A 70,793-nucleotide genomic window follows, 5' to 3' on the forward strand; every position below is an offset into this window, starting at 1 on the left:
TTCCATTTCTTACTGAAATCTATGCTCAGTCTTACAGGCAGAGGATTCTGGATTGTGACCTCACATTCTTTTCTTCTTTTACATTTCTTCTGCCCCTGAAACCCTCTCACCTACCCACCCCCACCCCCACCCCCACCTCCTAGCACAAGGAGCAGCTCCTGTGCCTTAGGGAAGCAGAGTTCTCAGAAGTCAGCTTTTGGAGGAAACATCAACGCAGAGAAAAAAGGATCCTGACACTAGGTGGCAAGATTAAATTAGAATTTGAGCTGGCCCCTCCCTGTGGCGACACAGTGAGTCCCTATAGAGTCCGAAAAGGACAGCCACACTTTTGTGGCTTGCCACCATCATGGGGGTGGCAGCATCTTTTGAAGCCTCCGTTTGTTCTGAACCAAACAGTGGGGTGGGGGGGGGCGGGGAGGGTTCATGGTGAGGTCCCAGCCTGCCTTTCTCACCTGGCATTAAACAACATATGCTTGTTTTTTGTGGTTAACTTTTCGCTATTCCACGAGGCAACAGGGGAAAACCTAAAGTGGGCATCTCTGTTGATCCTAAAACTTTGCAGGTATTTGGGAAACAAGGTAGCAGGAGATAGGCTGGGTCACCTGAAGAAGAGCTGCAGAATAGCAGCTCCAGTTTTGTGAGGGCTGGAGGGCCTGTCATGGACAACTTCACCAAGTGACCTTCAGATTTTTGGCTCCAGTGGTTGTCCTTGCTGTTTGAAGATCTTCCCTCTGCTTAGACACTTTGTGATCAAGACATCTGCTGGGATGGAAGTCACGTTCTGCCTTGACAGTGCCCTGTTCTCACCAACAAGGCAGCTCTAACACACCTACAGTGAGGACACTGTGGCCAGGCTGCATCCTTGGGGCTCAGCTACAATCAAAGGGGGCACTTCGACTCCCACCTTGAACGCTAATGAAGCTGCGGAGGCGTTGGGGGTAGTCACGGAGCCACTGGCAGGGATGGTAGAGAGAGGGCAAAGTGCAACGCTAGATGCCAAAGTACGAGTCTGTGCCCCAACTTACTCTGCCCTATGAGGGCAATTCAGATAATTCACTGTGCGATACGTGTGTTCACGGCCCTCCCAATAAACTCGTTTCCCTTTAAAAAATGAAAACAAAAGTTCTAGTGCCTGATGGACCTGTAAAAACCTAATAAGGTGACGGTTGTGTAAAGGTTGTGGGTTGGGGACCGGGGCTGGAGGGGGCTTTAGAACATGTGCCGGACATTGTTGCAGAGGCCGCGGCGCGCGCGGAGGGGAGCTCTTTCTCTCCGCATTGTGCGGGGAGCAGGTGCTGTCTGCATTACCATACAGCTGAGCGCACAAAGAGCCACTGATTCAGCCTCGCACAATAACAGGCTGCCTTAATGACAGCCACGCGAACGACACACACCAAACTCACTTCTAACCAGGCGGAGGGAGGCCGAGGGGGATACCCAGGAGAGAGGGGCCGAGACCCAGGGAAGGTGGCGGTGGCCAGGAATCCTGCCGGGGAGGGCGTGTGTCTGTGGGGGGAGCTGAAGGCCAGGTTCTCCTGGCTCCGGGATATGCCGCCCAGCCCCCGGGCTCCATTCCCAGTGGCCACGGACCACAAGAGGACACCAAGGGCGCTAGGATGCCAGGGTCCCAGGGGGCGTCCTGGCCCCGCCCGCACGCCGGCTCTGCGCGCCGCGAGGCTCAGTGGCCGTCCTGGGTCAGGGGGTGTCCCCGGTCCGGACCTCCCCAAACTTCCCGAAACTGTCGCTTTGCTCTCGCCGCCCTCTGCCCACCGCTCCGCCCGCCCCTTTCCTGCGGTGCTCCCCGAATCGCCACCCCCGCCTCCGCCCCCGAGAGACTCCTCCTTAGGAAGCGCCTGCCCCGAAGAAGGGGCGGCCCACCGAGAGCTCGGGCCTCCAACTTCACGCTCCTCCCCGCAGCCACCCTGCCTAAGCCCCCGGGACGCTGCCGGCGAGAGGAGACCCCTCGGCGGGCGCCGCGGCCGGGAGTTTTGGAGGCCGGGTCTAGCCGCTCGAGTGGGGTGTTCGCGGCGCAGCTCGACCCTCAACGCCGCCCCCTGCGTGTGGCAGTGGGTCTCCGAGCGTCTGCGGCCCGGGAGGGCCTGAGGAGGGGGACCGGGCGGCGGCACCAGCTCGCAACGCAGGGGGATTCTTGCGGTGAACATTTTGCAGGAATGTAAATGAGTGCGTTTTGTGTCGCCAGGGAGGAAGGGGGGGTTGGGGGCGGGGGCAGGGGAGGACTACGGGGGCGGGGAAGGGTGGGGGCGGGGAGGAGGGTTGCACATTTTACAGCTCACTGACCATTTGGCGATCCATTGAGAGGAGGGTTTGGAAAAGTGGCTCCTTTGTGACAGCTCTCGCCAGATTGGGGGGCTGCTGATTTGCATCTCATTAGCCATGCGGGCGGCCGGCGGGATATAAGGGCGGCAGGCGCCGGCGAAGGCCAGATCCTCTGCGCGCACCCGCGGAGACCCGGCCCGGCCGAGGGCAGAACGCCGGGGAGCCCGGGCAGCCGCCGCGCAGAGCCTTCTCCCTCCCACGGCCCGGCCCCTCCGCTCCTGCGCGTGTGGACTGGATGGCATTGGTTGGATTCGTCGGAAAGACGCGGATCTTTGCCGCGACACAGGAGCTCAGAGCCCAGAGTGCTCCTGGAACGCCCGCCGCCGCCGAGTGACACCCGGCCACGACCCGCAGGGCGCCGTGCTCACCCGCCGCCGCCGACCGTCCCCTCCGCGCACGCCGGGGCCCGGATTATCGCCTGGCCCGTGGGATTTCCAGACCGCGGCTTTCTAATCGGCTTGGGAGGAAGCTCTCCAGCTCTCTTGGGAATTAAGCTCAATATCTGGACTCTCTCTCTTTCTCTCTCTCCCCCTCTCTCTCCTGCGAAGACCTTAAGACAAACCAGGGAGCCGGCGACCCTCACCTCCCCCGGGACTGGAGAAGGAGGGAAACCGAAAGTTGCCGCCGCGCCGCGCTCTCCCCGCGGGAGCCGCTTTTCCTCGGGCATCCCCGGAGCCGCCGTGGGACCTCGCAGGGCGGATATAAAGAACTGCGGCCTCTGGCAGAGGCGGAGACCGGCTTCGGAAGAAAGAAGTCCTGGGTACTCCGGCGCGGGGGGAGGCGAGGGCGCGTTTCTGCCCACGCTCCCCGGGGCCCGCTGACCCCCCGCGCGCCCGCCGCGGAGAGAAAAGGGGGCCCCGCAGGCTCGCGTCTGGACCCGGGCAGTATGGGCGGCCGGTGCGCGCTGGCTCTCGCGGTGTTCTCGGCCTTGCTGTGTCAGGTAGGCGGCAGCTGGGGGCGCCGGAGCCCCGCGGGGTCGCCCGGGGAGTCCGGGCGCGGGGCAGGAACGCGCGGGGAGGGGCGGACGGCCGCGCGAGCGGCGCCAACCGCTGCCCCGAAAGTGAACCCCGGGGGCGACGAGCCCAGCGCCGGCCCTGCCCGGCTCCGAGCGTCCCCGGCTCCCCAGGCGCCGGCTCCCCGGGGCCCCACGCCCCCTCGCCCCGCGTCCTCACGACCCCGCCCTCCCCGCGCAGGTCTGGAGCTCGGGGGTGTTCGAGCTGAAGCTGCAAGAGTTCGTCAACAAGAAGGGGCTGCTGGGGAACCGCAACTGCTGCCGCGGGGGCGCGGGGGCGCCGCCGTGCGCCTGCCGCACCTTCTTCCGCGTGTGCCTCAAGCACTACCAGGCCAGCGTGTCCCCGGAGCCGCCCTGCACCTACGGCAGCGCCGTCACGCCAGTGTTGGGCGTCGACTCCTTCAGCCTGCCCGACGGCGCGGGCGCGGACCCCGCGTTCAGCAACCCCATCCGCTTCCCCTTCGGCTTCACCTGGCCGGTGAGTGCCGGGAGCGCGGGGCGGTGTTCTGCGTCGGGCGCACCATGGCGGTGCGGGCCGGGGCCTCTTGGGCCCCGCGAGGTGGGGCGGGCGCGGCGATCTGCCCCACGGCTCCAGCACCGCAGACGGCAGGAGGGGACCGGCGCCGGGCGAGGAGGAGAGGCCGGGCGCGCCCGGCAGGTTTCCGCATCCGGCCTCCGCGGCGGGTCCCGAGTCAGATGTGCCCCTTCCGTGGGAAGGTTCTCGTTTCCCGGCTCCTAGACGCGGTGGTTGTGCAATTGGCCGCGCAACGCGACTGCTTCCACCCCGAGCTCTCCCATCCCCGCAAGAATAATGAGCATCGCGCTCGGGTCTCGTCTGCCCGGTCCCGCCTGCTTTCATGCACTCTCTCTCTCTCTCTCTCTCTCTCAAAAAAAAAAAAAAAAAAAAAAAAAAAAAAAAAAAAAAAGTAATATCCTGTACTACAGGCTGTAAAAAACACGTCAGGAAGCCACTCTTTAAAAAGTTCTTCCATTTTCTTAGAGAAGGTGGGAGCAAGCGGGAGGTGCGCAGAGACCAGCAGACGCGCGTGGCCTCAGGCCTGGGTTGCTGGCCTGCTTGTCCTGAATGACTTTGCTCCTTGCCTTCTTCTTTTCGTGACATTTCTGGGTTGTCATACGTCCTCTTCCCTCTGTCCCAGGGCACCTTCTCCCTGATTATTGAAGCTCTCCACACAGATTCTCCTGATGACCTTGCAACAGGTAAAAGCAAACTCAGACCCCAAAACGGCTTCCCCCAGTTAATAGCATTTAACTTCACTTACTCGTATCCCAACCAAACCCAAACACCTTTCATTCTGAACGTGCCCCAGAAAGTTCAGGGTGGAGGGCCTGGGCCTCCTTCTGGAGCTGAATGACTCCATCCACCTTTCGCTCTGTCCCGAGCCTCAAGGTTCTTGGTCAGAATCAATCAGGAGAATCTTCTCCCCATAGAAAATCCAGAAAGACTCATCAGCCGCCTGGCCACCCAAAGGCACCTGACGGTGGGTGAGGAGTGGTCCCAGGACCTGCACAGCAGTGGCCGCACGGACCTCAAGTACTCCTACCGCTTTGTGTGTGACGAGCACTACTACGGAGAGGGCTGCTCAGTTTTCTGCCGCCCCCGGGATGACGCCTTCGGCCACTTCACCTGCGGAGAGCGTGGGGAGAAAGTGTGCAACCCTGGCTGGAAAGGCCTCTACTGCACAGAGCGTGAGTCTCCGGAAGCGCTGCTCGCTCTCTGGTGCATGAACACTGACTGCGCACAGGGATGAGGCTTCCCGAGCCCCTGGGAGCTTGGGATTTGGAGATGTTCTGGCGGGGAAACTCAGGCCCAGAGGACAGAAGTGGATTGCTATGTCACAGCTCGCCAGTGGTGGGGTTGGGGTCAGCGCAGACATTTTAATGTCCAAGACTGTCTTTATGCAGTATCGGAAGCTGCCTTTCTTAATCAGGGAGGGTTTTCGAGACAAGGCCAGGGGTCAGGAAGTAAAGCCAGTGCTACCCCCAGGGTGTGTGTATTAGAGAGGGAGGGGAGGAAGGAAGGGAGGAACACAGAGCTTGTGTGTCGGGGGCACGCTTTCAACCAGAGGTCCCTGTGCTGTGACAGCATCACACTGGGAAACATTCCATTTTCTCTCTGGAACTGCTGTGCTTGACCTCTCTGGAGCAAACGCCTTTCCGGTGACGCGCAATGACCATGCTGTCCAGAGGGCAGGCGTTCACTCCTATGGGCTGTTGAGGCTGGGTCTCCAAGGCCAGCATGGGCGAAGGGTGCACAGCCCCATCTGGCCTGAATGCTCATGCAGCACCCTGTCTGGAAAAGAAATGTCTTCCTAGTAGTGACAGAGGCTTTGCCTGCCTGATTATTAGATATTGATATATCAATTTCATGGCAGGCAGGTGACTAGGGCTGGGGTGGGGGCCGTGCTGGCTCCTGGTTCTGGCTCATGGAGTCCTCAGGATCCCTCTCTCCAGCTTACTGAGGCCTCGCCTGCACGCCTGGCCGTCCCAGCCCATTGGTACAGGATTTCCCTACAGTCGGAGATTGAGTAGGTCCTAGACTGCCCAGAAACCCCAGGGAACTGTCATTCTCCTTCCTTGGAACAGGCCAACCTTGGAGAAGAGCTCAGTGAGGCCCAGAACCTCTGGCAGGAGCTGGGTGGTGTCGGGGGTTGAGGGTGGGTCATCCCGTTCACTGAGTGCCTTGATGTCCTTGTTCTTAGCTTCTCAAATTCCCTCCAGGACTTACTGAGCTCCTTTTAAGCTCTGCCTTGGCCTGAACTGGTTCTGTTTTAAAAGAAAAAACTTTCAGAGCTGTTCGTTAATGAGTTTTATAACCAGGCTGCGAGAGACAGCTCCAAGCCTCAAGCCCATTGCCTACCTACCACCCTTCGGGTGTCTTTGGCAGGTCTGCTGCCTCCCACCCTGCTTCCCTGCCTCTTCTTCACCACAGGGTAGCCAGAAACGTAAACTTTTTTCTTCATATTCAAACACTGAAGTCTCTCCCCACCCCCAGCTTATGCGTGCCATAGATTAGATCTCTCAGGGGATAGGCGCAGGGACACCCACAGGCTCCCATTGGTGGAAGGGGTGTGTGTGTGTGTGTGTGTGTGTGTGTGTCTGTGTGTGTGTGTGTGTGTGTGTACACGCGAGGGGTGTGTGTGAGGAGGTGGGGCTGGGGGCGAGGGGGAGGCCGGCATTGTTGCGCTGGGGCAGCTGCCGTAGAGAACAGACAATGGAGCAGCTGTCCTGCCCTGGCACCCTGCATACCAGCTGTCCACTCTTATCTGCACACACACTTTCTGGGATATTAAGAGGTGGAGCTTTGTGCATAGAATTGGGAAGTGGGGGAAAAGGAGGGGGAAGACTTCTGACCCTCTCTTAGAAGAAAAGGGGATAGGGTGGGGGTGGGGGCTTCCGAGAGCCCTTTTGTCCTTGAGCCACTGTGTTAAGAAGAATGCTCATCCCCAGGGCTGAGTCAAGTCCCAGGCTACTAGGCAGGGTGGGTCAGTCCTCCACAACCTGGGGAGATTAACTCAGCTGGGATTTGCTGACTGAAGCAGGCAAGTTGTGTCCGCGCCCCAAGGGCAGCAGCCCTGTTGGGAGATACTTGGCATGGGGCTTGACCCTGTTTTCCCTTTGCTTGTAGCTATCTGCCTGCCCGGATGTGATGAGCAGCATGGATTTTGTGACAGGCCAGGGGACTGCAAGTAAGTCTGCACAAGGTGGTGTTTTGTTTTGTTGCCTTTTCTAGTTATCCTTTCATACCTGGTTTATTTGTAAAATAGCCCCAGGTGATCATTTGAAAAACTCTGGTAAGATCGATTGGGCAGGGGGCTGTTTTCTTGTGTTTCTACTTAACAAATGTTTGGCAGCATATAAGGTTGTGGGCATGTCATTCATCTAAGGCCCTTAATGGCTATGAGAATTTATAGATGGTATTTAGAAAGAGTTGGTACAGGAAATGGTAGTTTAGTTTAATGGGTCTCAAATGTTGCCTCATCCTAGAATCACTCAGGGAGGCTTTTGAGATGCTGGCACTGGGGGTCCCCTAACACCCACGAAGCCAGAACCTCTGGTGGGGCCCAGGCCGCAGTGTGGTCGAAGCTCCCAAGGTGACCCAGTGTTCTGCTAATCTGGAGAACCAGAGGCTCACTGGTGCTGCAGGAAGATGGTTTCTAGGGTGAGAATGTCCACTGCAAAGCTAGCGACGGTCAGCGTACATCTGAGTCTTCTGATTTTCTCCAAGGTGCAGAGTGGGCTGGCAGGGCCGGTACTGTGACGAGTGCATCCGCTATCCGGGCTGTCTCCATGGCACCTGCCAGCAGCCCTGGCAGTGCAACTGCCAGGAAGGCTGGGGAGGCCTTTTCTGCAACCAGGGTAAGCATTCTCTCCCTGAGGTGGCCTGCTCCCTCCAGAGCAGCCCTGGACTTCCCTAGCTGTTTGGTCACTGGAAAAATAAAGTCTTCCTGCATTTGACGTCGAGCTTTCTATCTCCTGCTTTTCTTGTCCCCACCCCTCACAGACCTGAACTACTGCACACACCATAAACCCTGCAAGAATGGGGCCACCTGCACCAACACAGGCCAGGGGAGCTACACATGCTCCTGCCGGCCTGGCTACACAGGTGCCACCTGTGAGCTTGGGATTGACGAGTGTGACCCCAGCCCTTGCAAAAATGGAGGGAGCTGCACGGTGAGTTGGAGGCTCCTGAGCCAGAGGCTCTGTGGCATCTTACCCTGAAGCTGGGGTGCCCTGGTGTTGAAAGGAGTGTGCGGGCTCCCTGGAGCGACTCTGGAAAGCCTTTTCTGACCTCTCCATCATGTAGGATCTTGAGAACAGCTATTCCTGTACATGCCCACCTGGCTTCTACGGCAAAATCTGTGAATTGAGTGCCATGACCTGTGCAGACGGTCCTTGCTTCAATGGGGGCCGATGCTCAGACAGCCCTGATGGAGGGTACAGCTGTCGCTGCCCTGTGGGCTATTCCGGCTTCAACTGTGAGAAGAAAATTGACTACTGCAGTTCTTCACCCTGTTCTAATGGTAAGGTGGCAACTGGCGAGTGCTCAGAGACTCGGGCGAGTGGTCAATACTGAGATGGCATTAAAACCCAGCATTTGTGAGTGATCTCAAGTTTTTTGAAGCACCTTTATCCAGAGCACCAACAGTTCTCTATAGAAACTGTATCTTTTTGAGCCTGGAAATGCCCAGGGAGTGAGAGAGGCTGGGGCATTTGTTACTGAGTGCTCCGAGGAATCCTAGACCAAACAGTGAATGATTTGCTCAGGGCCTCGGGGCACGTGAGGCTGCCTGGTTTGTAAGTGATGCTCACAGGCCCCAGGCACTCTGATCTGGGAGGACGGCTTAGCTGTATGGTCACCCAGCACAGCAGTCAGGGGTGTCCCTGTGTGAGGAGGCCTGTGGGCAGCCACCTGTTAGCAGTGGGGGGTCAGCTGCCCAAAGCAAATACGCAGCAAGGAGAGCTGGGCCCCAGATGTGCCAGAGTATTCCAGAATGGTCATCCTTCCTCTCCCAAATCCCTCCCCTGTTGTCAGTGCCTGCTCCTCTCAACTAGCTGTGTAACCTGAGCAAGGGCACCCTCGTTAAGCCTCAGTTTTCCCATCTGAAACCTTGTTGGGTTGCTAGGATGACTAATGGAGTCACCGGTTGGAGCGTTCTGCACATGCCTGTCCAGATGTTAGCAGTGTGATTTCTAACTTGTAGAGCTAGACCTGGACACTTCTTGGCAGCCTTGTGTTTGAGGTCCTAGACTATGTCACCTTGCACTGTTGATTCTTTCGGGCCACAGGCTGTCTGGTTTGTCCTCGTGTCTCTGGTCTCCACAGTGACAGACACATAGATGCTTCAGAATGACTTAGTGGTGGACAAACCCACGAGGAGACGCGTGATGCTTGTGTCCCTGTGTTCCAGGCGCCAAGTGTGTGGACCTGGGTGATGCTTACCTGTGCCGCTGCCAGGTCGGCTTCTCCGGGAGGCACTGCGACGACAATGTGGACGACTGTGCTTCTTCCCCGTGCGCCAACGGGGGCACCTGCCGTGATGGCGTGAATGACTTCTCCTGCACCTGCCCACCCGGCTACACGGGCAGGAACTGCAGTGCCCCCGTCAGCAGGTGTGAGCACGCACCTTGCCACAATGGGGCCACCTGCCACGAGAGGGGCCACCGCTACGTGTGCGAGTGCGCCCGGGGCTACGGGGGCCCCAACTGCCAGTTCCTGCTCCCCGAGCTGCCCCCAGGCCCGGCGGTGGTGGACCTCACCGAGAAGCTAGAGGGTCAGGGCGGGCCGTTCCCCTGGGTGGCTGTGTGCGCCGGGGTCATCCTTGTCCTCATGCTGCTGCTGGGCTGTGCCGCCATGGTGGTCTGCATCCGGCTGAGGCTGCAGAAGCGCCGGCCCCCAGCTGAGCCCTGCCGGGGGGAGACAGAAACCATGAACAACCTGGCCAACTGCCAGCGTGAGAAGGACATCTCAGTCAGCGTCATTGGGGCAACGCAGATCAAGAACACCAACAAGAAGGCAGACCTCCATGGGGACCACGGCGCTGACAAGAATGGCTTCAAGGCCCGCTACCCCACCGTGGACTATAACCTGGTGCAGGACCTCAAGGGCGATGAAGCCGGCGTCAGGGACATGCACAGCAAGCGTGACACCAAGTGCCAGCCCCAGGGCTCCTCAGGGGAGGAGAAGGGGAATCCGACCACACTCAGGGGGTGCGTGCGGTGGGCTGGGCCTCAGGTGGGGGTGCCTGGGGGTGTCTTCCTGGAAGCACTGGCCCATTTCTATTCACAGATGTTCTCGTGCGTTCATTGTGGATCTTCTCTATTTTCCTTTTAGTGGAGAAGCATCTGAAAGAAAAAGGCCGGATTCAGCCTGTTCAACTTCGAAAGACACCAAGTACCAGTCAGTGTATGTCATATCCGAGGAGAAGGATGAGTGCGTCATAGCAACTGAGGTCAGTGCAGGAGCAGCCCCTGCTTCCTCCTAGGCATGGGCACACCTGGAGCCACAGAGCATGGGAATCTGTCTCAGGCTAACTCCCCATTTATCTTGTGGCCCCTCCAGGTGTAAAATGGAAGTGAGATGGCAAGATTCCTGTTTCTCTTAAAATAAGTAAAACTCCAAGGATATATGCCCCAACGAATGCTGCTGAAGAGGAGGGGAGGCCTCGTGGACTGCTGCTGAGAGACTGAGTTCAGACCGAGCAGGCTCTCCTCCTGAAGTCAGCGACGCCTGCCGACAGCCTGCCGCGGCCCGGCCGCCTGCGGCACTGCCTTCCGTGACGTCGCCGTTGCACTATGGACAGTTGCTCTTAAGAGAATATATATTTAAATGGGTGGACTGAATTACACATAAGAAGCATGCACTGCCTGAAGTGTATATTTTGGATTCTTATGAGCCAGTCTTTTCTTGAATTAGAAACACAAACACTGCCTTTATTGTCTTTTTTGATACTAAAATGTGCTTTTTCTAGAAGGAAAAGATGTGTGTTATTTTTTGGATTTGTAAAAATATTTTTCATGATATCTGTAAAGCTTGAGTATTTTGTGATGTTCATTTTTTATAATTTAAAATTTGGCAAATATGTACAAAGGCACTTCAGGTCTATGTGACTATATTTTTTTGTATATAAATGTATTTATGGAATATTGTGCAAATGTTATTTGAGTTTTTTACTGTTTTGTTAATGAAGAAATTCCTTTTTAAGATATTTTTCCAAAATAAATTTTATGAATGACAACCAGAAGGCATAGTTACTTTGCTTTGCCTTGGAGTGGACATTCGGTCACTTGCCTGTGGCCCAAGAGCCTGAGGACAGAGGTGGCCGTGGTGTTTCTCTTTTCAAGTCTTTGGTTTCCCTGGATCCACTGGAAGCAACCCGTTCCTCTGTGCCATCAGGAAGCTACCTGCTGACATCACGAGGTGACTTGGTAAGAGCAGGCATGCTCATAAACCAGCCACAATTGTCTAATTCCATTCCCCTGATGCATTTATTCTTTCCACAGAAAAGATAAACATTCCTCATTCATTCATTCATTCATTCACTCATTGTCAGTGTAGATCTGTGAGTTATCTTGTACCCAGTGGGTGACAGTTGTCATGATTTTGTCACCGTTTGAGGCTAACGTGGCCCTGGACTGGGCGTGGGAATCACGGAAACTGCTCCAGTGCTTACTGTTGGTAGGCAGCTCTGTCTCTGCGCATGTCCTGCCTTCGAGCTCAGCAGGACCCTGTGTGCTCCTTGTGGGCTGACCCTACTCCGGTCTTGGAATTTGTCCCCAGTAAGCTCCCGTTCCTTTTAGTGGAAAAGGTAGAGATAGCGTTTTTAACTTGTGCATACCTCAAAGCACTGAGTGGTTTCCAGGTGGAAGAGGGTGACCTACGTTGCAGGAGCTCCATGGAGGGACAGGTGTTCATTCCCTCAGACGGGACTCCGTGTGTGCCTTTCCTCCTTGCTTTAAGGGCACATTAAACACAGGCCAGCAACACCAGTGAAGAGAAGAAATGTTTTCTAAGAACACTGAGCTGGAATCCGATCACAGTTCTCAGTCTAGTTACCAGTTACAGAAGCACAGGGGACTGAAAACTCCTTCCTGGACACCCCATGGATCTGCACAGCCAAATCCAGGGAACTCTGTAGCCAAATGAATTGCAGGGAAAAAACAAGAAAATGTTGAAGGGGAACGTATAGATTCAAAGAGACACAGACCTATCAATCAATTGTAGCATCTGGATCTGGTTCCTGTTTCAAACAGTTTAAAAAATTTATGAACCAACTGGAGAAACGTAAGCACTGACTGGATATTTGGATGATTTTAAAGTATACTTGCTAACTATTTTAGATGTGATGTGTTATTACTGTTCAGTTTAAAAAGAGACTTATCTTTTAGAGAAAAATACTGAAATATTTATGGATGAAACAATATGAGGTCTGGTATGGATTCAGAGCACCCCCAAAATGGGCACAGTGGTAGGGGGAGCCACACGGGCACTGCTGGTGGTCGCTGCAGCTGGGAGTGGCACATGATGGGGTGGGGTGGGGGTTTATTTTACTTACTTTCCTCTTTCCTATATGTTTGAAACTTTGCATAAGCAAAAGCATTAAGATGGATTATACAGTGAATACATACACATACACACACGACAGTTTACTGGTGTGTATAGACCACCATGTCTATTACATGACCTACAGCAGAATGCATCTTAGGGAGGCTTGCTGTAGTTGCACATGCACATTGCAGATGAGGAATCTTATAAGACCAAAACTAAGCCAATTAAACTGGGTGGAGAATGGGTGTCTGGTCAAAGACCTCGGTACCAGAGTCTTGGGGGTTCTGATTCAGACCCCACCGCTTGCTGGTCCCATGTCTGGGTGATTGCCCACTCTGAAAGTCCTCGCAGGGGCAATAGCAGTGTCTGCAGCAGTGCTGGGAGCACCTCCTCCGTGTCTGTATGGGAGGGCACGTTTCAGAGCACAGTTCTGTGCATGTGCTCAGCTGGAGCCAGCTACCGGCTTCCGGCTGCTCTTAGCGTGGAGTTCAAAATCCTTGACTTGGCCTCTCAGGCCATGCATCTGGCTCCTGCCTATCTTGGAGCCTCATTTTGTTACTCCCCCATGGTCTGTGGCTGCTCGGCTCCACCCCTGGCCCTGACAGCCTGGTTCCCACCCGCCCCCACTTTGCGACTTTGAGTATGAACTTCCGTCTGCCTGAACCTCCAGTGTGACCTTCTTCCGCCGGGAAAACAAGCCGCCTGGGTTACCTGCTGCACATGATGGTGCTCTTGCAGCTTATGAATTTGTGTAGTTGTTTGTTTAGTGGATGTGCATCCCAGGAGACTGCAACCTCAAAGAGGGCGGGCAGTGCTGGCCTTTGTTCCCCACTGCAACCCAATCCCCACTGACGCTGGAGTGAGAAAACATTCTCTGTCCATGTGAGCTATAATTTGAGAACACACATATACACACTCAGGACATGTGATCATGAAATAAGCTTCATTCTGGTGTTCACTCTTATCACTGTTACTAGGAGTTTCAAACCATAACATGAAGCCAAACACAGGGATTATCTGAGTGGATGAACATAGAATTTTGTTTTTATTCTAATAACTGGCCACCTAGATATAGCCCTGTATATGGTAACAGTGCGTTTACTTGGTATCCAGCAAACAGAGTGCTATGCAGTTAGTAGTTCCTCTGTCTATGCATTTTATAGGAAAGGCAAATGGTTTCCTGAGGAGCAGTTGGATGTCTAAAACGTCAAGATGAAGAGTAGTATTTTGCAGGCAAAGAGCACCAGGCTTCACCCGCAGGAGGCACACAGTATGTCCGTGCTGAATGTAGTATCTTCCACTACAAACATAGGACAACAAAAAATATACACTTGTCATTTGGAAACAATTCAGAGATAAGTTTTTAAGGTTGTATGTATTAGTGTGGAGTATCAACATTTTTCTGGAACAACTTCAATTACATTTATTTGCTCAAATGAGTGAATATTTCCGTTTTAGAGAAGCCCATCAGACCTGAATCACTTTGCCACTGTGGAGGTGGGGGATGTGCCATCAGGGTGTATTCTTCCTAATGAGCTTTGAAAAGCAACATATTCTTTCTATTTTTTTCTGTTTCTTACTGAAACATTCACAACCTGAGGAAGCCAGAATGAAATAGCGTTTTAAAATGTATTGCAACACAAACATCAGATCCTCTTGGTTTTTTAAAGCATAGAAAAGAAAAATGACAAGACTCATGTCATTAATTACATTCTCAAAGAAAATAAGGTCAGTATAAGAAGAAAAAAATCTAAAATCGCAGGACGGGGGATTTTCTCTGGATCGAGGAATGAAGTTAACTGCAAGGCTGTCACTGGTTTATGGTGGAAGTGGTGGCAGAATCTTCCTCAGATGCGATTTTTAGAAGCCGAGCCAACCCTTCACGGTGAGAGGTGCCAGACATGCGCCTCAGCTCTAAACTCCTTCCAGGCTACGTTCTTGCACACCAACTTCCTCTATTTGTGTCTAAACTCATGGTCAAATCACCACTAACAAAAAGCGTATTCATGTTTTAAGTGAATTGGAACTTTAAAATTATTTGAACCATAAGGGAAAACATGAAATATGTCTGCTCTGTGACCCTAGGTATTTCTCAAGAAACTTGATTGCTTTAGTGAAACTTAATTTACAACTCAGTGCTGGGATATTTGACAAATAAAATTACTTTTCAGAGACAGGATGGGAATCTGCTACTTCTGCCCCTCAGCCTGCCTTTCCAAACTCCGAAATGGCAGCCTTGTGTAGACATCATGGTCTTCCACAGCAGTAATTTGGCCGGATGTCTAGACCCTCTTACACATTGGCAGACGTAGCTTGAGCCGTGTTTTTGATAGGATTAGTGATGCTTCCAAGTTTTTCTCTTGCACTGTCTCACCCTAACCTTTGGGGGTAGGGAGAAAGGAAGGAAGAAGGGAGGAAGGACGTCTGGTGTCAGGTGCTTACAACACTAACTGCTCAACCGTAGAAGGGCAAGTATTGTTTCTTTAAGAATTAGTATGAATTTGATTTTGTGAATGTCAGCCCTTTCTTAGAAGCTTAGAAAAAAAAATGATATAAAAATTTGAAATAAAAAAATGCAATAAGCAACAGAGATTTTGTACAAAAAAAAACGTAAAAAAATAGCTGAGTGTGGTTGTGGCACCTATGGTCCTAACTACTCAGGAGGCTGAGGCAGGAGGACAGCTTGAGCCCGGGAGGCTGAGGCTTCAGTGAGTTGCGACTCTGCCATTGCACTCCAGCCTGGGGGACAGAGCAAGACTTCACCTTATTATTATTATTTTTTTTTAAAAGCAGTATTAAGAAGGCATATTAATAAGGGAAAGACACTCTAAATTTGAGCGTTTCAGTTAAAATGAAAAAACAAAAGTTAGGACCTTTTCTGATCCTCAAAGTCAATACTTTTGAAACAGGAGAAGGAAGGGAGGTGGGTGATCCCTAGAGCTACTGCCAAGGCCTGGCGCGGGGTCCTCAGACGCATGCTCCAGCACTCAGGGCGGACCTGGCAGAGGACAGTCCAGTGTCTCTGTAGTCAAACAGGTGTCAGAAACATCAAGAAACTCACAGTTTATTCGTCACACTAGCCCTGACCTGGCAAGGTTACTTGGCAACGGCTGGTGTCAGGAAGGTGAAGAAGAGAAAGAAATAAAAAATATTTAAGATGAGGCCTGATCAGTGAAACGAAATGGAAATGGAATTAATCATCCAGTTGCTCTAAATGTAGGAACCATTTCTCAACGTCCTCTTTCAGTAGAATGAACGTATCCTGGTCCTAACTGTTCAGGTCACTGCAACTCTCCCTGGCTCCAACGGTACAAAGTCACCTCCTGTTTAAAGATGTTACGAAGGACCCTGCTCTCGCATGGTCTCCCTGGAGTGACGGAGGGGAGGAGAGGACGGCTTTCCCATTGCCCGCTTGTGGAGAGCGGTAGAGACTATGTTTGGATCCCTGCCACAGAAAAGGCTACCTTGGCCGTGTCTCCAGAGAGGACAAACTAATTTTAACAATCTGACCCAAACAGAGCTGGGAAGGTCAGTGTGTTGCAATATCCGGTCCTCCTGCCTGCTTCGTGGCTCGTTCCAAAAGTTGAATATGCTGTTTCAATTTGATCTGCTATTTCGGGTGATCTAGTCCTTGTTAGTTCTTGACAGCCCCGGAGGCGCCTGGTGGCTGGAGAATCTTCCCCTTTCTCCACAAACCTGACCCTTGTAAGTCAAAGGTCAAGATAAAAGTGGAGAAGGCAGCCTGGAATCTGCTGGGTTCTGAATGTCTCCGCCTTTTCTCCAGCATAAGTTTTGGACTTGAGCACACTGTTGGCACAGAGGCCTAGGGTGTCGCTGGGGTGGTGAGGCTATAGCGGGGCTGATTCTTTCCCAAGGCTGAAATTTGGCTTTTCAGCATCTGGCCTCTGCCTCTTACTGCCTTTGCTGACAGCTCTCCCCTCCATCCTGGAAGGCCCTCCAGTAGAATTATGAATACAGTGGAACAACATGGGCTCCAGGGAAAATGTGTTGGTGATGTGGCACCCAAGAGCTTGTTTTCCAGACTTGGCTCTATTGAGTAGCCCTGGAAGTTGAATCTTCACTTTGTCAAATGAGACATAGAGACGGGCAAGAGTCTTTCCATCTCTGACACATCAAGCACCAAGCTTCCCTCCTTTTTCTTTTCTTCTCTTTTTTTGAGACAGGGTCTTACTCCTTTTGCTAAGGCTGGAGTACAGTGACCGAATCTCAGCTCACTGCAGCCCCACCTCAACCTCCCCAGTAGCTGAAACCGCAGGCAGGTGTCACCACCACTCCCAGATAATTTTTGTATTTTCTGGAGAGATGGGGTTTTGCCATGTTGCCCAGGCTGCTCTCAAACTCCTGGGCTCCAGCGAGCCTCCCACCTTGACCATCCAAAGTGCTGAGACTACAGGTGTGAGCCACTGTGCTGGCTGAAGTTTCCCTCATTTTTAAGGTGGAACCAGATGTCTCATGGCAGGCTAGATAAATTAAATACCTGATATCATTTCCTGTGTTTGTGTGTGCAGATGGTGAGGGGTAATAAGTTTGAAGGAAGGGTCTGTACTATTTCTCCCTTTTCATATTTTTTCCTTTCTGCTCCCTCCTGAAGAGCATGAGAATTTGGGTAACAAAATCCCTCTTCATTACAGGGATAATTTGATGTTAAAACCCTAAGTGAAATGAAATGGACTTAACAAATGCCTGCTTGTCTATCTTTTTTTGTGGGGTCCAACTTCTGCCTGCTCATTCTCTGGAAAACTTCTCTTCTTTTAGGTGTATCTCACGGCCTCATTTAAGTGTTCACTGAGTGCTTCCTCTGTGCCGCTGGTTGCTCTGGGTGGTGGAGAGAAAGGCCTAGGAGATGCCACATCTGGCCTGATGGTGCCCTGGGTCACTCTTGGGGAAACACGGTGCCCACGGCTGATGCCCACCAAGGTTCCCATCCTCCAGGCCGGCCCCTCCACACATCTGATTGTGGATCTGGCCTCTGTGACTGGACCTAGAGGTTCACACAAATGGACTCTTCCTCGGCGTGCTTCTGAGTGGCACCGTGCTTTCCTGGTGCATTGCTTAGGGGTTCTGGAAGAATTTCTCCGAGGGAGCCCTGGGGTGGGGAGGACGTTGGGACCCAGCTTTCAAATGGCAAAGGCCAGTGGCTCGTCTGCACAACCTGTCCCTGTGTCGTCAGGCTGGGGCAGTTTCTGCAAAGAGTCACCCTGAGGGATGCTAACAGCTTTTTATTGGCTTCAGCTCTTCCTTGCCTCCCCTTCCTGTGCCCGTGTCTGTCTTTGGGGCTGGCAGGACATCAGGCTGCTGGGCCTGCTGCGCTTCCCCCAGGCTTTACCTGTCTGGTTAAAGCTGGTCCCAATTATTGAATGTGGGGCTCTGCTGGGAAGCTTGGAGACCAGGTGGGGACCTAGGGGGAGAAGCTCCCTTCTGGTTTGCCAGAGGGACCCAGAGGAAGCACCCCCAGCCCCTGCCTACCCACTGCCTATTTGTCTGATTAACTCACCATCATCTGTGGACACCTAGAACGGGGTCTTAGGGTGGTTGCTTGGGAACAGGTAGGGGAGGGACTCAGGATGCCAAGGGGCTGCAGGAGCTGAGCCTGAGTTGGGTTAAGGGCATGGGATGGGTACAGTAAATGGAATTGTACAATCCTGGACTGCTAGTAATTCCAAGGACCCATGTGTTCCTGTTACCCACCCCACACACCTTCCTTGGTGTTGTCATAGAAATATAAGGAAAAATAGGAAGTGTCTTCCTTCAGTGCAAGCCATAGTGATTCTGGATACAATTTCTAACATGCCTCTCCTTGCGCCACACACCTTTCACTCCTGCCTGATCCTGGACCCAAAACCCTCCTGACTTTTTAAAGCCATAAATACATCTGTTCAGAAAGACCATCTGGCTGAAAGAAGAGCATTATGCCCTGATTCACTTTCACCTTAATTCAATTTAAATCTAAGCAATTGTGCGCCACTACTCACCATGGTGACAGCTCATCACAGCTGTGGAACTCCAGGCACCTCACCTGGGGCAGGCTGTGCTTAGAAGGCAGATGGGAGGACAGAGCTGGTGGCTCCTCAGAATGCTTGCTCCTAATTCTCCATTCTCTGCGTATTCAAGAGAACATTACAGACCCATGCCGAGATATCTATCTTCCCCTGTGGATCTTAGCGTGTGGGGCCACTCAGGGCTTGCCACCGAGGAGTCAAACCCTGGAAGGCAGTGGGATCTGAGAGAGACACTCGTGTGGGCCTAGACCTGAGAAGGACCCTCCTGTGGCCCCAGATCTGAGAATCTGAGACAGACTCTTGCACAGCCTCGGACCTGAGATGGACCCTCATGAGCCTGCACCTGAGATGGACCTTCTCAAGGCTTGCCGTGGCTCCAGAAGATGTCTTCACACCTGTGCTCGCCTCCCACCCTCCCCACTGCATGAGGCACTGAGACGTTCTCTCCAACAGACCAAAGTTGTGGCGCACAGCTGGGGGGTTGCCAGCTGTGCTCCATGATGAGGGAGTTTAGGGAATATTCACTGAAAAAGGAGATGAATGAAGATTCCGGAACATTGTAGGCTGTGATTTTTGTCAGACAAGAACACTGTGTGGGAAATTAGGGGCCGGAAAACTTGTTCCCAGTGGGACCCAGCTTATTCGATGGTCACGTGGGACCTGGTCGCTTCTTCTTGTGGGTTGAGAAGTCTTTGTCTATCAGAGGGAGGTGAAACTGTGGCACCCTCCTCGATGAAATGCCAGGCGAGAAGGGCCAGCGAGATAGGTGCCAGGGCCCTGGCAAGGCTGATGTGAGGCCCCCACGGTTCAGGAGCCAAAGGAAGCACACTGGGCTGGAGCCTGGCATCCATGGCCCATCGAGGGCACTGCAGCTCGGCGACAGGAACCTCGGTGCTGCCCACTCCTTGAGGTAGGGACAGAGCCTCGTTCCACAGACCCTCAGTCTTCCCCATTGGGGAGCTTGAACTGAGCCGGGGGCACCTACAGCAAGGGAGGCAGAGCTGGGCAATATCCACGCAATGTAAAAATATTTAGCAATCAGTCAGAAACTAAACTCTATTCGATGGTTCAGATGATTCACGCTTAGTCCTTACAAATGGCCTTTTCATGTTGCGCTGTAAATAATCAACATAAGTAAAAACATTATTTTAGCCCAAATAGAAGATTCTGGAGGGAGAGGCTAAAAGCTGCAGGTTGACAGTTGCCCAGATCCAGAGCAGAAACAGGCAGCTTCACTCCCAACCGTTACTCGAGTGGTCCTTCCCTGCACATGGAGACCAGAGGCGGCACAGCTGCATAAGACCCTCCTGAGAAGGCCCCCACCTGGCTCCTGTGGCTTCTGCAGCCCCAGCTCATCTTAGCCCATCTTTCTATGGCCAAGGCAGGGGTGTCCTCTCCCCCGACATCCCCAAGGGTCCCCATCACTGACTGGGCATGAGAGGAGCTTTGTGATTGTTCCAAACCAGCATTCCCTCCCTGGCCATGAACTTTCTGAAGAGAAGAGTGGTTAACTTCCTTCTGTGCCTCTGGGCCATGTCCTGCGGTAGGTCCCAGTGATCATGGAAGGCGGAAGGAGAAGCGTGGGAATGAGGATGTGGGGTTGGCAGGAAGTGATGGCACTCACGCCGCTGCACACAGGCCTCAAAGCTGCTGGTCCTGTGTCCACCAGCAGCAAGGATGTGCTGAGCCCAATGCCACCAGCTCCAAACACTTGCAGGTACATCTCAGCCAGGTTCTTCCCTCCAGCATTAAAGCACCTCACGTCCTGGCTCCTAGGTCTTGTGGAATTTGCCTACAGCACAAACAGCCTTCTGGAGAGCTCCACACGAAGAACCCGACAGCCACCCTGTCCTCCAGCTGGCTACGTTCTATGCATGAGGAAATCAAGGTACACAGGCATCACCACACACCTTAAGCCACAATGGCTGGTGCTGGGTGAGGTGGCTGAGAGACCACGCTCTTCAGATTCCACATCCACTGCAGCCAGTGGAGCCTCTCCCAGAGGGCCGGTGCTTGCACAGCCATCTTCTCTCTATGCTACGTGGGCAAATCTGCCTTCTCCACAGGAAATCCAGCTGCCTCTAGAAATTAACCACATTCTAGGAAGCGAGTTTGACTCCTGCGTATACTTTTACTTTCTCATTTGGTCTCAGGAGGAAATGAAAATCCCAAATTAGCAAGGGAGATGCATGGGATCCGAGTGACTTGTGTCATTTGTTGTTTTCCCACACATCCGCGCCAACTGGGCACGTGTGGTCCTCCTCCACAGAGATGTCCTCGCCCGGGGTTACTTCTGGACAGAGAAGTCTCTGCAGCCACCCTTCAGTGTCTGCATGCCTCATTCTCCCTCCTCCCTAGCCCGCAGCCAGGGCCCAGGGACTGCAGCCTCCTCGTGCTCCAAGCCATGTCTCACAGCGGCGCCCACCCTACTGGGCCAAGCAACCTGCTGATGCGGAGAGGGAAGGAGCCCCTTCTTGGCCTCCAGAGCCCAACGAGAACCAGCTCCTGGTAACAGTGGGTGAAGCTGGTGACATGGGCTGACAGGAAGCCTTTCTACCTAGATCATTTGAAAATGATGTGGATCAATGGTGTGGAAGATAGAAGAAAGGCCCCTGGGCATGGCCTCCCAACCTCATAGCCAAAAGCACTTTGTGGATTAAGCCCCAAGCCCTGAGATGCGGATTAGAGTGGATTACCCAGGGGAGCCCAGTGTAAGAAGAGAGTCTGTACAGGGGACAGAGGGAGGCCGGAGGGCTGGATCAGAGAGGGAGGAGTTTGGCAGTGGCAGGAGCGGGTGTCAGCCAGGCTGGAGATGCAGTGTGGCTCAGAGACGGGGAAGGGGCCAGGAGCCCAGGGACATGGCAGCCTCTAGAAATAGGAAGAGGCAGGAAAAGTTTCTCCTGGAGTCTCCGGAAGCAGCCAGTCTGCCAACACCTTTGTTTTTACCCCAGTGAGATCCATGTCAGGCTTCTGACCTGTGGAACTGTGAGGGATGAATGTGTGTCATTGTAAGCCACTCAGTTTGTGACGGCAGTGAGAACTCTCCAGGAAGGCCTGTGAGCCGTCGCAGAGGGAGGGTGCCTGGTGGGCTCCACTTGCCCCCCTGGCAATCTGCAGCGATGCCTCATGTGCTCATTAGAGCATGATGCCCTTGTGCCTTGCAGACTTAGTCGAGACAGTCTATGAAACTGAAAATGGCAGCCAGGCACAGTGGCTCATGCCTGTAATCCCAGAATTTTGGGAGATAGAGGCAGGCAGATCACTTGAGGTCAGGAGTTCAGGACCAACCTGGCCAACATGGTGAAACTCCATCTCTGCTAAAAATACAAAAATTAGCCAGGTGTGGTGGTGGGTGCCTGTAATCCCAGCTTGGGAGGCTGAGGCAGGAGAACTGCTTGAACTCAGGAGGCAGAGGTTGCAGTGAGCCAAGATGGCACCACTGCACTCCAGCCTGGGTGACAGTGAGACTCCACCTAAAAAAAAAAAAAAAAAAAAAAAAAAATTAGCCAGGCGTGCTGTCATGCACCTGTAATCCCAGCTACTCAGGAGGTTGAGGCACAAGAAATCACTTGAACCCAGGGGGCGGAGGTTGCAGTGAGCTGAGATGGCAGCATTGCACTCCAGCCTGGGTGACAGCGAGACTCCGTCTCAAAGAAATAAAGAAAGAAAGAGAAAACGCCATGGGCAGATCACACCACGCATGCCCTGGTCCCACACTGCCATCTGTGCAGGGAAGTGAGCAGAATGTCTCTGTGGGCTCTGGCAGGGAGGCGATATGTCACTGTGGACCATGCCCAGAGCAGTTTCGGGGTGCAGGGCTCTGTGCTCGGATGCGCCTCTCAGGCCCCTGTCTCAGCCACAGTTGAGTGCAGTCCACTGTGTAATCCAGAACCCAGAACATTTCTCCAGGAAAACTGCTCAGTTCTTTCCAAAATGCCACAAGAACTTCAATGATGGGAAGAGAAAACAGGTGCTGGCAGCAGCTGCTGCCGATTCGCGGCTCTTCTTTAAATATGTTTTCTGTGGGGAAACCAAGGGCTTTCAGAAGCATTTTGCTCTGAAATATTCAAGGAATGTTTCTTGTTTTTTTTCTTATTACAGCAACAGCTTTAGTATTTATAAGCAGAATCAAGAGGCCTGCCGCAGAACTAGGGAAGAAGCAAGTTAGGGGGAAAAAATCTAAATTGCTAACCCCCTGCAGTTGCTTTGAAATAGCATTTGGTTCTCTGCTGGCATCTTTCTGAGATGAATTCTTGACTCCTTTACAAACCTAGGCTAAAATAGGCACTCAGAGGTGGTGTGTACATCTTGAATGTCACCCTCAGGCACTGAGGGTAGGCAGGCACCCACCGTGGTGATCCGACTCGGCCCGTTTCATCGGCTTCTGCCCATTTCCTCATCTGCTGTCACACAGCATTCCCAGCATCACTGGGGGAGGTCCCTTTCTTCTGAGGAGGCCCAGAGTTCGTGGCTGGGGCTGGCCTCACTCCCTCTACAGGTGTTCATGGCGTGTCTGTGTGCTGGGCCTGGGCTCCATGAGCAGAGTCAACATGATTCTTGGGACAGTGTTTATGGTCTGTAAGACAGATGTGAGATGTGTGCATTCCCCACACAGAGATAAAGGGAGGTCCCAGTGTTTGCCAAGCTGGAATCTCTAAGACCAGCAGGCTCTGCAGGCGCCCACGACTGCTCTTAGACTGAGTGACCAAAATACGTGATTCTCATTCATGTTTTGTATCCCCTGAAAAGCTGGATTCCAGTCAAGTCAGCTAGTTCTTGAGGTGGAGGATTACAAATATCCCACTTTCTCCACACAGCTACTGGGGTACAGGGTTCCCCACCTCGCATCAGGCATGCTCCTGTGGGGAAAGCTCTAGGCTTTTCTCCTGCCTTTGTAGTAGCAGGCGCTATTTGCTCACAATGTGTCGAACCTGTGGGAATGAAATCTGCTTAGGGCCATACAATTAAAAGGTGGCAACAGATTTTTTTTTTTTTTTGAGACCGAGTTTCGCTGTTACCCAGGCTGGAGTGCAATGGCGCGATCTCAGCTCACCGCAACCTCCGCCTCCTGGGTTCAGGCAATTCTCCTGCCTCAGCCTCCTGAGTAGCTGGGATTACAGGCACATGCCACCATGCCCAGCTAATTATTTTTGTATTTTTAGTAGAGACGGGGTTTCACCATGTTGACCAGGATGGTCTCGATCTCTTGACCTCGTGATCCACCTGCCTCGGCCTCCCAAAGTGCTGGGATTACAGGCTTGAGCCACCGCGCCCAGCCTGCAACAGATATTTTTAAGATGAAAAAAGAATTTCAGCTAAGAAAATAGCACACTTACCTCTGATGCCCCCAAGGCACTGGGTAGAATCCCACGGTCCACAATGAATGGGTTTTAGGGAGGGGTTTTGTGGCCTGCATTTTTCTTGGCAAGTGGCCCCAGCCAGAGTGACTTGGTCTCTGAGCCTTGTGGTCATAACCACCTGCCGAGATCCCGGGCTTCCCGGGGGCACCTTTCCTGCCGTTTATCAGCTAAAGTGAAGTGGGAAACTGCCAACTTCAGCAGCAAGTGCTCAGGCTGCTAGGAAAGACTCACACTCGGGGGCTGACTTCTCTGGACAGCTGCTCACCTCTCTTGCCTCAGGAAGCCCGCTCAGCCCAGTATTTGCCCCATAGGCTGAGGGCTCTGGCACCCTTCCTCTTGAGAGGGCTGCAGGCAGTAGGTGTGGCATGAGTTCACACCTAGGTTACAGTGACTCGTCCTTCTATAGGACTTCGTTAGTGGGTGGTGAGGTTGCTGAGTTCTGAATCCATTCAGTGACAAGGACAGATGGTCACCATGGGGCAAAAGGGCCTGTTCCAGGTACGGGGCTGCCCCTTTACCTCAGGTGTGGCTGCTCTGCCTCAGGAGTATCGGATCAGGCATTTTCCTCCTCCTTGCCACTGAGTCAGTCCCCCAGGGCTGCCCTGGCAAACTACCTCCTTTACACAATCGAAATTCATTTTCTCACAGTCCTGAAGACCAGAAGTCCGGGATGCAGGTGTAGGCAGGCCTGGCTCCTCTGTGGCTATCAGGGAGAGTCTGTTCTGGGCCTCTCCCAGCTTCGAGTGCTGTGACATCCTGGTACCCTTGGCTTGTGGGCACATCACCTTGAGCTCTGCCTCCTTCTTCCACAGCTTTCTTCCCCTGCCTCTGTCTTGTGTCCTTCTAAGAATACTAGTCACTGGATTCCAGGCTGACCCTTATCCATCACAACCTCATCTCCACTCTCAATTGTTGGCAGAGAACTGTTTCCACACAAGGTCACATCATGAGGTTCTGGAGGGACATGGATTTTGGAGGAACACCTCTAAGCCTACTATGAATCCTTTTATTACCATCAATCAAATGAATTTTTCAAAGGCACACCTGTTCTGCATTTTTCTTCAGTGAGTATTTTCTGAGAAACTTTTGGGTTCAAAGCACTCAGGGAATATAAGTGGCATGGGAAACTGCCCTCCCAAAAAGACATGTGGGAGCTGCCCATGGGGCTGGGCCAGCGTCCGAGATGGCACGAGTGAATGGATATGCAACTGCACCCAGACCAGACGCCCCACGATGACGGACCCTGCTGCTTTACCGGGGGAGGCCACTCAACAAGGGGAGTGGTGTCACACTCACAAAAAGCCAAGACTGAAGTGACAGGAATGACTGGGTTCCCAGACAGGTGAGCATACTGGGCCTGCTGAAAACTGGCCCGTGAGTGTGCTGGATGCAGGGAACCATTCCAGGAAGCAGACAGAACATGGGCCTATGTGTAGCCCTGGCACTGAGTCTTCCACCTTTCTTTCTTACTGGGCTGTGGTGGGGCAGCACGGAGAGGGGGAATTACCTGCCTCTTGGTCCAGAAAAAATCCATTCCACAGTTTCCACCTTCCCTCACTGACAAACGGGATTTTAAATCCCTTTATCTGGAGACAAACAGAAAGTGTGTGCTTGTGTCGAATAATTTGAGCTGATATTCTTACCAGCTGTTAAGAAACACATGCAAAAAAAAAAAAAAAAATTGCTGGTGACATCTGGCTGGCATTGATATTTTGTGACAGAAGTATCTTTTTTCTGGGGGTGTTTTTCAAAAAAACAGTCTCAGGGTCCCCAATCCCCTCACTGCCCGACTGCTTCAGCCTCCAGCCCCCAACCTTTGACCTCTTTGAAAAACAAAAAAGAAAATGATCATATTGACCAAAGCAACTGTAACCCAAATTGCAGCCGCATAATTGGGCGTGGTGACATTGCTTTCGCTCAGATTAAACAATGGCTGGGCAGCTGCTTCCACACGCCCGGCTTTCCACTTCAACTTCCCTTGAGCCACACAATGGAGTTCTTTTGCTGGGACGGGAAGGATCAGGAGAGGAGGCCCTGTTCCGTGCCACGGCCCGGCTGACCTCCGCCTCCTCTTCTAACTGCTTGTAACCTGAGGGATTTAGGCTTTAATTTTTTTTTTTTTAAAGTAAATGTCAAATAAACGTACTAACTAACACTGTGAATGTTTTCTCTGAAATGTCCATGTCTACGTTGCCTCATTTTCCCAAGAACACTGACGAAATGGGCCAGTTTCAGAAGGAAGTTTAGGCAACTGCATTTTCAGACTGGTTAGACCCCTTCTGGACCAGCCGAGGTGCTCAGATAAATTCCAGCACCAAATGAGGACGTGGCGGTCAGCAGTAGACCCCACAGGTGGCAGTAGCGTCGTAAAACTATGATGGAGCTGAAAGCGTCTGGTCCCTTGGTTGTCACCTGGCTGTCACATAGCAGCACAAGGCATCACCCTTGCACCTGTGGCGACGCCGGCATAAACAAACCCACTGTGCTGCTCGACGTGTAAAACTCTAGCACGTGCAATCGTGCACAGCACGTCATACCAGATAATGATAATCAACGATGTTCTTGACTGTGTATTTACTATACCAAACTTTTAGTCATTAGAGTGCATTCCTTTCACTTATTAAAAAAAAAGTTAACTGTAAAGCAGACTCAGGCAAGTCTTGTGGGAGGCATCCAGAAGACCACCTTGTATTCCAGGAGATGATGGCTGCGTGCTTCACTGCCCCCAAAGACCTTCCAGTGAGACCAGATGTGGACGGGAAGATGGTGATATTGATGATCCTGACTCCCTGCAGGCCTAGGAGAGTGTGTGTCTTCGTTTTTAACAAAAGAGTTTAAAAAGTTATTTTTTTAAAATAGAAAAAAGCTAATAGAATAAGGATAGAACCTATTTTTGTGCAGCTGTACTACATTTGTGTTTTAAGCTAAGTGTTATGAGTCAAAGAGTTAAAAAATTTAAGTTTGTAAAACAGAAAGGTAAGCTAAGGTTGATTTATTATTGGAAAAGGACATTTTCAACAATGGATTTAGGGCAGCATAAGTGCACGGTGTGTAAAGCCCACGTGTCTGGCTTCCCATTCATTCCCCATGTGCTCACTAACTCACTGGAGCAGCTTCCAGCCCAAGCTTCATTCATGGCGAGTGCCTTATTCGGCTGCACCATTTTTTATCGTTTATATCTGGTTTTCACCGTGCATCTTTTCTATTTTTATATATGTTCAGGTGCGCAAATACTTACCATCCTGTGATGGTTGCCTGCAGTATTCAACACGGAGCACGCTGTGCGGGTTTGTAGCCTGGGAGCAACGCCTCCACCACATGGCCTGGGTGTGCAGTGCGCTAGTGTGTACTCGGTGATGTTCACACAGTGAGTCACCTCACATGCATCTCTCAGAACACGTGGCTGTGTTCCTCCTCTTCCTCCTGCCTTGCGTGTGGAAGCTTCCCACGATGGCATCGGCTGCCCACGGCTCCCACCCAGACCCCTGGGCTCTCTTGCAGAAGGGTCGCGTTCTGTGTGGCGGGGACCGGTGTGTGCATGTTTACTCTGCTGTTCGAAGGGTCCCTGGGTGTTCTGGGAATGGCCCCAGTGCACCAGGACTGGAGGACCCCTAGGTGGGTAAAGCACCTCCCAGCCTTTCACTTTACAGATGGGGACACTGAGGCTACATCCATTTCATCAGATCCCCTGATCACAGGCGGCGCCCTGGCCATCGATGTGTAACAGCTTCGCACTCCCTGCACCTCCAGACTGCAGGGGCCACACTGCGGACGTGGGACCCTCGTGCCTTCTGGCCCCAGGGCCCCAGGGCGTTTGCTGAAGGAAACCCTCTGCCTCCGCCGGTTCAGGTCTTTCTAAGGAAGTGCAGGCATTCGATCCAGGAGATCACAGAAGTTCCAGAATGGAAACACGAAAAAAGCTCTTCCCTGGGGTCAAAGGACAGGAAAAGAACCGTCATGACTTCAGTAGAGCGCAAGGAAACACAATCTCTGCAACACTAGTTCCGAAGGCCCGACTTCAAGGGCGGAGGATACCGGAAAAATCAAACAGCCAACACCCAACAACACCCGACACCCAACCTGAGTTTCTGCCTGAGGAGCCCGGGACCCTGGGCCCCGCGCGGGCGCTGAGGTGGAACCCGGGACCCTGGGCCCCGCGCGGGCGCTGAGGTGGAACCCGGGACCCTGGGCCCCGCGCGGGCGCTGAGGTGGAACCCGGGACCCTGGGCCCCGCGCGGGCGCTGAGGTGGAACCCGGGACCCTGGGCCCCGCGCGGGCGCTGAGGTGGAACCCGGGACTGACCCGCCCCGCGCATGCGCTGAGGTGGAACCCGGGACTGTGAGCCCCGCGCATGCGCTGAGGTGGAACCCGGGACCGTGGGCCCCGCGCTGCCGCTGAGGTGGAACCCGGGACTGACCCGCCCCGCGCATGCGCTGAGGTGGAACGCGGGACCGTGGGCCCGGCGCGGGCGCTGAGGTGGAACCCGGGACCGTGGGCCCCGCGCATGCGCCGAGGTGGAACCCGGGACCGTGGGCCCCGCTCATGCGCTGAGGTGGAACCCGGGACTGACCCTCCCCGCGCGGGCGCTGAGGTGGAACCCGGGACTGTGGGCCCCGCCTAGCCTCGCAGGTGGAACCCGGGACCGCCAGGTGCCAAGTATTCGCTGAGGTGGAAGCCGGGCGTGCCTGGCGCCTGGTGACTGCTGAGGTGACGTCGCTCGGAACACACAGCTCCTGAGCCCGCGCTGTCCCGCCCTGTGGCCCTGACCACGGCACGGAGGCGATGAGCAGAGCGCAGCTGCCCTCCCTCTGCAAGCACTTCCTGCAGGCCTGTAGGTCAGGGACCCTTCCCTGTCCCTCCAAATGTCGCGCTGCCCCAAATCCCCGTGTCTGCTGTCTTTGCGGATGGATGTACCGTGTCCACTCCTTCAAAGTCACACGGAACACCTTAATAATAATGATGTCCAGATTATGCTCCGAGAGGTAAGAGCGGTTTCATAGGGTGCGTGTGTGCACACATGTGCGGACCGGTGTTGTACAATTTGGTCCCTGAAAAAAAATCTCAATTCTTTCTCATGATTTAGTAGAGAATGGAATAGAAGACAGTGTCAGGGTGGCAAGGACGCTTCAAGACGAGTGAGTAGGCTGGGTGCTGTGGCTCACGCCTGTAATCCCAACACTTTGGGACGAGGCGGGAGAATCGCTTGAGCTCAGGAGTTCAAACTCAGGCTGGGCAATGCTGCAAGACTCCATCTCTATTGTCTGCACAAATTAGCCAGGCATGGTGGCACACGCCTGTAGTCCTAGCTACTCGGGAAGCTGAGGTGGCAGGATGGCTTGAGCCCAGGAGTTCAAGGCTGCAGTGAGCTATGATTGTGCCACTGCACTTCCAGCAAGGCAACAGAGGAAGACCCTGTCCCTAAAGAAATAAAAAAGTGTACATCGCTGAGGCCCAGAGAGGCCAAGGGAGTGGCCTGGGCGCCCTCAGTCACACGGCAAGGGCGCCTTTCTTGTTATTAATTCACACGAGTGAATAGTTGCAAACGATACATCTGGATGAACACTGGACTTCTGTTTCCCACAGCTGCGGGAGAATCACAGTTTCAGTGGCTGCCGCTACTGACGGGCATACGTGCCGCCCAGGCTGGCGGGTTTGCTGCAGTCAGTGCTACAGCTTTAGAAACTGTGATTTACTGCTGATTTAAAACTCTTTAAAGAGCTGACTTCCTGCTGATGGGGCTGAGGGAAGAGCGGCAGGCGCAGTGCTCTCGGGGGCAACTGGGTCAGGGCCTCATTGAGGAGGCAGGGAGGAGCGCCTTCGTTTTAGGAAAGGACGCTTCTGGCTCGGACTCACGTCCAGGCCCCTCTCCTCTGTGGGTGCGGAGAAGGGCCTGTGTTCTGTCTGCTGCTTCAGTCTGGGAGCGAGTGTGCCTCTGAATCTCTGAGGAGACGCGGGAAGGACATTCAGTTTGGAGCTTTTAACCAAAACTTTCACAGCAGCCTGCGGGTCACGGGTCTCCCGCACACCCTGAGCTTGAGAGACAACACCTCGAACTTTCGAACCCTGGGCCTCGAGGAGCAATGTGGCACGGCTTGATGGGGAGATGGCAGCCCTGCTGCTCTGGGCACCCTGGAGAGGTGAGCCTCAGGTGGTCAGCACCACCCTTCCCTCCCCTGGTTCCCAAGAATCAGAGAAAGATTGAGGAATTGAGGCTGTGAACTTTTAGGCACCCCCCCCCCCCAGGATGAGTACGATGCGGGTTTAACACAAGGGATGCTGCCGCGCTCTTTTGGTTGATCACATTAACCACATTTTCCCAAAAAGCGAGGATGGACGCATTTCTTCAGGGTTTTTTGGTGGTTGTTTCAGTTCCTTGCTTCAGTCTCTGGCTGAGAGAACTGACTCTACAGGCTTAGCCCTCATTCGTCTAAGACCCAAAGCTTCCAAGATGCAGGTGGAGCTGTAGTGAGCACATGTGCACCTGCCGATTCTCCATGAGGCCTTGCCTGGCTTTGGTGGATTCTTCCTACAGAAGCTCAGGACTTGACTTGCCAACAACAGTGATAACGACTCGTGTTAGGATGGAGTCTCATAATTTTGTCTTGCTTTACCTTAAAAGAAAAAAAAAAAAAGATACAGGGTTTTGCTCCATTGCCCGGGCTGGAGTACAGGGGTGCAATCACAGCTTATCGTGGCTTCATCCTCCTGGGCTCAAGCAGTCCTCCTGCCTCAGCCTCTCAAGGAGCTAGGACCACAAGCGCCACCATACCCAGCTCATAAAAACAATTTTTTTTTTTTTTCGGTAGAGATGGGTTGCACTATGTTGCCCAGGCTGGTCTCAAACTTCTGGCCTCAAGTGATCATCTCGCCTTGGCCTCCCAGTGTCGGAATTATATGCATGAGCCACCATGCCCAGTGTTGTTTTACTTTTTATAAATCATATATATACATATTTTATTTCTTTAATCCCAATAAAACCAAGGCCTTCAAGTTCAAAAGAGCTGCCGCAGAGGAGGTGGAGGAGAGAGATCTAAGTATAAAAAACATATTCTCAAGGTCTGTTTTCAAGAAGATTTAGTTAAATTTTGGAAAAATATACAGAAAATATTTTCATATTTTGTATTTATAATTGTCACAGTGAAAAGAGTTGCTTTTTATGGAGTGACGAAATTTGAAAAAAGGGTTGTGTTTAAGAAATTAGATACAGCTCTGAATTATACATGGAATGTTATTCAACGAAGTAGAATGTGGTATGTGGGCAATTATCCAGCACAGTGTTTCCACATTACAAACAGTTAAATTTAAGACAGATTAAAATAAATCAGTTTTGTAAGTGGTTTTATCTAGGTGCAGTGTTTGCATTGTGCAACATTTATTTTATGTTGTCATGCTGTCCTTGAAGCGTCCATTTATTCATCTTTTGGTCCTCAACCAGGAGCCGTGTCTGGTATCTGCACAGCTGCCTCTGAGGCAGCTCACAGCACAGTGTCTGCAGGGGCACAGGTGGCAGGGGCAGCTCCCAGCACAGTGGCCACAGGGTCACAGGTGGCGGCTCCACCCAGAGTCTGGGCACGGTGTGGGCTGTCGTGGCCTCTGAACACCTCCGGGACTGAAAATCCAAACTGTTCTTTGCCATAAAGCATAATTTTGGTTTTAAATTCTAGATAGAAAAAAACCATGTCATAGAAAGTTTGAAAGCAAACTTCTCAATCCTAGCATTCTTTTTTTTTTTTTTTTTTTAATTGCATTTTATTTTATTTTATTGCATTTTAGGTTTCGGGGTACATGTGATGAACATGCAAGATTGTTGCATAGGTACACACATGGCAGTGTGCTTTGCTGCCTTCCGTCCCCTCACCTGTATCTGTCATTTCTCCCCATGCTATCTCTTCCCACTTCCCCACCCCCCGCCCCTCCCCCATTTCCCCCCAACGGACCCCAGTGTGTAGTGCTCCCCTCCCTGTGTCCTTGTGTTCTCATTGTTCAGCACCCGCCTATGAGTGAGAATATACGGTGTTTGATTTTCTGCTCTTGTGTCAGTTTGCTGAGAATGATGGTTTCCAGGTTCATCCATGTCCCTACAAAGGACGTGAACTCATCCTTTTTGATGGCCGCGTAATATTCCATGGTGTATATGTACCACATTTTCCCTATCCAGTCTATCATCGTTGGGCATTTGGGTTGGTTCCAGGTCTTTGCTATTGTAAACAGTGCTGCAATGAACATTCGTGTGCACGTGTCCTTGTAGTAGAATGATTTATAATCCTTTGGATATATACCCAGTAATGGGATTGCTGGGTCAAATGGGATTTCTATTTTTAGGTCCTTGAGGAATCGCCACACTGTCTTCCACAATGGTTGAACTAATTTACATTCCCACCAACAGTGTAGAAGTGTTCCTATTTCTCCACATCCTCTCCAGTATCTGTTGTTTCCCGATTTTTTAATGATCGCCATTCTAACTGGTGTGAGATGGTGGCCATACTGCCCAAAGTAATTTACAGATTCAACGCTATTCCCATCAAGCTACCAATGACCTTCTTCACAGAACTGGAAAAAAACACCTTAAACTTCATATGGAACCAAAAGAGAGCCCGCATAGCCAAGTCAACTCTAAGCAAAAAGAACAAAGCAGGAGGCATCACACTACCGGACTTCAAACTATACTACAAGGCTACAGTAATCAAAACAGCATGGTACTGGTACCGAAACAGAGATATAGACCAATGGAACAGAACAGAGGCCTCACAGGAAAAACAACATACCCACAACCATCTTATCTTCGACAAACCTGACAAAAACAAGCAATGGGGAAAGGACTCCCTGTTTAATAAATGGTGTTGGGAAAACTGGCTAGCCATGTGCAGAAAGCAGAAACAGGACCCCTTCCTGACACCTTACACCAAAATTAACTCCAGATGGATTAAAGACTTAAACATCAGACCTAACACCATAAAAACCTTAGAGGAAAATCTAGGCAAAACCATTCAGGACATAGGTGTAGGCAAGGACTTCATGACCAAAACGCCAAAAGCAATGGCAACAAAAGCCAAAATAGACAAATGGGACCTAATCAAACTCCACAGCTTCTGCCTAGCATTCTTAACTGTAGTCATTTGCCACTTTTCTTCCACTTGTTTTTCCTATGTGCACTTTTTGCAGTTACAATCATAGTCCATAATTTTTATATCCTGCTTTTCTTTTTACTCAACATTATGTTATCTGCAATTTCTAAGTTGCTACATAGTCTTCAAAACCATCATTGTAAAAGGCTGCTTAATACTTTGCTGGACATTTATTTTGAAAATTCTCTCTTCAGTAAATGACACTGGGACCAACAACTTTATATGCCCCTCCCTCATGCCATGTTAATTCCTGGGTCAAAGGACATAAACATAATTTTGTTTCTTGATACACATTGCCACATCTCTCCTTCCTCCCACTGAACCAACTTCAGTATCGCCAATATATAAGAATACATTTTAACCACAATTTATCATTACATTTTTGTAACATAATGATATAAAATTACTTAATTACATTATTTGACCATGAGCAAGTCTGGCTATTTTCTCATTGAGTTACAATTTTTCTTTCATGTTCATCTAAATAATATTAATGGATTTCTTATCAATAAATTTTCCTATCAATTTGTTTGATCTTTTTGTGTGATAAATAATCCCTTGTGCTACTTTGTAAATCTCCAGAATTGTCAGATGTATAGGGAACATCAAAGGCCATTTTAACTATTTTCCCCATAGGACCTGCATTTATTTTTACTTTAATGTTTTACCATTTGGCTGATGGAAGGCACACTTAACTGCCAAAGAGAGCGGTTGAGTTAGATGACCAGTGTGCGAATCTGATTTGATATAATTCCAGCCCAAAGTAAAGATCCTGGTTTCTGCTAATCTTCAGGGCATGGAATGCCCATGCCAATCTTCAGGGCATGAACTCTCACCCTTTCTGTAAGGAGGATAGATGACAGCATGGGGATTCCCATCAGGACCTCCCACTTCCAGGAAAGGTTGATGGGGTCCAGCCATCTGCAGGCTGCCCCACCCTCTGCCTGAACTCAATGGGGTGCAGTCAGAAGGTGCCCAGATGCCCCAAGGTTTCCTGGGGCAGCTGTGGGCTTTGAGAAGGAGGTTTCCTGGGCCCCAGGGCAGGGAGGAGGATAAGCCTCAGGTACCAGGAATTAATTTCATTTTTGCAAATTCACATTAAGACTCAGAACTTTGGAGGACTTGTGGAAATTCTCGAGAAATCATCCTGCCTCCAAAGCATTGTGAGAAAGCTGGATTGATGAACATCATTGCTGACTGTGTGCCAGGCACTGAGCTTGGTGCTTGGCGTAAATGGTCTACTCCTCACAGTGATTCTGAAAGGCTGGGAGGGTTTTTACTTCGGACTGGAGAAACTGGAAAGTCAGGGCAAAGTGTTCCTTGGTGGCGTGACAGGTGACTTGCTGTGCCTTGACCTGTCAGGCTTGAATCTTAGGCTCTTCTCACTGGCTCTGGGTCTTAACAGATGGCATTCTTGCCCAGTCATCCCTTCGGGATTTCATAATCTTTTACGTGAAGCTTCAAAGTTGTCAATTGGTCTAAGGCTGTGGGCCAAGTATGGACTTTGTATGATTCAGACAAGTTGCCTAGGGATTTGTTTTCTTCTTTGTGCTTTTTCTGTGATTAGCAGATTCTTTTAAAACAATAACTGCATATCAGAAAAATACAATAAAAACTTTAAACATTTTTATAAAGCAGACAATTTGCTTATAAAAGCAATCATGGCTGCAGGGCTTAGGGCAGAAGAAATGAATGTTTCCCTGAAATTTCCTCTTTTTGGCTGTGGCTAACCAAGCAGGCCACTAATGATGAGAGGGGAGGGAACTATGTGTCATTTTCCTTTGGGGGCAGCTAGTTTTCAGCAGCAGGGCCAGGTGCCAGGGGATGTGAAGGCTCTTTGGTTTTGTGATGCTTGTGTGGGGCCTGGCCCACATAATTTAGAGTGTTTTATTTCCCTTTAGGTCTTAGACCTGATCCTGAGAGAGTCCAGAAGGGCCCGAGTGCTGCCCAGCAACTGCCAGGTCTGGGTGGCTCTGGAGTGGTCAGCATGACCCTACTGTTAGCTCTGTCCCCTTGATTGGGTTATGCAAGTTCTCAAAACTGTTCCCCCTTGGAAACATGGGGCTGGTAGCTCCTACTGTGGAGTGCTGCTGTGAAGGTTAAATGAGGTACATATATGTAAAAGTGCTCAGTAGAGATACACTTCATATTCTAAGTCACTGCCTGTGTTCCACCCAGAAAAAGAGCTCTGTGAGTCAAATTTTATCTATTTTTCAAGACTCAGCCAGTCCCATCTGTGAATAAGTTTATAGAAAACTTACTGTTATCCCAGGCAGAAAGGCCTTCTACTCCAGCTGAGATTTTTCAGCAGTTAAGACCTGTTCAACAGAGTAAGTTGGCAATAGTTACATTTAGCATGATGTTGCTGTGTGCATTTTAATGTTTGTGCCTGAGTAGATTATAAGCTGTCTGAGGGCAGGAACCATGTGTTAGATGTCTTGGAATATCTCAGAATTTCTAATAGTGGCCATTCCTCCAGCAGAAGCTGTGAACTGACTCCTTGGTGTGAGCCGGTAACTGCAATGCTGTTTTCAAAGTGCTGCTCTTCAGGAGGCAGAGCAGCCACAATGGCCAACGCAATGAGGTCCATGCCAGATGGTAGGCTCTAGCCTACCTCTCTTCGCAGGGGCTGGACAGGGGCAGTCTGGAGGCTTGACTCAGCCAATTCTGAAAATGGGTCTTTGTGTGGCAGTGATCAACCAAAAAAAGAAATTCTATTTTGATTTGATCATTTATTGGCATGAAGTTTTATTTTTGCCCATTGTAGTCAACCAGATGTACTGGTTTGTGCTGGCTGCAACCCACGGAAGGCCCCACCTGTGCCATAGGCAGCAGACAGGTGGGAGCAGCTGGCTGCCTGGAGACGGACCTCGGTTTCCACTTGATGCAGTCACTCCAAATAATCACGCCGAAGTCTATTGCTTGTAGCTGGCATCATTGACGTTTGGGGTTGAGGGGGAGCTACACTTTGCACATGGTTTTACATGAAGAGAAACATGAGATGAAATAAAGGAACAGGAAAGAGAGATACAAAAACTAAGAATGAATAGTGTCTCATGTTTAATCTTTCTCTTCTCGTGTCTTTGGGGTGCCACAATTTTAGTGAATGGGACTATTGAGTCTAGAATATAATACATTTCATAATCACAACTTACATTTTGTCTTTTTTCCAACACATTTAAAGTATCTGAAAGATAATATCACATCAGTCTTCATAATAGTCAGGTAATATAGTTGGATATTAGGCATGATCATGCTACTAAGTTTATTTGAGGGGAATCAAACATTGAGAATTCAAGGGTGAGATTACAGCCTCTATTGGCCTCAGCGACATCTGGGTGCTAGTTTCTCCTGAATCCAAACCTGCATTTTAAGCAGACCCAGGTGGTTTCTTGCACATTCACCTTGGAGAAGCACTGCTTCGGGGTCAGCAAAGAAGTCCTCTCCCCTTTTCGCTGAGTTACAGCAGACCCCCAGGTTAACAATCCTTCCCCGACTTGCCAGAAATAATAGCCTTCCTTCTTTTAGAAGGCCCCGGGAAAACTGCTCAGGCCAGGACTTGCGGGTGGTTAGATTCCATGGCACAGAGGGCTTCCAGCTGAGATTCATGCCCTGGGTCCCAGCATCTCTCCTGAGGCTTTGCTCGTGAGAAACCATTCTGCTGTTTTAGGGGCAGAGGCAGCCGCTTCAGCACAAGCTGAGGGTCTTTTATCTGAAGTGCTTGGGAACGGAAATGCTTCGAATTTTGGACTTTTTGGGGGATTTTGGAATATTTGCTTATACATAATGAAATATCTTGAGATGGGACCCAAATCTAAACATGAAATTCATTTATATTTCATAGATACCTTATTATACATAACCTGAAGGTCATTTAATACAACATTTGAAATAATTTGTGCATGAAGCAAAGTGTTGACTGTGACCCATCATGTGAGGACTGGTGTAGAATTTTTCACTTGTGGTGTCACGTCAGGGCTCAAAACATTTCAGATTTTGGAGCATTATGGATTTCAGATTTTTGTATCAGGGCACTCACCTGTGTCACTGCCCCTGCCACCATCCACCACCAGGCCTGTGCCTCTCAGGTGAGACACGTAGTCCAGAGAGAGCTTGGGTCTCAGACAGACAAGACTGACAAGGATAAAATGCATCTTCAGCTGAGAAGAGGGCACCAGAAGTCACCCAGAAACAAAGTCTGGGTAAATAACATCATGGGGCAGTCAGGGCGTGTGACCTGTGTGGAAGCTGACAAGGGAGTGGGAATCAGGTTGGCTGGTGTGTGTGCAGGTGATGGGGGTGTGCTTCCACGGGCTTTCCCTGTGAACACTTTGCAGGAGACATGGGCTTGGTTCCACAATCTCTCTCTGTGAGCCCTGCAGAGAAGGCATCCCAGGGACCTTACTCACACAGGGATGGGTAGGGTAGATAGCACTCTGAGGGGCTTTCCGACATACTAAAATTGCCTAACACAGCAGTTCCTCGTGGATATTGGTAATGAAGGCAAGATCTGTTTTTGGTTTATTGTTACTTTTGGCAAGTCTTCAAAACTCATATAGCCCAGTTTTCTGATGGAAACAGAGAAACATTTATGAACTACAGTATCTACTCAATTGAATCTTACAAAGTTAAATGAGTAATGTGTTTGTAGAGCACTAGAGTTTTCTCAGAGGTATGTCATGTGTTCTAGATAGTTCTGTCTCCCATATGAAGTGCTTCCTACAGAAAGAACAAATGTAGAGCTCCAAAGCACCAAAATACACTAAACCCAGATTGGGACTGTGCTCGGCCACTCCTCAGATGACCTTAGAGGATCCTGCACACATCATCCCTGGGCTGGGCTGGAAGGACTTTGATGGACCTTGCACATAGCATCCTTGGGCTGGGCTGGAGGGACCTCCTGCCTGCTTGCACACACTCAAAGGGATACTGTCGTATGAATTGTTTTCTGAGCATGACATTTTCCTTACAGAAACTTCTATTCATCCTTCAATCCCAGGTCAAGTCACTTCCTCCGGGAAGCCTTCTGTTACTGGACATTGTTGGGTGGTGTGCCTACCTTCTCTTTGGACTTTGAGCTCCCTGGGGGTCCTCGTGATATCTTTTCATTCCTTTCCTCCACTTCCAACATGGTTCTTGGCACACACTGGGTGCTTATTGAATAAATCGTTAGTGAATTTAAAAGATGAGACATACCTACTTAGTATTTGTATCAGGTTTTTTTTTTTTCTGTATCAGATTTACAAGATCCATGACCTCTGCCATGTGCTAAGAGCAGTAATTACCTTGGACAGACGCATACCCCATTCTCTCTGCATGCTTTCCTGCTGCCACAGACTTAGGTTCTTATGCTATTATGAAGTTACACTTCTTGAATTCACTTATTGAAGTATTATCCTGGCTGCTCAACTAAGAGGTGGATCCCTGTGGCTCTCCCTGGTGTCCTCCTGCCACAGGCTGAGACCCTTGACTTCTTCAGGATAATTACAGTGCTGACATGTGCTGGTATGCTGGTGGCTGCAAACCCAGAGGGTCAGGAGGGGGATGAAACCCACAGCCGGCAGCACTGTGGTGCTGAGGTTTCCTGACGCAGACAGATAGGGGAGATGACACTCTGGTTCTCCTATAGTTTGGAAATTTCAACAAAGCTTCTGGAAGTGTTTTACAGGGACCACACTGGGTCTAAAATTGGAAGCCTTGGTTTGGGCAGCAGTTAGTGTCGTGGAGCAACACTGAGGACTGCAGAAGGGGCTCTCGTTTCTCACTTCGTTGTCAAGGTCTGGCACCCATGGAGACCTGGCTTTGTCAGCACTTCCCCAGCATGTCTGTGACCTTTAGGAGTTCAGGTGTTGGTGTGTCTTACCCCTGCTCTGTGGATTTCTCTGCCAACTTTGGGAAAACATGTTCACATCCTGGTGGGTTTTCATTTTAGACCCATTTGTTTTTGCCCCTATGTCTGGGCCCTGGGCTTCCGTGTGCTGGCTTTGATGCGGTGGCAATGTTTCCATGGTATTTCCTTGGTTAGAGTGACTTCTGGGGATGCTGATGTCAGAGGGAGGCAGTGTGGGGTTTCGGCCACCTGAGATGCATCTGTGTCTCCAGCCTGGCAAGAGGGCACTCAGCACTGCTTGGGGTGTTGAGTCCCAGTGAGAGCTCCTGGTGTCCAGGATGCCAAAGGCTGGATACAACTCTGCGCAGTGGAATCCGAAGGTGCGCCATGTTACAGCAGGGCCCATTTCCTCTAGCTTTGCAATAAGGCTTTAGCACTGACCTAAGACCTTCATACCAAGAATCCAGGCATTCACCCAACATTCCCGTTAATTACAGAATCTCAGGAAAATAAGCAGGGGGTGGATGCCTGGGATGGAGGCCTGGAGCTGTCCAGCTCTGCCCAAATGCACAGCTGCCCGGGAAGAGCTGGACTGACCTCGGACTCCTGCCCTGCAGTTGAGCAGCAGACTTTGAAGACAGCGTGAGGAAGGGATGTTCTGTGCTTCCCAAGGGACTGTTTCCCTGATGTAACTCCCAGTGAAACCACAACCTTCGCCTCTTCCTTCCGTTCATTGGAAACTTCTGTTGTGGTGCAGCTTGGACTTGTTGTTAGCCACGCAGGTGGAGGAGGGCTGCTAATCCAGGCTTCAGTGTAGGGTCATGTGGTTATTTAAATGAACCATTCTTGAATTCACTTCTTGAATATGCACATTCTGTGCCTGGTTAAGTGCAGCTGATTGACACTGATATTAGACGAAGATACCACATTGCAATGGATGGAGCAAAGGCTGGAGAAAGGCTGCCTTTAACATGTGTTTGTTGTTTAGTTCACTTAGGTGACCTGTGGGGCTGCAACAGAGCTGTGAAGAACAGCTCTGAGGAGATATCTGAGGCAGGGTAATAGCCGTGTGAACCTAGCCATACTTCCCATATCTATGACGTGGGATTAAAATGTCTCCCTAATAAGGTACTGGGAGGATTAAAGAAGATAATGGATGTGAGCACTCAGCTGGGTGCCCGGCACATGCTTGGCGAATGGGGGTGAGTGACGGGGCCACGGTGACCTGAGTGCCCACAGGTAAGGGGCTGCCCTGCCCCGACCACCCACAGTGAAGGAGCCCCTGTGCCCTGACTGCCCACAGAGAAGGGGCTGCCCTGCCCAAACTGCCAACAGTGACGGGGCCACCATGCCCAGACTGTGCACAGTGAAGGGCCACCCTGCCTGACCACTCACAGTGACAGGGCCACCTGACGGCCCATGATGAAGGGGCTGCAGCACCCTGACCACCCGTGGTAAAGGTTCTCCTGGGTTGGTGGAGCTCACCTCTGGCAAGATGGCCTTTGGTTTCCTAGAATCCTGGAGTCAGGTTGGTTGTATAACTTAGGCTTCCAAAGGCAAGGGTGCCTTACAGAACACCCTCCTGTTATGCTATTGATGGCATCAATGCTTGTGCAGGGGGAGCAGAACCCTGGGTCTGAGCTGTGCAACTCACCTCATGTGCCAGCAGTGGCCATGGCCCAGGTCTCCTGAGAGTGGCTCATCCATGCTGGAGCCTGGAGCCTTTCTCACATGGCGGACTCTGGCTGCCATTTCACATGGGTCCAGCCCCAGAGACACGCCCTGCAGTCCTCCAGAAAGGGTCTCACCAGCCAGCAAGGCAGCTAAGACCTGTCAAGGCCACTCAGCTTGTGGACAACACTTGCCAGCCATCAGGAGGAGTGAATGGTGGCTGGGATCCCATGTGCAGGTGGAGAGCTCTGCAGACGCTGACACACGTGACCTCATGGTGGGCCATGCACACAATCGATGGGCACTCACACAGTGCCACAGGAACACCTTGGTGCCTGCCTTGCATTTTGTGGGACTTCTCGGTTTGCAGCCTACCCTGGCTTCTGGAAGCTTCCCTCAGGAGAAGGCGGCCCAGTGGGGAGGATGACTGGGCGGAGTCTGTTGGCAGGACCAGTGTTGTGGGGCTTCCTGGGATGCTCTTGGGCTGGTTGCAGGTCCCTGACTATGGACATGGTGGGGGACACTGGGCCTGGAGCCCCGTGGATGTTGGGTGGAAAACACCACTGGTCTCTTCTCAGGCAGAAGACACAGGAGTTCTTCTGCAGATGCTGAGGTCACACCCCGGAAAGGGCTGCAGGTCAGATGGGCCATGTTCTCCACATTCTATCCCAGCAGCATCTAGATACTCCTAGCCCCTCGTGTTACTACCCTGGTCCAGATTATAGGCGCCCACCAAGCCAAGGGGAAAATCTCCAGAAATTCTTGGGCTTTCAGATTGCACAGCTCCTTCTGCAGGAACAGCTTGTTCCAGGTCATAGGCAGAACACAGGGATGTGGGTGTCAGCTTTACTTCCATTTCATTTGAAACAAAAGAACTACCACTGATGAGTCAGTTCAGCAAACATCTTACCTCTTACAAATCCCAGTCAGAGACCCAGATTAGATGAGGCTGGCACATTGAATTCTGCCTGTGCAGGATTACTTGTGATCTCTTTTCAAGTTCCTGGTGACCCATGTTTGCCTTACGACAACAAGTGGCTACACGAGGGAGGCCACAACTCTCGTTAGTGAACGCCCTGAGTCTTTCCTCCTTTTCTGTTTTGCCATAGACTTTTCAGCCGATCAATCGGTTGATGAAGGCAGGACGGCTCCCTGCTTAGTGTCCTCTATCGTCCTGGAGTGGCCATTGTCACAGGGAGAAACTCTTTCTGATTTAAAAACAGCATGTACAGAAATGTACACACAGGGTCTCATGGCAGCCAGAGGTCTTCCCCAGAGTGGGCTCCGTGACTCCTCAGCAGACCCAGGGTCCGGGAAGTGACCACGCCTTGGTGTCTCCATTTCAACCTTGCTTCCACAAACCCTTTCCCTTTTTCCCCTTGAAATGCATGGCGGGTGAATTAGGTCATTTTTACAGGCAGCACAAAGTGTAGAAAATGAGCTGACTCACAGGCCTTTGTTGCCCCCAGTGACCCCTGCAGCTGCTCTCAGAGCCTTTGGATGCCCCAAACTGTGTGTGTGTGTGTGTGTGTGTGTGTGTGTGTGTGTGTGTGTGTGTGTGTTTTGTAGGTAAAATGTGCCTAGCAGGAACTTTTCAAATGTTAAGTAAATACAAACATTTTTAAAAGCTGAAGATTAAAGCACTCCGTTCATGGTGCCGGACTCAGGCTGTGGGATGACTGGATTTTCAGGTCTGACTTGGTCTTGACTTGAGAGAAAGTCGCGTGTGGGACCCTGTCTGTGTCTGCATCTGCGTCTGCATCTGTGGTTGTTCCACAGGTGCTGCTGCGGCTTCTGGGAGGTGCAAAGGGACCTGGCATTTCTTCCTGAAGTCATGAGGTATCCTGGCCCAGAGGCAGGAGGGTGGACACATGGGGATTTGGGTTCCATGAAGCACACAAGTGATGTTGCTTTTCTGGGTCCTCCCGGAGTCAAGTCGCGGCTACACTGATGGCTTCACCATGGCGGGGCTCTGGGAAAGGCAGGTTCACAAGGCCATCCCTCGGGAGAGCTACTGGGGAGACTCCTCAGAATCACAGCCACCAAGGAAACACAGACACCCGGGTTCCTACGGAAAAGCAGTGGCCGCAGCCAGTGTCTCTCCAGGCAGTATCGCAGCAAGCTCCTCACACCCTTCAGGCACAGTCCCCCAACTTTGTAGGAACACACACAAAGCTGCCCCCACTGATGTGCAGACTTTCCCATGGGTTTTACAAGATGTGGTGTCATGGCCTCAGCCTCCATTTCCCCACTAGTCGTCTGATCATATCTAGGATTAAATTACTCTCAATTTGAATGTAAAATTCTGTCTTTCAGGTGAGAAACAAAGCTTGAGTTAAAAGCCGAGATTTGAAAGTAGGTGCTGGGTTTTAAATCTTGGCTTTGGTCTGTGTGCCCTGCAGCCCAAGGATGAGTAGTGTGTGTCTTTGAGCTGGGGAGGGTGGACTTTGTTCCCTTCCAGGTCTTGCTCCTGGGTGTTGAATGCCCAGTGCATAGTGGGAAGGGGTTCCAAGGCCCATGCTTGGGGCACATGAGGATTTGCTCCAACCTCGTATCAGCACGACGAGGGGCGCAGTCGAGGGGCTGTGACGTTCATCCTGGGTCCATGTGGGGCCTGTGCCCAGTCCACCTGCAGCTCCTGTTCTGCCCACAGCCCTGGGCTACACCTCACCGCTGGGAAGGGGGTACCTGCTCCCGTTTCCATGTCTCACTCACCTGCTGTGGTCATGGGCACCAGCCCAACCTTGGGGCTGCTGATGGCCAGGATGGGATGAGTGGGGGTATGACAAAACCCACAGTCATCACAGACCCCTCCCGGACCCCTTACTGCACCCCTGTCCCACCCCACCCCCTGGGGAGTCGAAGAAAAGGGAGAAGCACGTTTGTGCAATTCAAGATGAGAGGAGGTATAGGGTGGGGAGGGTGTTGCTGTGAAGGACAGTGTCAGGAAGGCTGCTGTAGAGCCGGATCCTGGAGGGAGTGTGACCCCAAGGCTGCAGGCCGGACCCCTCTCTGGCAAGGCCTGGGGATGTGGGCAGGGCTGGGTCTCCACACTGAGGGGCAGCCACTGGAGGGGAAAGCAGCAGCCACCCCCCTCCCCAGGCTCCGGCAGTGTGGACACGGGCAGGACTTTTCGTCCTGGGCTGGCTCTGCTTTAGTGCGGCTCTGAATGAAACCTCATTCCTCCTCTTCCGCTGGGACAGCTGTACTGCTGGTCCCTGAGCGTGCGCCAATATTCACAGGAAAAGTCAACCTTTCCAGCTCACTCCTTTTGTTTTAGGCTAATGTGGTCTAACAAGGGACCTGCAGCTGCCTTCTTCTACAACGTCGCGTTGAATCTCTGTATTCTCTGGGGACATACTCGGTGAAACGAGGCTGTCTGTTCCCGCATAGCACAGATCGGGCTGAGAGGAGGGTGGTCAGACACACAGCCCTTGCAGGCCCCCGAACCCAGGCTGCAGCTGCCTCAGGGGCTGCCATTGGAACACGCAGCCATGCCCTGCTCTCTCTGTCACTCAGAGAGCTGACGGAGGAGTGCCTGGGCAGCCCTGCAGCCTGCTGGAGGGGCTTTCATTGCCGATTTCCACATCATGCTCTTAGTTGCTATTGAGTGACTGAGACACCGCAGTTTCTGCTCCCACAGGGTTCAGGATCTAGGAAAGGTGGATCGTACTCAACGGGAAAGGCTCAACGTGTCTTTCTGGGGTGTGAGGTTCAGCAGCTCATACCGGCTGGAGCTCCCTGCACTGCATCTGGGGTGTGAGGTTCAGCCACTTACACCCAGGCCGGGCCTGTGTTTCTGCAAATTTGAGCCACAGCCGCTGGTGAACAGCTTTTGCTGCACGTGGGAATCCAGCCCTTCCCACACAGCCCTGTGTTGTAAGGCAGGCCAGTGTGCAGGCACGGCGGTGAGCCTTCAGGGAGCCCTCGGGGGAACCTGGCCGGACCCCTGGCCTTGCAGGCCACACACAGACTGTTGCTAAAAGGCCACAAGTTGGCTTCATCTTGGTTTTCTTCTCTGTAGACACCAGCATTGGAGCAGATAGATGCCCCTTCGTCTTCCTCTCTCATCATTCACTCTGTAAACGCGTGATGAAGGCATGTGCAGGAGTGGGCCTGGCTCTAGGGTGTGGGGATGGGTTGGGAGTTCTGGTGTCCTGGCCCTTTGTCCTTGTCTTTGATATTTCTGCCGTAAGACTGTATGATGATTTACAGCTTAGAAAAGACCATCCCATTCTATTCTATGGAAACCTCCCAGCCCCTGGGAGCTGAGCTGTGGGTGGGGTGGATGGCACCCATGAGGGGCACCATCTCCAGTAGGAGCCCACGGTACCTCCTGGGTCTGCTGCTGCCATTGTCCCCCTGTCTCTGCAAGCTTGTCTCTCTCATGGCGTGGTTCTGTCCAGGAGCCTGGTGTGCAGGGGGGCCCATGGGCCACAGCTGTCCAGCGCCTGGGAAGGAACAGCCACCAAGACCCGCAGGTCCCCTTACAGCCCCACCTCGGGATGCTGGTGGCAACTGAGGAAAAGTGTGTGAGGAGAGGTGCTGAGATTGCTGTCATCAAGCACACACAGAGAGCAGAGCCCTGTAGGAGCCAGGGGAGGGCTGGAGCAGGGGTGCCACAGGGGCCATGAGGGCCAGTGCTGGGGGTATAGCAGGGGCTGTGAGGGTAGGTGCTGGGGGCAGCTATAGGACAGGCCCACCGAAGGGTACCAGCACTCACCTGGTATCCGAGTGGCCAGGAACTTCTGACTAGGATTGGATACACTGTAATTAATGACATGAGAACTGATGATCACGATAAGCTAGTTTGTGAGGCAAACAACCACACTTTTCGGTGAGGCAAACAACCACACTTAAAAATTTTGGTTTCCCATGGTTCTTACCCAGAGAAGGAAGCCCACGCCTGCCACGTAAACATCTTACTTTCACCCCTGCTGGGTACCCAGCGGCCGGGTGTTGGGGCTCCAGGGAGGAGTTTGCATCTGCTTGGGTGTGAGGCGTCAGGGCTTCACAGTGGGGACTGTTTGCAGAACCTACTCTTGGAGAATAGCCGTGCAATGCTCTGACATGGGGACAGCACAGGAAGGGCCTGGGAACGGGTTCACGTGTTAGCAAGGTGGGAAATCCCAGGCCCTGGGGTTGCGTTTTTAGGCTTGGTGTGAGAGCCCTGGAGGGAGGCTCACCCTCGCTGTCCCACCCTGTGGTGCCAGCTGACCTGGTCCCTCCCCCATGTCTCCTGGATTTATTCCTCATCCACATTTTGTGACAGCAAAGCCTTTGAGGAGAAAGCCTGGGCCAGAGGTGGGTTTCATCCTGGCTCTCCCAAGAGCTGGTGCCATCTGGGGACGTCTCTAGCTGCATCTCTCATCTGTAAAGTACGGAGACGCGGTCACCGGCAGGAGCAGAAAACAAGCTCCTTGTTGATCTCTGCCAGGGGCACAGCTGCCCTTCAGTCAACGTCCCCTGCTCAGCAAGTTGCCAATTATTTATAAATTTAGAATATCCAGAATTCATGACTATTCAATATGGCATTACTTATGAACACTGAAATTTCTAGTCTAAGAAAATCTTTTCCTGCTCAGTACTGACTTAAAAAATCTGGCTGTACTCAAATATCACCTGCAAAGCGGTCGTGTGGCCTGGAGGTCTTGCAGTTGACGCACAAAGCGGCTACAGACAGGGAGCTGAGGATGTCTGGGCTGGCGACAGGCCTCTTTCATGGGGCCCCCTCTCCTGCAGGGACCATGAACCATATCGCTCCCTCAGCTCAGCCCACCTGGGAACAGCCAAGGTGGGACGAGGACGGTGCGGCTGTGGGGCCATCCTGACACCTGGTCACTCGCAGGAAGGCCGTTTGCTCTCAGGAAGTGATTAGGGGAGATCCCTGAGGCCTCCCTGAGCTCTGGGGAGTGTTTTGGGGACGCAGAGCCAAGTTGCTGAGGGCAGTTCTGCTGCTGACAGCCTGCTGTCCTTCTATGCCTGGGACGGTCGCCTTGGCCTCAGAGCATCTTCCAGGGGCGATGTGGTCCTGTGTGCAGGCGCTGCCCCAGAGATGTCCCGATGGCTGCTCTTGGCAGGCGGGCATTTGACCCAGGCGCGGCTCGGGGACAGCTTGGGATGCTGTATGCACACCTAGCCAGCCTGCAGCCATCAGCCGAAGGTGGTTAACACTGGACACATAAATAACGCATCCACATCCACATCTTATCACAACGCTTAATAGCTGTATCAAGAGTCAGGAGAAAACAATGCATCCTTTTACAGCATTTTAAGTTAAAAAAACAAAAACAGTGAGAGGAGAAAGCTGCCCTGCCAAGAACCGCTCCTGTCTCCCTGGCCATCAGCACTATTTATGACAGTACCCGGCGGCCGGCGCAGTTATTATTATTGTTGTAACTGCTCCTCGAAGTGGGCTGTCCCTCCCCAGCAGACAGACCTCCCTCTCAGCCAGCCTCTCCTGTTGAGCTTAATTGAATGTCCCAATGCACAGGAGAAGGGTTAATGGCATAACTCAGTCACACAATATCTTGGATTACAGACAGCCAGCCAGCAAAGGCCCGGCAGCATGGCAACGGGGCCGGCACCGTGGGAACAGGCGGACGGACAATGATGGGATTGACAATGCGCACGGAAAGGCCACCTTTGGGAGAAACCGTATCTCCCAGCATGCTGGGGAAAGTGAGAAATAGTGGCAGATGCCGCTGGCCGGCAGCAACAGATGCTTCTGGCTGGCCCGCCAGCCAACCAGCTCCCACGTCGCTAAGGAGTGAGCGCTGCTTCCCCGCCCCCGTTCTTTGTCGGAGGGAGGCAGCAAATACAAATATTGCAGAGGAATTAAAAACAGCAGATGGTGGCAGCGGGCCTTGATGAGGTCAGGGTTAGGCACAGGCATACATGTGGTGGTGGCATTAATCACCCCTTCCTCTGGGAGGGGAGAGTTCAGGCCTCCAGCACTGTGGGCGTGGAGCTGACCACCTTCCTGCACTTCACCAGCCCCTCCTCGAAGCCTGCCCGCTTCCTGCCCCTCTCTGGAAGCAGCCGACCCCATAGATCAGCTTTTAGATGTCTCATCCGATTTAGCAGAGTTTAAAGAGAACATATGTTGAATATTTTGTTAATTCAATTTGTGTTTAAATAATTGATGTCGGCCTATTTCAAAAGTGAGATTCTGAAGGCTTCGTAGGCTGATTTGATGCGTTATCTATCACCCTGTTGAGCGAAGTCGGTTGTTTTCATTACAAGACAAATGTGCACTCTCTTTTTATTATGAGCTCAGGCGGCACCCAGTTTAGAGCGTCCGTCATCACGAGTGTCCAGGAGGAAGTTCTTGAAAATCACAGACTCCTCACTGGAAGGTCAGTGGATCGACGAGAGACCCGACTCCCCATGACCTCTGGGGGTGGAAATTCCACTCTGGCGATTTTCTTGGGATGTTCTTGTTTCACCGAAAGGAGTATGACTCTGTGGGGAGGGGGAACATGGCTTGGTGTGTGTTTATGTGTGGAAGGACCGGCATCCAGTGTGGTTGTGTGTGAGCATGTCTTTGTGTACACATGTGCTGTCTGCAGGTGCTGTGTGTCCGTGTGTGTGCTCTGTGTGTGTATATTTGTGTATGTGTGTGTGTGCTGACTGGAGGTGTTCTCTGTGTGTGTTGTGTGTGTGTGCTCCATGTGTGTGTGTTGTGTGTATGTGTGCTGACTGTAGGTGCTCCGTGTGTGTGTTGTGTGTGCTTTGTGTGTGTGGTGTGTGTGTGTGAATAGGCATAGATATCCCTTAATAGCATACCTTATGAAAAATAAAAACTGTGTTCTAAATGCTTTCAGAAATTAATCCAATGATTCTTCAAGGGTTATCACATTTATGGTCAACACCACAGTAGGATTTCTTACAATGTTTATGTTTTATACCTTAAGCCATACATGCGCCTCTTCCAAGGTTCAGAGATGGCTTCCTGGCCTCATGGAGGAGTGTCTCAGGGCAGTGTGATGGGCTGTGAGGGGTTTTTCCTGCTAGGCCCTTGGGAGGCTTGGATCCTGCCCCAGGCACCTTGTACTCAAAGCATCTCTGTCGGGGCCATTATAGCCTGCAATGGTACGGCAAGGGGCAAGTGTGAAGAATTCTAAGTCTTTGACTTTAAAGAAAATGTTTCTCTCCTTGAGGTAGAAAGAAATCTAGATTTGATTTTTATGTTTACGAACATGATTTGTTCCAATTCAAAAGTAATTGCTGCTCATTTTAGAAAATCTAAAAGAAGAAACAAGTAGGAAAATAAAACCATTTGTGTGTCTCGCCAGCATAGGCAGCACTGGCCGCATGGGGTTCTTTCTCTCTCTCCCATGCATAAGGTCCACTGTTTTTAGAGTTACGGATCACAGCTGTCACTTCACGTCTTGATTCATATGCTTCACATTATGATGTGTGCATGTCTCCGCCTTTTAAGCGTTGTCTTGTCTATATAATATTCTGCTGACTTGACATATTCTGTTATTTAACATTTTCTTCTTTTTAGTATTTGTTTGAATATTTGAAATGGTAAAATTCTTTGCTTTCACAGACAATTCTGGGATCAACTTGTTTTAAAGATATTTTCTTTTTCTAGAGCTAAATTAACTTATTTAGCCTAACTTTTCAGGTGTAGAATAACGAGACTTATGTAGAAACAGGAAACAAGGCCAGGTGCCGTGGCTCACACCTGTAATCCCAGCACTTTGGGAGGCCAAGGCAGGTAGACTGCCTGAGCTCAGGAGTTCAAGACCAGCCTGGGCAACATGGTGAAACCCCATCTCTACAAAAATAAAAAACATTAGCGGGGCATGATGGCACACACTTGTAATCCCGGCTACTTGGAAGGCTGAGGCAGGAGGATCACTTGAAGGTGGAGGTTGCAGTAAGCCAAAATAGCATCACTGCACTCCAGCCTGGGCAACAGAGCCAAACCCTATCTCAAGAAAAAAAAAAAAAAAGAAATATGAAACAAAATAGTTTCTCTTCCATTTTGTAAAAGCAACACATACTCGTTGTAGACACATTGGAAAGAGAGGTTATAGAAAGAAAGAAAGAAGAAAGAATGACAGAGCCACTGTTAATATGTCATGTATATCCTTAAAATTTTAATCCCTTTGCTTTATTACATACATCTTTATCAAAATTGGGGTCTTTCAGTTTTGTAAGTAGCTTTTTTTAAATTGCGGGAAAAACTCACGTAGCATGAAACTCACTCTCCTCAAAATTTCCAATCTATGTATAGGGGATTCTCTCAGCCATGCGCTCATTGCTGTGCAATGTAACTAGTTTTTTAACTTACGATGCTGTGAGCATTTTCCTGTGTCATTAAATATTCCTTAAAAATATCATTTTATAACATCTAGAGAGTGTTCAATTATTCAGATGTTCTAAAATTTACTTCACTAATCCCCTTTCATGGATTATTAATGTTGCATCTATTTATTACTCTTATTAAATAAAGCTGTGATGAATATGCTGGTGTAAAAATGGTTCCATAAACTTCTAATTATTTCTTTAAGATCAATTTTGGGAAACAGAATTACTGGTTAAAATGCACAAACATTTTAAAGGTTCTCAATGACAAGCTACATTGTGCTCCCGAGATCTGAACCTGTGTATATCACCAGCAGCTTATGACAATCAGTTTCCTGAGTGCTTGCTAACTCTAAATACAGATACTAAATAAATATTATAGGATATTTATAAATTTAGTATATTTATTATAATATTTATCATATTAGTTAATAATACAGATACGAAAAAGCAAATTTGGTAGCATGTACAATTTTAGTTACTTGTGAAGTTAAACTGTAAAAATATGTTCATGATTCATTTGCATTTCCATTTGGTGAACTGGTTATTCTAGAACCCACTTCAGACGCTTCCTACTTAGGGATGAGTTACTTCCTCAAAGTGTGGCCCCAGTTTACTCTGACATGGCATCTGTGGTGGATTTGGGGAAACAAGGTTTGCTTGGCCGGCGTCCCTGTGTCTCTGAATCCAGGAAGAATTGTGCCATTTTAACTGCGTCTGATACCTTGGAGTCTCGCCAAAACCACGGGGTCCCTTCCCCATGGAAGGACAGGTTGAGAGGTATTTTCTCTCGTCTCTGTGTATCACAGGACATGGGGGTCTCCCCTTCCCCATGGAAGGACAGGTTGAGTGGTGTTTTCTCTCCTTTCTATGTACTGCAGGACATGGGTGTCTGCTGGAGAATTCTTAGGAAGAAGCTACCACTCCCCAGGGCCCTCAGCCCTTCCTAATTCTTCTGAGCTAGAGTATCCCACTGATCAATAGTTCTGTCATTCCAAACTGCGGTCTGAGTTCTGGGTTTGGGGGTCTCCACTTATGCCAAGATCAGCAAACATGCAGGGAACAAGGACGTTGCTTTTGAACAGATGTGTGCCACCCCACTGACACCCGTGTGGGTGCAAGCTCGGGAACACTTGCCTTGGTTTCCCTCATGGGACGAGGCAGCAGGTAGTGTGTGGCCGCTGGAGGCGAGGGTGCTGGAGATGTGGGCACTGAAGACATGGGCGCTGGAGATGTTGCTGATAGGGAGACATGACCGCCGGAGACCCAGCATCCCCAGTAGGATGTCTCCATGTGGGGTTTGTTGGTCTTGTGAAACTCTTAAAACTGGGCAAAGCAGTGGGTGTCAGTGAGTTTTCTAGGTAGATAGCCCATTTCTTTCACTGGATCGTCAAGGGAGTCCATGGCTCTGAGAGAGAGAAGTCAGAGACATTTGAGATGCAGGCTAACCAGCAAGCAGCCTAACTGCAGATGTGAGTTTGACATTTACTCTGCATGTAATTGTTAGTGTCTATAGGGTGTTCTGTCAGTACAGATTCTAAGTTTAACCAGCCCCCTTTTGTTGGGCATTTATGTTTTACATGTATTTTGTTAGAAATGTATATTTTTATGACCGAGTTCTTGTTCTGATTGTCTAGCATTTGACGGCCTTGGCTCCTTCTGATGTCTAGCGTTAGTTTTTGCAGTTGAGCCTGTTTTTTAGACTTCAGAGGCCTGAGAGCCGCAGCTGCGCGTGTCCTCAACACTCATTCCCAGTTCAGTTGAGGCCACTCTGGGCATCGAGGCTGATAAAGCCACACTGGCACACGCACAGGCCCTGGCCCAGAAGAAGCCCCTCCTCAGGCGAGGCACCAGCACATACGGAGACCCCGAGGCACCTGGCAGCTGAGGCCTGGTGTGTGGTCCACAGGTCTTTCCTCTCTGCAATGGCTGAGAAGCCACAGCTCCACGACCTGCCTCTGGGCAAACGTGGCGCTCCCTTCAGGAGGGGCCCAGGGCTGACTCTCTATGGAACATGGCAGCGGCAGATCCTTTCTGCCGCTGCTCCTGACTGAGGGCTGGAGGCCCCGGGATGCGGCATCAGGATCCTGCTGGAGCTGGTGCTATTTTGCTTTTAAGAACACACAAGAGAGGCCCTGAGCTGCAGCCCCTTCAGGCTGGACGAGCCCCCCACGTACAGATCAGCTCAGGGCTCCGGCTGCCCTTCTGGGCCTTTACACTGCCCCACACAGGCCCTTTCTGATGAAGCCGTGGAGTTGCTGGGCTGCGTTTCTCCCTGGACAGGCTTCACCAGGAGCTACTTCTTCCGTGAGCCCGGCGGGGCCAGGTGCTCGTTACCCCAGCCCAGCACTGGGCTGCTGCACATCTGGAATCCCGGAGGCTGAAAGGAGAGAGCAGAGCAACATGGGCTCCAGTGAGACTGTCCTTCGCAGCTGGGAGACGCAGTTGTTTAGACGGAAACTCCCCAGTGTTCCCCCATGTTGCTTCAGCAGCACATGTTCTGTGTTGGGATGGTGTTTACTCGGTGGGGAGGGGTGAATTTCTAAGGCAGAAAAGCTAGTTTCAGACGCTGGTTGGCTCCGCTGTTCCTGCTCAGTGGATACCTGAAAGCCACTCCTGTCTACGGCTGTGCCACCCTGAACACGCCCAGTCTTGCCTGAAAGCCTCTTCCAGATCTTTGTTCCTTTTACTCTTGGATTTGTGCTGTTTTCCATGTGCCGTGTTGAGTAGATGGGAGAGGAGTGTGTGCACTTTTGGATCAGCAGCTCTGCACCAGGAGTGTGGACGCAGGCTTTTCCGTGGCCTCGAGAGTCTCTGGGACCCTGGGGTCTTCAGGGGACCTGGGATTCAAGCACTGGAGCTTCTTTCTTGACACCGCGCTGGGCCCACCTGTGCTTCCCAGCTGTCCTGATGGCCAGAGCTCATGCTGGATGCCCTGCGCAATTGCTCCAACCTCTTCTGTCTTGGTTGCTTTTTGGGTGAAGTAAAAAGGAACTGAAGGGTTTTCTTTCTGTCGACTCTGGCTAATGATATGTCACCTGCTCCGCTGGCCGTTGGGGAGTGGTGCAAAGGGGTCAGAGGAAGAAGGGGCCTGATGTGCTATCTCTGCCCCGGGTCCTGGATGCTGGAGGGTGGTGGTGGGAGAGAGGGAGGGAGCAGGCCTCGGAGAGGAATGTGGAACTCCAGTTTCTGGAGGAAGAACTCCCCAGTGGCCCTCTCCCCAGTCTCCGATCACAGCCACTGCCCCTCAGCCTTCCTGAGCTGGCCCTGCAGGCCCCAGCTTCCTGGTGCGGCTCTGAGTCCAGTTTATCTGGAAAGTGAGCGGCTGACCTCCGACCCCGGCCTCCATCTGGGGAGCGTGATCACGTGGAGATGCTCTGGTGGGGGGAAGAGTCGTTTCCCAGATGTGATTTTAAGGATCATCACAAGAAACTAACGGTGGCCAAGTGATCATTTTTCTGCGGTTGTAAACTGACGAAAGGAAAACAGTCATCCACTGATTATCTGTGTAAATCGTCAGGTTTTATTTCTCTGCGTGCAGTGGGAAGTTTCTTTGTCTTACCTTTCCTTGTCAAAGAGCCAATTAATTCAGACTTCCCTGTGCAGGCAGGTCCAGCTGTCAGGGGCTCGTTCAGTCAACCCCTGTCATCCATGAATGGGAAATTAATCAGCACCATTAGGGAGAAAACTCCCACTCAACACCACAGCCTTTCTTTCCACCCTGATTGTGTTTTCATACCTTTTATGTAAAGCAGACTTCAGAGCTTCTACCTATTTAAGGAATTTTTCAATTAACATTTCTTTTCCTTGAGAGAGACCAGGGCCTTTGGTTCTCCACAAAGGCTGGCTTTACTTTTCCTACAGCAAATGTGCCCAGGCAAGTTCCTGCAGGCTGAGGGCCTATTATTTGGCATTGATGATTTCGTTTAACGACCCCCCCTCCTCCTAATCAATAGCTGATCAGTGCACAGCAGGGAAGTCTCTGCTCTAAATCCTCTCCTCTTCAGACTAAAATCATCTCCTTTAAATAAAAACATGCCTCAGTTGAATGTTAAATCCATCTAATTGGCAGTGTTTTTAAAGAAAGCACAGAAAAGAGATATAAGGAAAACCACCACAACAAAAATCTACAAAAACTTCTTTTACAGTTGGTGAAATCTTATTTTATTTCCAAATATATATTTTTACTGTTACAATTTTTTGAATGTTTTATTTTTTTATTTTTTATTTTTTAATGTTTTATTAATTGATCCTTTGATGGAGTTGTCATTTACTTCAAATAAAATACTATTGTATTAAATCTTTTACAGATTTCAAAATCTTCTATCAGAGTCTAATTAAAGCTGCTAGCAAAGATTTAATAAGAACAGTACCTAGCCTGACAAGCAACATTTAGTGGAGAGTTAACTAATTTTCCTGAAGAATTTCCTGCGTTATTTTACAGGAATTTCTAACAACTTCATTCTGTGGTAAGGATCTTTGGTCAGTCATGTATGTTTAAAACCAGTCAGAACGAGCAGAACAAAGAGCGACTCAACAGGAAGACAGATGATCCTGCCACAAAGCCAGGAGTCGAGGCAGCGGGCAGGGCAGCCCCAGCCTCCCCGGCAGCCCCAAGCAGCCCCGAGCAGCCCCAGCCACTGGAGACAGCAGGCCACGAGGCTGCTGGGAGTGCACAGACACTGCTGCGCTGATTTGGGAGGTGGAGGAAGTGGGGGAAGGCGAAGGCAGTACCTGGCGTCATAGTCGAGGCATTTCTTGCGTCCCTGACTTGGTCATCTTGGCTATGTTAACCTAACACCGGTGAGCCTTCTGCCCGGGAGGCTTGGTAAGCCCTAGTGGTCGTTCGACACATGATTATTCTCTGCACTGGAAGTGTGTTAGACATTTTTTTTTTTTTGGTTCCCTGAAAGGAGCTTATTTCTAAAGTAACTTTGGTGTCCACTTAATATGCAGGGTAAACAAATCTGCAATTCTTTTTTTATTTCACTTTCTGTTTCTGTAGTGCATATTACTGTGATATTTGTGTGCTTTCATGAAAGTGCAAGTTCAGCATGACACATGAAAAAGGAGGGCAAAGGATGCTCTTTTTGACAAAAGGGAAGCCACAGAAAATCAAGAGTCCTTAATAAAATAAAGGGCTTTGTGTCTTCCAGTCACAGGGTCTGCTGTGTGTTCTGTGTGGGGAGGGCTTGGGAGTCCTGCCCTAGTCTGGCATCAACCACAGGTAACATTGGCACCTTGTGTTTGCCAGGCAGTGCGCTGAACGCCCTATGACCTGAATCTTCGTATCAGCCTGTGAGACAGGCCCTGCTGCAGAGGAACTCTGGCTTAGAGAGGGGACGCCAGAGGCTGAGAACCGTAGCAGCACTTGGCAGGTTTGGGTTCCAGTCCAGACTGTTTCTCTCTGGCCTGTGGTGGTGACCAGCACTGTCTTCTCTCCAGGCTGAGCCTCACTCTGGGAGTTCGTGGACACCTGCTTGCCCTTCCGATTGGCTGTCTATGGATGCTATGGATACCTGCTCACCTTTCCGACTGGCCTTGTGTGGATGCTGTGGACACCTGCCCATCCTTTCAACTGTCCTTCTGTGGACTTCATGGACACCTGCTCACCCTTTCAGTGGGCTCTCTGTGGATGCCGTGGGTACCTGCCCACCCTTTTGATTGGCACTCTGTGGACTTCACAGGCCACTGCCCACACTTCGGACTGGCCTTCTGTGGATATTGTGGATACCTGCCCACCCTTCTGATTGGCTCTCTGTGAATGCTGTGGACACCTGCCCACACTTCCAATTGGCATTCTGTGAACATTGTGGATACCTGCTCACTCTTTCAGTTGGCTCTCTGTGGAGGTTGCAGACACCTGCCCACCCTTCCGATTGGCTCTCTGAAGCTCTGACTATTCCTTCACATGAAATGATGTCATCATGGAATTGGAAAACACTGAACTCACAGATGGTGTTTTGAAAGAAGCTAGGGATTGACTTTCATGCTGCCTCTAAAATGCAGGCCTGGTGCAGTGGCTCATTCCTTCAGCCAGCACTTTGAGAGGTTGAGGCAGGTGGATCACCTGAACTCATGAGTTTGAGACCAGCCTGGCCAACATGGTGATACCTTGTCTCTATTAAAAATACAAAAAATTAGTCGGATGTGGTGGCGGGCACCTGTAGTTCCAGCTACTTGGGAGGCTGAGGCAGAAGAATCACTTGAGCCTGGGAGACAAGAGCGAGATCCTGTCTCAAAAAAATGAAAATGAAAATAAAATAAAATAAAAATAAATAACATGCAAGCCTCTCCTGCTGATGTGGAGGTGCCTACCAGGTGAGAAGAGTCTTCCCTGCACAGGAAGCAGAGAGGAGAAGGCTCGGATCCCCAGAATGGAAAGGCCCAGAGGTGGCTCCAAGTCCTCGTATTTGGATTGAAGAAACTCTGAAAGATAACTGAGTATCTCTGAGCTGACTCACAGATTTGAAATGTCAGATATATAACTTTGGGTCAAAACTCTGAAGATTTGAGTGAGTCAGCTGTTTGGATAATAACACAGTTATTTTATAGGACAAACGTTATGCCTAAACATTAGTCAGCTCTTGTATTCAGCCATCTTTTGGAGTTTCTTCAATCCAAATACGAGGACTTAGAGTCCCCTCTGGGCCTTTCCATCCTGAGGTCTGAGCCTTCTCTTCTCTGTTTGCCTAAACATTAGTGAAAACAACATGGCCTGCATGGGGCCTTCCAGCATAGGGAGACACTTGTCCCGCTAGGCCCTACCCTTACCCACCTTGCCAGGACACCGTGGGACACCCTCTTGGGATGCCGTGGGAGCTGAGACCTTGTCCTTGGGCTCTGGGGCCACAGCGCAGCTCTCTGGGTGCAGGAGGCGGGAACTGACCAGGTGTTTGCTTCTCAGATTTTTTTCTGTGATAGGGACTTAATGATACCTCTCGGTGTGGCTGTCACACACGGATCTAAGGAGCACTCCCATTCATTCATTAGCCGTTACCTCCTCTGAATTGTTCCTGGTGGGCGGGCACCACACAGCACCTCGTGTGTCCTGACGATGACACCAGGTTGCTCCGGCCGCTGCGCTGTCACTGGGCAGGCTCTCCCTAGGCTCGGCTCACCCTTCTGTTCAGACGGGACAGCCAGGTGGTCTTCCACTGGACTGCTGTGGCCTTGGTTAAGTGGGCAGGTGGCTCCAGCGTGAGGAATGGCCTAAAAAGCTACTGGGTCCAACTCCCTAAGTCCGTAGACAAGGATGCTGTCGTCCGGGGTAGTCCAGCAAATTGCGAAGCTCATCTGGCCATTCGGTCAGGGCTGAGCCTGATGCCAGTGTCGTCAGCAGCCTTCCCTGGGCCGAATCTCCATGCTCCTAACCCCACGGTGTGTTCAGGCATGTCAGCACTTGGAGCTTAAGAGCCAGAGGAATGTGATTCAAAGCAGAGAAATCAGAAAGTTCCTCTTGCTCTCACGATTCGGAGCAAACCCGTTCTTCAAATGCACAGAACCGCTTCTCACAGAGTCAAATTCCGCAAGTTACAGAGCAGCCTGGGAGGAACAGCCGTGGTGCTTCTGGTCCATAGTCCTCGCCTGGAAAGGCAGCTTGGGGCCCCCCGTTATCCAGGGTGGGAGGAACAAGGAGCGCGTGGAGAGAGGAGGGAGCATGAAGCCCAGCCTCGTGTGGGCTTGGAAGCGCAGGCTCTGCAAGCTCACACATCTTTCCCGGGAGGAGAAAAGCCCGAGGAGAAGCAACTGGCCACAGGGTAGTGCGAGGTGCAGACTGTTTTATTTTTAACCCCCAAGTGCCTGTTACTCACCAGAGGCACCAACCTGTGGCCTGTTGGCAAAGTGGAACCGGACTTCTGTGCTCGTGTCCTGAGCACGGTCTAGGAGACACAAAACAGCGGTTTAGCAGCTGGACATCTGGCCTCAGTAAAAAAGGAGAGAACTAAGATGCCATGAGTAAAGACAGGCGGTGAGAGGCCTAGGAGCAGAGTCCCCATCACCTGCGTTCTCCACATCCCGCCGTGTGAGTGATGGCAGGAGCTCTTGCGTCCTTCCGCGTTCTCTGTGGCTTCCCCTTGGGAGCAAGCTCTGCCTCCAAATACCCAGGGGGCATTTCACGTGGATCCTGGGAGCCACAGCCACGCTAGGCCTCCACAGTGCCACTCCCACGGTGATGTCTCTGTCCACAGCACCGCTCCCATGGTGGTGTCTCTGGGTGAGTGAGTGGGATGAAGGTCTGCAGGCCCACTCTGGGTCCGAATGGGACTAATGATCCCAGGGAAACAGACTGGAGTGACTCGAGGAAGAACTGCAACTTTGGCAAAGAAGAGATACGTCCATAATCTCATGGTGGCCACATGCAGCACCTGCTGCTCCCCCAGAGTTCTGCAAATGTTCCAGTGTTCCAGACTCCACTCTCCTTCCCTTGCTGGGCCTGCGGCTGGACGGCCCAGCAACTGTGTGTCTCCCTCAAAATACTAGTTTATCTCAGAGCTCCTGGCCGTCATCATGAAAACGCAATGCCCTTCACCCCAACCTGAATACAATTCATTCTAGACACACAAAACGTCCCGATTTCTCAGCCGGATTTGCAGGCCCCCATCAGGTCCTGGGCTTCTCCTAGGCTGCCACACACTCCCACTGAGGGTGCCAAGTGTGCCATCTACAAAGAGCTCTGGTGAAGCAGGCATTCAGTCAGTTGTCTTTTCACGTGAGCTTCATCTGGGTGCAAAGCCTCCCACCTGGGTCCCCCCAGCCCCTCGAGGCCCACTCAGCCCACTTGGCGGGGATGGGGCCCTGTCTTAGAGTCAGGATGTGAATCCTGGCATTGGAGCTGCCTTGCTTTCTAGGATCAGGCCAAAGCACACTCGCACAGGCACACACTCCATCATGCACACACACACTCGCACATGCACAATCCCATGCACTCACACATACCCTCATGCACACACTCGCATGCATACACTTATACGCACACTTGCACTACATACCCACATGCACAGTCATGCACACACATATGTGCACACTCACGCACACCTGCATCCACTCATGCATGCACTTACATGCACACTCACACGCACACACCAACATGCACACACTCACATGTGCATACTCGCACGTGCACGCTCACAGGTGCACACTCACACGTGCACACTCACACACTCACATGCATACACTCATATGCACACTCACATGAACATACTTGAATGCACACACCTGCATGCATGCACTCATGCAGACACTCCCAAGCACACACTTGAACATGCACTCACACATGTACTCACATGCACAAACACACGTATACACTTGCATGCACACTCACATGCATACGCACACACTCGCATGTGCACACAGGTGCACACACACACTTGCACATGCACATTCACACACACTCATGCACACACTTGCACTCATACGCTCCCCCACACTTGCACACGCACACACACACACTTTCACACACTCAGGTGTGCACTCACACACACATACTTGCATGCTGGCTGTCACAAAGCTGGGGGTGCAGCAGAGCCTCAAGGCATTATTCTTGTGGACGCCAGTGACTGACAGTGCAGAGCTTGAGCTGTCACCTCCAGTGCCCTGGAATGGTGGCTTCCCATCAGATGCTTCTTGCCCCGGGCTGTGTGACTCCCTGCGGCTGCACAACTGACTCTCTGTGGTGGTGTGACTGACTTTCCACAGTCATGTGACTGACTCCCTATGGCTGTGTCACTAACTCTCCGTGGCTGTGTGAGTCCCTTGGATGTGTGGTACTCCCTGTGGCCATGTGAATCTCCATGAAGCCATGTGACTGATTGTGGCTGTGTAACTGACTCTCTGTGGCCATGTGACTGACTCTCTGTGGCTGTGTGACTGACTCTCCCCAGCTGTGTGACTGACTCCCTGGGTGTGTGACTGACTCCCGTGGCTGTGTGACTTACTCTCCTGGCTGTGTGACTTATTCTCCCCAGCCATGTGACTGACTCTCCCAGGCTGTCTCACTGACTCTCCCAGCTGTGTGACTGACTTCCGTGGCTGTGTGACTGACTCCTGTAGCCATGTGACTGACTCTCTCAGGCTGTCTCACTGACTCTCCCAGCTGTGTGACTGACTTCTGTGGCCATGTGACTGACTCCTGTAGCTGTGTGACTGACTCTCCCCGGCCCTGTGGCTGACACTCTCTGGCTGTGTCACTGACTCTCCCTGGCTTTGTGACTCACGCTCCGTGTCATCATGACTAGCCATGGATCCTGCTGCTCCTGGGTCTCTCTGAGTCCCTGGGCTAATATGGCAAAGCTGCCCTGCCGGGTAGGACTCCTCCCTTTCTACTACGTGGCCCCAGGGAGGGTTTCACACATCCTCCTCCTGATGGCAGTGACCCACACCAGGCCAAGCTGAGCACAGCCAGGTTCCTGAGACCAGAGCTGCTGGCCCTCAGGGTCTGGAAGTTTCCAGAACACATACAGCAGCAGGAACTGGGTCCAGATTTTTAAGGTCTCTGTCGTATCGGGCCATTTGGCTCCTGACCAGAATTTGCTGGGAAGTGAGCAAGATAAACAGAACCTTCTTCCGTGGTCCCTAGGAAAACTCCTTCACATTCTCTAAGCATGTTTATTTCTCTGAAGCGCAAGACCCATGTGGCATTGCAATTAAGGCTGAGGAGCATCAAGTAAAGTGAGTGAGAAGGTGAGAATACACCCAGCCCTGGTGCCCAGCTATCTCTGCGGCAGAGCCCACACCCAGGAGGCCAAGGGGCCAGGGCTGCTTGCTTTGCTGTCTCTTGTGGTTCCCACCTGGCTAGAAGTAGAAATCTTGGAGAGCTACGAGGTCCCATTCTTGTGGTATTTTCAGCCTCTTTCCCGGCTATAGTGAAATGTCCAGGCGTGGGCCAAGGTCTGGGAGTCCAAAGGCATGTGTGCTGGGGAAGCCTGGACAGCTGCGTCAGGGTCCATGTCGGGTTCCACGTCCCGCCTCTTCTCTGTTATCCAGCAGGACAGGGGAGGCCTGTTTCAAGGAGAGTTAGAATAAATATCAGGTAGAGATGAACAATTTCCAAAGGATTGTCACGTACCTGACCATCCTCGCCCGCCTTCCTTCTGGGTGAGTCATTGGGTACCAGCACTGCTGCACGGCCTCCCTCCATCACTCTCTGCCGGCTCTCTGCTGTCCAGGATTGCCAGGGTCAGGGAGAGCTGAGGGGGCAGAGCGTTCACCCCCAGATGGCCCTCAGCACTTCCGGGCACTTTGTGCAAGGTCCGCGACCACCCTGCCTGGTTCGGACACGTCGCTGTGTGGGGAAACTGCCTCACCTGCCTAGGCCCTGGACCAAGCAGTGTTACTTACCCCTCTTCTTTCCAGAAACAGTGTGGTGGTGAATGTTTGTCATGGACTCTGCTACTCTCTTGGGGGCATGCATTTTCCGGGTGCTTTGTTACACGTGTTTCTGGACAGTTGAGGGTTGAGGTCACATTAGCACTGACTCACTGTGCACGGAGGTGGACGGCGGAGCCTCCTGCTCTTGGTGCTCATTGGTGGACACCTTCTGCATGCACATCAGTGGCTTCCTCTGTGAGCAGCTGAGAGGGAGGTGGGAGGCTCAGAGCTGCAGAAGGCATGTTGTCTACTGGGTCCTGAGCCGCTTGAGGCCTGGGGCTTACCCACTTACAAGATGCAAACTTGCCTTCAACAGCTTCATTCATCCTAGCTCTTAAGTGTGTGGTATCTTTTACCATGAAAGTCAGCGTGCTAGACATGAACAAGGAAGCATACTGAGAAGCGTGGTGCTGTGAGGAGGGGGTGAAAGCCCAGTGTGCAGCCAGCGCAGGAGGCCCTGTGTCCATCCCCTCGCTCCAGGGGCAGCTCCCGCTGGGAAACAAAGCTCAGAGCCTCTCTCTGTGGCAACTCAAGGCAGAGCTTGTCCCTGGTTTGGTTTTAGTGGCCACTGAATGAGCCCCCGACCTTGTGCTTCGCATGAAGTCCTGGTCTTCCGCCCTTGCCTGGCCTCTGCTCCTCCTCTTGTGACTTCCACTTCCTGGGACTTTGATGTCCCTGTTGCCTTTGGCTCCTGACTCTCCCACTGTCCTCGGCACCTGGTTTCTTAATCTGCACACACAAGCAAGAACACACAGGCACGTGCACACATTTCCCTTGGTGCAATTCGTCCTCCCTGTCCAAGATTAGAGAAGACGTGAGAATGAACTTCAGCTAGGCTCTCCCTGGGATCTCTACCGTAGGCTCCAGAGCCCCTGGAATGAGATGGAGAAAGAGCCGCTGGTGCTGGCAGCAGCTCGGCCCTAATGACCAGATGGCCGCGCTCCCCGCCATGCATGCCAGGCATTGCTGTGGCCTGCCCTGGAAACTGCCTAGGCTGGCATCTCCTCGCCCCTCCAAGACAGCGTGCCAGCCAGCACCCCCTGGGGAACAAAGCAAAGGGGAAACCCAGGGCCCTGGCCCGGCACAGGCAGGCTGCCTCCTGTGTGCTCAGTGCTGAGTTCCCGGTACCAGCCCAGCCCAGGGGCTGCTGACTGCTGCTCTCTGCGAGTTTTGATGCGATGTTCAACCCAATCCCAGCAGGTGCAGAGAACCAGGCAGAGGTTGGCCCCTCAGCCTTAGAGGGTTGTGCCCTGGTAGGGTGTGGCCAAAGCCCCCGCAGCCCCTGGGGGAGGGTGGGGGAAGCCGATGGACAGGATGCACCCTGCTGGTAACCTGTGGCCGTGCCCCTTACAGGAACTTGGGATGGAAAAGCTGCTGGGGTGTCCTACGCGCCACCCCTGCAAAAGCAGACTATATCACGTGTAAATAAAAGCCATGCATTCTGAGGGTGAGGGAGTGGCCCCAGAGCCCCTTAGAATCCGCTTCTGGTTCCACCTCCTTTGATGCCTCTTCTCAGGCCTTCATCAGGATTCAGATCACATCCCTCAGATCAACCCCCCATTTTCCTTTAGCCTTCACTAAAAATTGCATTCAAATTTATATGTTTTCTTTTTGAGACAGTTTTGCTCTGTCACCCAGCCTGGAGTGCAGTGGCGCCATTTCGGCTCACTCGGTCTCCTGGGTTCAAGCAATTCTCCTACCTCAGCTGCCCAAGTAGCTGGGATTATAGGCGCCCACCACCATGCCTGGCTATTCTTTTTTAATTTTTTAAAATTTTTATTAGAGACAGGGTTTTGCCATGTTGGCCCGGCTGATCTCAAACTCCCACCCACTTCAGCTGATCTCAAACTCCACCCACTTCAGCCTCCCCAAGTGCTGGGATTACAGGCGTGAGCCACTGCTCCCAGTCACTCTTAAATTTTCAAAGAAAGCTTTGTGCTGGCAAAATCTGCTTACTATAAGACAAATTGAAGGAGACGTGATTTTAGATCAGAGCATGACCAACACCTGGTTTGCGTGGTGTGGAGACCTCTCTCCGGGACACGAGACTTCCAGGACTAAACCAAGGGAGAGTCCTAAGCACCTCCAGAGGAGGGGGTCCCAGGTCCGGCCCACACACAGGCAGGAGACAGCAGCGGGCTCAGGCCCTGTGGACTCAGGAGTCAAGGACACCAGCCCCTGCACTGCTGACCGATGGGGAAAGTCCTCCTTATTAGGTGAAATAAATGAAGCCTTGGGTGTTGTACAACGACCGTTCACAGAATGAGGTGGAAACCAATGGGACATGGAGCACGTGGTGGTCGTCAGACGGAGGGGGCAGCAGGCGGAGACAAAGTACATCAGCGCCCCACTCGTGGGACTCAGCGAGCCCTCTCGGAATTACCGACACGACTGAACTCTATTTGTATTTTCATCTGAACTGACGGACGCTGGCCAAATGTGTTTAATGTAGTGACAAGAACAGTGAGAGCTGCAGGTGGCATCTTGGAAGGGCTCTTCTTCAGCCTCCTCTGCTTGGCATGTCAACAAAGCACACGCAGTAGCCATGCATCTGCGAACAGCACGCTCTTGCCAGGTCATGATCAGATTGCAAGAGCTGTCGAGGTGCCAGGATGGGAGGCAGTGATGGTTGGATTCCATCAGGCAAGTGTGAGCTCGCTGGAGGTTTAGAGAGAAGGCTTAAGAAAGATATTCGAATCTGATGGCTCCAGTCATCATTCCTCCCACAGTATCGGGCATCCACTGAACTGAGCGGGCGTCTCACTTGGCAATGCTCAGAACGAAGGCAGGAACGGGAGCTACAAGCAGAGGAGGCCGGCGTCCGGCATCCAGCATCCAGCGCCCTGTGAATTCACTGGCGCAGGTCCGAGCTCATGGTGAGGCTGGAGGTGGAGCCACATAGATTGCAGGGCTGACCTCAGCAAGTGATGCGGTGTGCTTTCCCTGCATGAGGTGGTAGTACTGCCCCTGAATACGGTCTCTTTCAGCTCTAAGCATTAAGAATCCAGCACTTCTCATGCTGACAGCACTAACCTGTTCACGTGGATATTGTGCTGGACTGTGGATATGGTGGAAACGAGCTTGCTTTTCTGGCAAATGGGGGCTGGCTGGGACACATTCCCTATCTGGAAGACAGTAATATAAGACTAAATTTTAAAAGTAAACTATGTTTATGAAGTCCATTCAGTTCAGGAGCCCAGAAAACTGCATCTAAGACCCATTTGACCTCAGCAATGTCCTCAGTGGGCTAGGTGAAGGCAGAGGAAGCCCATGACTCGTGCAAGGACCACAATGACACAGTGGGCACGAGTGTGTCAGCCCTGTGGGTCCCCATAGCACAGTGGGCTGGGCGCCTCCTCTCTTCCTCTAGGCTCTGGTACCCCGGCAAGAGTGCTGGGCTGCGCTGGGCAGCTCCCAACCAGGGAAACACTGGCGTGTGCCTGGAGGTGGGAGTGACGTGTGCTTCCGGGAGCGGCTTGAGGCAGCATCTCCTTTTCAGCTGCTGGTTCCTTGTGTACGTGTTGATTTTGGAGGCTGTCCCTTTGCGTGGTTGATTCTGAATGTGTTGATTTTGGAGGCTGCCCCTTCGCGTGGCTGCTGGCTCTGTTATCTGTGGCCTTCCCAGCAGGCAGCATTCCTGTGGGGTGCAGTGCTCCCCCAGCCTGCTCGGCAGTGCAGAGTCAGCTCTGGTGCACCTGGAGAGGAGGGTGCCAGGCACAGGGAAAACCAACCCCAGGGACGGCCGCCTCCTGCCTGCCTGAGCACCTGGGAGCTGGCCCACCTGGTATGCCATGCATTCATTTTCCTTTATTTGATGTTCAGAATAGGGTGTCACCTGGCCTCCTGGATTTAAAATTAATAGTCTATAGCCCAGGGACTTCCCTCTCCTGAGTCACGGCCTGCCGTGTGTCTGCCCGGTCAGCAGATGGGACTTGTGCTGAGCCCTGCGGGCTCACGGGCTCAGGCTGTGACAGGCAGGTGAGAAAGTGAATTCCTGAGTGATGCACATCCTGCCTCGCGCACTGCAGGAATTCAGGGCTGCAGGCAGGGACCAGGAGTGCCGGGCAGAAGGAAGTGGGGACAGTCTGGAAGGACAGGCAGGCATGGACTTGTGCTGGCCCTGTCCCCCACAGGGCCCGAGAGGCAGGGGTGGTCAGCAGGGCCACAGAGTCTCCAGTGACCTGAGCGCACAAGTAGCGGCCTGCCTATCTGCGTGCAGCAGCAGCGGGGGTGTCTTCTCTAGAGTATGAACCCGGGGCTAGACCAGACATCACCGTCAGCACAGAGGTGCTTTTAGGGGAAGGGGTGGCTCTGGGGAGAAGCCCAGAAGCCCAGACCACAGGCCGGGGCTGGTGGGGGAGGCTGTGGCTTCCCTGCCAGCTGCTTGGCGCAGCAGCCGGCCCAGGAAGTATTCTGGAAGCGATGGACAGGCTTGGCCGCTAGAGCTGCTGGTGCAGGGCCCACCCTCCATAAGAAAGATTAAAAATGACATTGACAACCGCATGGGAAAACATGAACACACGAGTATATGATAAAGCATTTTCTTCCAGCAGCAGCTTGCTTCCTTCCTTCTTAAAGGAGATTAAAACGTTTCTGTGGGGCCCTTAGTGTGCTGTGGGCTCAGGCCCTGCCCTGGGCACCTGGTGGAGAGGCCTCCCCCCGTCCCCCACCCCGTTCCATCCCGGGCAAGGTGGGAGCGGTGGTGGCGCTTCACGCTGCTCTGGAGAGGCCGTTCCCCTGTCCCATTCTGGGCATGGAGGAGAGGCCGTTTCCGGCCATCCCGTCTGGGCCTCAGCTCCCTGTGTGGCTCGGGGACCCTGCTCGTGGAAGGGGCCTCACCCCGAGCTCCCTCTGGGCCTTGCCTATTGGGCTGACATCTGAATCACCCGCACTGGCGGCTGCGGAGTCCTGTGCTGCGTGATGGGCTGACAGCGGCTGAGCGCCGGGCTGAGTGGGCGGGCGGGTGTGCAGGGTCTCGCGGTGGGAACATGCGCAGACCTGGGACCCCAGCTGGAGGTGCCCCTTGGCGTCACTGTGAGCGGAGACGCTCAGAAGGAGACGGATGAGGCTGAGAACTCGAGTCGGAGGCTGGTCGGGCTGTCCTGCTCCCTTGGCGGCCGGCTTCCCGCTCCTCCTGCGCCAGCTTTCTGCCTTATTTCTCGCCTTCTCTTTTAGGCTCCTCTCCCCTTTCCTCTTTCTCCTTCCATTTGTTTTTAAAAGAAATTATATTTTCTTTGTTATAATAATCTCACCATCTTACCAGACCTCAGGTGAGTGTTGAAGCGATTCTTGGAGCAAGAGCCCTCAAGGTGGGTCTCATCTCTCAGGGAAATTAAGGCAAGCTTTTTACTTTTAAGGGTGGGTTTTCAAGCTGTTGGCCCCACCCACAGGAAACCCCACCCAGTTGTCGAAATTGGGTGAACTCGAAATTGCCAAAGCCGGACCCAGACTGGATCACAAGGGGCGGCCAGCGCGGTCCCGTTAGGACCCCAGCTTGAGGGAGGGCAGGCGGAGGGAGGGAGGTGGACCCGCTCCTGCCACTCCCTGGGCACAGGGACCAGGGTCGTGGTGGCGGAGGTGGAGGAACCCCACTTGGCACTGCCCGCGGGTGGAGGGCAGGCTGGGGACAGGTGGCCGTGCTTCTTTCCCCCACGGGCTGGTAAATATTTGTAGGCAAACAGCCCTGGCACCATGCGCAGGCCTGAGCGAGGCTTCATTAAACACAGTTTCTGCTTCAGATCGTTAATTTGTTTTAATTAGGTGTCCACCGGTCCAAAGGGATTGCACAACAGGCTTTAAGTGGATGGAATGTAGGATGTGGCTGTGGCAGCAGATGGGCTCTGCGGGGACGGAGGCGTGGCAGGCAGGGGAGGTGCGGGCATGGAGGGCGGGCTTCTCAGGAGGGTCCCGCCCTGCCCAGGTCTGTCCTCGGTGGTTGACAAAGGCCCCGACTGCCTTGGGGGGTGCTTGGTAGCGCTCTCGCCAGTGGGGCTTCCCAGACGTCAGCTGTGCATTGTCGGCCCCGGCCTGTCATTAATCCTGAACAATATTCTCAATCACAATCTTTATTGCTTAATGAGCCTGGGTGCACTGTGGGCCCTGACAACTCCAAGTTCCATTATATGATTTTTTTCTGTTCACCGTGGAAAAGGAGGGTGGGGTCAGGAAAAGAGATTAAACTAATTTTCCTTCCCCACAAAATGGCAGCAGGAAGGTGGGCTCAGAATGGCATGATTCCTATCGGCAGTGGCATGATCCAGAGGGTAAAGAGGCTTCAGGGGCACACTGGTTCAGAGACGAGCCAGGGAGTGAACTTTATTCATGGGCATAAAATTCCAGGCAACACTATTTTATAATATCATACATTTCCTCTATTTTTTATAAAATATACATAACATAAAATTTACCATCTTAACTATTTTTAACTGAACTTTTGTAAACCACGTATTGTTTCAGAGCTCCATGTCAGTTTTCTTCTAAAAGGCTCAAAGCACAAAACCTGTCTCTTTAAATGAGACAGAGGGAGCCATGCATTCAGAACTGTGAGGTCTGCTTCCACCATGGAGTCACTTGCTGATGGCTCCCTCCCTGAAGGCACAGTAGTGGCCCCTGGGGAGCTTTTAAAACTCATGGATGCCCAGGACACACGCACAGAGTCCTGGGAACAGAATCTCCGCGTGGGATTTCAACAGCATCCCCAGGTGGTTCTGTCTGAGTGAGAGCTGTCAAACTGAGCAACAGCTCTTAGATTTCAGGTGCATCGGAGTCAGCTTGGAGAGCCCAGGAGAGCACAGGTTTCCTGAGCCAGCCTCAGCATTCCTGGCTCATGGGTGCGGGCTGGGTCTCAGAATCTGGAACACTGGGGGCTGCAGATGCTGCTGAGGCCATGGGTCTGGAGACCCTGAGAGCCGGGGGGGTGGGATGGTGTCTCGGGCCTTCTGCACACACCCGTGCACAGCGCCTGCTCAAGTGCTGTGCTTCCGGGAAGAGCGGTTTCCAGTTCGTCTCACAGACATCGATGCCTGGTGTGCCAGACAGATGTTCGCCTGCTGCGGGATCCCAAGCGTGCTGACACAGTCCACTGGACTTCCTTTTCACTCCTGTGTTAAAACTCCAAATGCCGCAACTTTCTCAGAATATTATGCTTCTCTGAAAACCTAAGGAAAATGCTGGTAAATGGGCAGCGAGATTATTGTGCCTGGATTAAGCAACTGTGGCACATGCCACTGGCTTCCAGGGACACCACTGTCTTCTTAACCATCCGCACCTGAGAACGCTCTTCCCGATGCCACTGGCTTCCAGGGACACCACTGTCTTCTTAACCATCCGCACCTGAGAACGCTCTTCCCGATGCCACTGGCTTCCAGGGACACCACTGTCTTCTTAACCATCCGCACCTGAGAACGCTCTTCCCGATGCCACTGGCTTCCAGGGACACCACTGTCTTCTTAACCACCTGCAACTGAGAACGCTCTGCTTGATGCTCACTGGGGGTGGGGCTGCTTCTTCGAGTTTGTGTAAAACTTTCTAACTGAAACTCCTCTTTCCTCTGCTTTCCTCTCTGTCTACAGTCCCATTTCTATCCTTGCTTTCTTAGTTCGAGTTCTGGAAAGGTGACCAGATGCTGCAGCCCCTTACTCCAATGGCACTCCGCCCACCCTCAGCCCCCCCACCCTTGGTCTACCCCCGCCTTCCGCCATCCCCCACTCTCCGCCCCCTCACCCTCGGCCCTCCGCCTTCCGCTGACCCTACTCTCTGCGCCCCCACCCTCGGCCCCCTACCTTCCGCCGACCCCCACTCTCTGCACCCCCACCTTCGGCCCCCCGCCTTCCACCGACCCCCACTCTCTGCACCCCCACCTTTGGCCCCCCGCCTTCCGCCGACTCCCACTCTCTGCACCCCCACCCTTGGCCCCCCACCTTCCACCGACCCCCACTCTCTGCACCCCCACCTTCGGCCCCCCGCCTTTCGCCAACCCCCACTCTCTGCCCCCCCACCCTCGGCCCCCCGCCTTCTGCCTTCCCCCACTCTCTGCACCCCCACCTTGGGCCCCCCGCCTTCCGCCGATCCCACTCTCTTCCCCCCATCTTCGGCCCCCCCGCCTTCTGCCTTCCCCCACTCTCTGCGCCCCCACCTTCGGCCCCCCCCGCCTTCCGCCGACCCCACTCTCTTCCCCCCCACCTTCGGCCCCCCCACCTTCCACCGACCTCACTCTCTGCCCCCCCACCTTCGGCCCCCCGCCTTCCGCCGACCCCACTCTCTGCACCCCCACCCTCGGCCCCCCCCCCGCCTCCTGCTGTCCCCCACTCTCCGCCGCCACTCATTGGCATCCAGCCCTTGGTCTTCAGCATCACGGATCTGACGTGCGTCATCATCTGAGATCGGCAATTGCTTTTCTTAGCCAAGTCTATAGTTGGATTTTTAAAATCACTCACTGTCTGCTGATGAATCTATTGATAAAACGAAACAGATAAATATGGAGTCTTCAGTGTGCCCTGCCCTCTGGGGTCTCTCCGTGCGGACTCCTTGGCCCCTATGCTTCTGGTCTGCGAAGCGTTGGCCTGTGCTCTCTCCTGACAGCCGTTGAGAGTGGAGTCACAGACGTGTGAGTGCAGAAGGGCCTCGAGGGGAGGCTGGCTCTCCCTCCTGCGACCCTGACACAGTGTCGGTCAGATGCTCAGGTTCAGGCTCTGAGGCAGAGGAGGTCAGACGCTCAGGGTCGGGCCCCTATGCAGTGAGCGGTCCGATGCTCAGGTTAGGGGCCTGGCTGCTCTTCTTGTTTTCTGACAAACAGCTGTGGCTCTCTTTTCAGCAGGGCTGATGGTCAGTGTGTGTGAATCTGCTCTTAAATGCCAGCACAGGAATGGCTGCAAACCCTTCTGACGAGGGGACTCCTCCTGTGACTGCTGGACCTTCAGTTGGTTCCACGGTGTCCAAGTGTGGCACTCACAGGGGAGTCCTGATGTGGCCCCACCACAAAATCCAGGTTTCTCTTCTTTGTGGACAGTCCTGTACAACTCCTGCAGGACCATCAAGGGCCCTTTCTTCCATCTATGGTCCAAACGACCTGGTGCCAAAAAAGAGAGCCCCTGCCTGGTGCTGGCACGACTGTGTGGGGCCCAAGCCCAGAAGAGATGGAGCACCAGGGATGGCTGCCCTCACGCTGGAACCTGGGGGCTGCGTGGTCCTGATGCTGAGGCTGCCACACTCTCACAGAAGCGATAGAGCACCAGGGGTGGCCGCCCTCACGCTGGGCCCCGGGGACCACGTGGTCCTGATGCTGAGGCTGCCACACTCTCACAGAAGCGATAGAGCACCAGGGGTGGCCGCCCTCACGCTGGGCCCCGGGGACCACGTGGTCCTGATGCTGTGGCTGCCACACTCTCACAGAAGCGATAGAGCACCAGGGGTGGCCGCCCTCACGCTGGGCCCCAGGGACCACGTGGTCCTGATGCTGCGGCTGCCACACTCTCAGTCTTGACTTTCCCCAAATGTTAACAAAATCCCATGTCTCCAGGGGAAAGACTGGATTTCAATGTTTCCACATTCTTGCCACAAACAAAAGCCAAAGGAAACCCAAACGGAGGATGATATGTCACACGGGAGTGGTTGTTGGATGGTGAGTTTATTTGCTTTGTTTTCAGTGTGAGCTAGGATTCTTCTGGAAAAAGTGGTCTGTG

General features: G+C 52.1%; 1 protein-coding gene across 1 annotated transcript; it reads left to right on the forward strand.

Moving 5' to 3' along the window:
• Positions 1-1,863: 1,863 nt before the first annotated feature.
• Positions 1,864-10,899, forward strand: DLL1 (delta like canonical Notch ligand 1). The gene is made up of 12 exons (XM_039467441.2): positions 1,864-2,181; positions 2,886-3,277; positions 3,531-3,827; positions 4,507-4,567; positions 4,799-5,056; positions 6,996-7,056; positions 7,596-7,726; positions 7,872-8,041; positions 8,175-8,391; positions 9,280-10,078; positions 10,203-10,320; positions 10,431-10,899. Exons 1-12 carry the CDS (start codon positions 2,178-2,180, stop codon positions 10,434-10,436), a joined length of 2,514 nt encoding a protein of 837 aa, XP_039323375.1. The 5' UTR covers positions 1,864-2,177; the 3' UTR covers positions 10,437-10,899.
• Positions 10,900-70,793: the final 59,894 nt, after the last annotated feature.

The sequence above is a fragment of the Saimiri boliviensis genome, chromosome 4 (genome assembly GCF_048565385.1).
Source record: "Saimiri boliviensis isolate mSaiBol1 chromosome 4, mSaiBol1.pri, whole genome shotgun sequence".
NCBI lineage: Eukaryota > Metazoa > Chordata > Mammalia > Primates > Cebidae > Saimiri > Saimiri boliviensis.

What these genes read in the sequence shown, in the direction of transcription:
- DLL1 (XM_039467441.2), top strand. An exon ending in TCCTGATGACCTTGCAACAG is followed by an intron (nt 4,568 to 4,798) that starts GTAAAAGCAAAC and finishes TTCTCCCCATAG; the next exon opens with AAAATCCAGAAAGACTCATC. An exon ending in AATCCGACCACACTCAGGGG is followed by an intron (nt 10,079 to 10,202) that starts GTGCGTGCGGTG and finishes TTTTCCTTTTAG; the next exon opens with TGGAGAAGCATCTGAAAGAA.